Raw genomic sequence first — 65,941 nt, 5'->3', positions numbered from 1 at the left:
ATTTATTCAATTTATATTTATTCTCATTTACTTATTTATATTTATCTCTAATTACGTACTAGTCTTTTTTATTTATTTTAATTATTTATTGATCCTATCTATTTATTTATTTATTTATATAATTATATGGTTTAATATTAAATAAAATTTATGATAAATAAAGATTTGATTATTATAGTTTGAGGTATGACCTTGGGGATTTGAACGAGTTAGTATTACTCAAGATGATATGTTCTTGAGTTACTTTGTTGGTCATAAGCTCATTTATCCTTACTAGTCACTACAAAATTAATCAATATCTTTATAAAGTATGATAAAATCCAGTTTTATGGATTTGGGAGAATTTTCATTTCATTATATCTTATTATGATATGCTGTATTTTTTTATGTGATATTTGTCTCACTTCCCTATTTTATGATTGTGTGTGAAAAAAAAAAGGGTTAACTATGTTTTTGGTCCCTAAATTATTAGGCGATTTTGGTTTTAGTCCCTCTTCTAACGTTTAGTCTAATTAGGTCCTTATCCTTTCAAAATTCATGAAATCAGTCCTTAATATTTAACGGCGTTAGTGTTTTCTTTGACGTGGCAAACGGTGATCTCTGTCATCATTTCATTTGTAACACGTGACAAATTAATTAATTAAAAATTTAAATTAAATTTCCACCTCATCTTATTTTTCAAGCATTTTCTTCTTTTCCATGTTACAACACCCATCTCAACTTTTCACGTTCTCCATTTCCAGCACCACCATCCATCATCCTTTATGACCCGACCTTCATCTCATCCTTTCCATTTCTCATCCACAATTCTGGCTTTTTTTAATAAAAAATATCCATTACAAAACAAACATATTTATCGTATTCCTTAACAATAAGCTTATATCTTTCTCCTCCTAACGCACACATCAACTAAATTCATCTTCCATCATCACCACCCCCTCACACCACGACAGAAAACACCATTCTTCCTCCATCACCACAATAGAAAATCCATCTCTCATTTCAAAAATCAACATTATTAAATCAACATTATTAATTAATTTGAAACATCTTTTCATAGACAATATCCATTGACTACACATATTCAGTAGAACAAAAAATTCATAACTAACAACAAAAAATTCCATTCAAAACTTAAATCATATCGCATAAACATAAATTGTTGTAAGCATCAATTACCCAAACACAATCAAAAAATGAATCTGCAATTGAACCTAGGATTTTTACAAACATCACCCTTCCCAAATAATTCACGTCCAAACCAGTCTCCGCTGATTAATTCACCGAATCTAAAATTCGAGGAAACAGTAACTGTTAGGCAAATCATGGTGGCGAAGAAGGTGCGGAAGAATGAGTGGGAGGTGTAAGACCGTGGAGGGGGTAGGGGTTAGGGTTAAGGAGGGGAGCGACAACATATGGATATTTGATGGCGGGCGACAGAACGTGCAACGATTGAAGGCTTGGGGAAGAAAATATGCTTTGCGTCAGTGGCATTTCCATATGGCAGCGTCAACATGGCCTTGGATGGTCGAACCGGGGGCAGAGAGGCGAATCGCGGACGACGTCATTAGTCTATGGTGGTATTGGTGAGGTTGTGGTGTTTCCAATCTAAGGCTTGGAAGAGAAAGAGAAGAGGAGAAAAGGGAGATCCGAGTAGCAGTGACATTGGCAGGTAATACTTTCGATGATGAGGCTTTCGATTACAAACGTCTCTGGTCAAGTGGACGAAGCACGAATGAAGAAGAAGTACCTGCAATGCCCGATTGTGTGAAATTGTAAAAGAAAAGGGGGAATGCTTTTGTGATGTGATCTGGGTGGAGGTAGGAGAAGATGCGTCTCGCAGAGGGATTTGGAGAAGGAAGCCCTAGTTTGAGAAAGAAGAAGAATATAAGGTGGAAATTTAATTTAAATTTTTAAATTAATTAAGTTGTCACATGTTACAAATGAAATGATGACAGAGATTACCGTTTGTCACGTTAAAGAAAATACTAACGCCGTTAGATATTAAGGACTGATTTCATGAATTTTGAAAGGATAAGGACCTAATTAGACCAAACGTTAGAAAAGGGACTAAAACCAAAATTGCCTAATAGTTTAGGGACCAAAAACATAGTTAACCCAAAAAAAAATTATAACCTTATCATAGATGGCTACTCCCAACATGCATGATCCCTTCTTCGCCTACATTGTGGTCATTTTCTCGGGGAATGCATGACAAACCAATGCAGTGAATAATTCTGTAACATTTTAGGAAACATGGAACTCTACCATTACTTTTCTCTTTGCTCCAAACGCGCCGATTGTCATCGAAGGACAAATCGAAGTTACCTTCTATTTACCCCCCAACAGTCCAAGTGAACTCTATCCATAGCATTTTTTCTCCACCTGTTTGAAAGCCAGTATATGAGGGGGAAACTGTAAATAAATAACACTTCTTCCTTTTATAGTGTAGGAAATATAAGATGTACTAAACGATGTAGATATAAGATGCATACAATATTGTGTGTGTGTGTGTGTGTGTGTGTATATATATATATATATATATATATATATATATATATATATATATGAATATTTTAAGTATAATTAGATATCATTATTTAATTTTGCCTTTAAATTTTATAAGTATATTGTAGAAAATAATAATAATAAATAAATAGATTTTTTTTTGTCGTCACACAAATAATCAAATTAATCGTGACCAAAACCTTTTATTGCACTAGTGTATGTTTTTACAATTTTTATCATCGACCTTCAAAAACGCATTTTCATATTTGGAAAAAAAACATGACTGAAAGTTGATGAAAGCAACGACAAACATAAGTAGTATTTGAGATCTCAAGTCAATTAGAAATAAGGTAAATTTATATTATATATAAGTGTATGCAAAGTACAACTTACAATTTTTTTTTTAGAGTTGAGTGAGACTTATGGTTCACTTCTTAAGATGATATTAGTATCATTCAAAATTAATATATTCTAGCAAAATTTGTTGTTTGTTGGACCTATCATGTCATCTGCTATCAAACTTGTTCTTACTAGGCCAACATGTACTTAGAAGCACACATGTCCACACCACTTCTTGCTTTTCAGGTTTATGTGTCCTTTACTGGGGATGTCAATATGTTCTCTTCCAGTGCGAGTTGAATGACCTAGGGGTGAGCATCGGTCGGGTTGGGCCAGATTTGGGCCCAATAGACCAAATCCATCAATATCCGAATTCAATATTCATTAAACCAATCCGACCATCTCACACCTTAGATTCGTCGGGTTCAGGTAGTTTTGGATCCGGTTAAGCACGGATGGATATGGGTTATCCACATTTCAACCATAGTTCAAGATCAATGACCTAAACATTGAGAAGATCTGGACTTCTCCTCCGTACACCGCCTTCGTCATCCACTGTGACATTTTTCACAGGCGTCACCAAACAAATATACTATTCACAGCCACTACAAGCAGATCTGCGTGCATGTAAGAAATCCACCATTGTCAGCTTCTGAACGGTGCAAATATGAAACGAAGGTGGTGAGATGTCGTCTATGTGATAGATGTCTGGTTCTCATGCGGTTTTCCAACAAGTTCAACGTGGTGGTCGTGTTCTGGTGGGGGTCACACTTTATTGGGTCGCGATCTGAGAGTTTTTAGTGAAATGGTGATTATGAGTGAGCAGATCTGTTGTGATTGATGGTTATTGGAGGAATCGTAGGGAAATGGAAGGAGGAATGACAAGAAGAAGATGATACGAAGGGGTTTTTGGACGTTGAAAATGATGATATGAAAGGATTTCTGAATGTCGAAGAAGATGATACGAAATGGATTGTCAAAATATTAGGGTTAAAAAATTCCGGACCAGGTCAGGTAACCGTGGATTTTGAATTCAAAATCCATATCCAACCATTTTAACCCATCTGAACTCAAAATTCTTATCCAAAATAACCCGACTCGAAATAAACCGACTGAATACATATTCTCTTTTTCGGGCATACCGATTTTGGTCGGGTACCCTTTTTTTGCTCAGGCCTTGAATGACCTTGGTGAGTGAGCTTGCAAAGACACTCTGACGCTCAAGTCAGTTTCTAGCAGATAAATATTGTAATAAATTATTCTACTAACATACCTTATTAATATTGACTACTATATTACATGGATATACCCTGTTTGTTGGGCCTAGGGTTTTTAGGCTTACCTTGTTTTAATTAAGTTCCTTTTAACCTCTGAAAAAGTGTTTCAATTAAGTTCTTTTCAGAAAAAAATATTAACGTCGTTATCGGTATTGATATTTAAAATGATTTACAAAATTAAGTATTGATATTTATAGTAAAATTTAGTGGTAAAAGTCATGAATAAAGTTAACAGCGTTAATTATTTTGTCTGAAAGAAACTTAATTGAGACATCTTTTCAAAAGTTATGACTCAATTGACACATTTTTAAAGGCGGGTACCAAACTGACACATCCAAACGAAAGTGCATACCATGTGGGTACCATCCAACTAATTAAACCTAATATTTATTTATACAATCTAATTAGACTTAAACTTTGTTATATATATTGAAAATATTTGTAATCAATATGATATTTTTGATTCATATTTTCTTGTTGAGATTCAGTTCTCTATCTTTAGGTTATTCATTTATAAATAGTATAACATGATAACTTAACGATAACTTAAATATTAAGAAATGATTTTGAATCTAATACAGTCTTTTAATCAAATGTTTAAAAGAAAAAAAATACTCAAAATTGAAATTTGCAAATATATTTAAATAATGTATAATTTATTATTTAAAATATAAATGTAATTGTTATGACATATGTAAGTTCAAGAGATAATAATAAGTAATGTAATTCAATAAGATCCAATTAACTTTATCACCGAAATGACTACAATATTTTAAGATATATCTATTAGAATAAATATTCACATACTAATTATAATCATGATAAATCTCAATAATTTTATTATATTTTGATATTTCTTGATTCTAAATACCAAATATTTACATGATATTTATATATATATATATATATATATATATATATATATAAAGTATCACATTATTATTATTTATTATTATTATTATTATCACTGATTTGATGTAAATTATTATTATTTTATTAATATTATTTGATATTACGTTACCTAGTTTATTAGATAAATTCAAGGTCTAGAAAATATTATAAAAAAATTCTCTCTTATCTTAAAGATTTAAATTCACTTACTGATTTAAGTGTGATTTAAGTGTCGGAAAATCTTTTACTAATTAGGTGTATCTTTCCTCTCTTTCAATACATAAATACAGGAGCATACATCTGGATTGGATCCGGATAAGAACAGTATAAAAAATTTAAAATATAAGATTTTACTTTCTAAAACTGTATGAATTTTTTTTTTATATTTTATGATATTAAATATGCTCTATAAAAAATTTTTAAAGATAAGATTTTTTCTTTAAACTGTATGAAATTATATACGATTTTGAAAGCAAGGTATCTCCAGAGGGAAAGTGGCGCGCGCATTTATAAAATCACAGTTGGTTTAGGTGAGAAGGGTTTTCTTCTTCTCCGTGGTCACGTTCGAATTCGCAGTCAAGGAAGAACCAATCGCGTTTCATAGTTGCCGTTAGCACAACTTCCTCAACCTAATCTCATTTCTTCATCTCAGGTTCTTTTTTTTTTTTTTTCTCTTTTTCCTCCAACGCGCATACGTGTACGAATCCTTGTACTTCAATTTGAGATATTCGAAGGAATGCAGATATCTATCGCATGTTTCTGTACTTGATTATTGCTATGCTGTGCTGCCAAGTAATTTTAAAATGTTACTAATAAACGTGCACGGATTAGGGTAATTGAAGGAATAACACTGTAATAGTTCTAATTCTGTTGGATTTGGAGGTCGAGTGTTTCACATTTTAGTGCTGAAAAAAATAAAAGAGGAATTTGTTGATGATGTGGACAAAGGGGACTGATTTTTTGTTGTTGCGGGGAGAGAGTGAGTGATGGTTTTGCTACCCCTTTAATCGTATTTAATTAATTTTTGCCGTTTGAGTTTCTGATGATTTTCTTCCGATAAACTTCAATTGTTACAGCCAAGATAAGCTATTAAGATTTGAATATGTTGAGTGAGTTTTTTTTTTTCGTCTCTCATATTTAAAATTGATATATTTTAGTCCCTGTAATTTGAAAATTGTTTATTTAGTCCCTTTGCCGTAATTGCGGTTAAGGATTTCACTTATATAGTTTATATACCTTTGATTTTGAATTCGAATTCTTATCATTGAACATCCTACTATATATTTGTTTTCTTTTCAATATATATTCATTTTGACATTGTTTATGTAGAAGATGGCGTTTGAAAAGAGAGACTCTAAAACTTTTTTCAAACTACAGGACTCAAATGCAAGGTCTAAAGACATGTTTAAGTCATTATTTTGATTTTAATATCAATGATGGTATTTATATACACTTTGAAAACAGAAATTCATGCTCATTGTTTTCTCGCTGAATAGCACGGCTCGTACTATACTATACTATACTTGTAAACTAGTGCCTTTCTTTCCTTAACTTATGCCATTATAGTGTAGTGTGTGAAGAAATCTTAATTTTTTTTCCTTAACCAATACTTTGTACTTAGTGAGAGGGAGTAATGGAATCGCCGCAGCCAGGTTCAAGAGGAGCAGAAGCTCTTAAAGATGTAGCCCCTGGTTCATCTATTTCTGTTAAATATCACCCACTTTTTGGACCTCATGATGACCTCCTCCTTCTAGAGCTTGATGAGAAACTTCTCCCAGATGTGCTGCATGAAAGGTATTCATTGACCGAAAATCAGTTGCTTGTAACTCTTTCCCTGCCCTCAGCTACCCCATTTTGTACTTGTTTAGCTTTAATATGATTTTTGTTCTATTTCAGGGTGGTCTTGAGAGGACAGCCTGATGAGGATGCAGTTCTTTGTACTCAATCCAGAACATATGCTATGAAGTTTGTTGGAACTTCCAATTCGGTTCTGCTTATACCACCAGCGAATCATTCAGAATTTTGTGAAAATCCACAAAAGAATGATAGTAATAAGGAAGAAGAGAAAGTTGTTGCACCTGTAATCAAAGTTGTATCTGGTAATATGGAGCTTGTCGAGGCAGCTCCCAGACTTGATAAACTTAAGTCTTTTCTTTTAGAAAAGACTTACAATTTTGAGGAATATGATGATGGAAATTTAGAAGACAACGTGGAATCTACAATAGGATTATATAGCTGGAATGATCTTGTTGACAATATCCAAGCTAGTGATGAGGAGTTAAGGTCTGGACTGCAGGCTCTTTCTGCAGTGGAGATTAATGGATATTGGAGATTAGTAGATGGGAGTTACATGGACATGATTCTTGGAATGCTTTTGAAAAATTCGGTGTTAAATGATTGGTCACTTAATGCTTTAAACGAAGATGAAGTTGTTAGTACGCTGGTATCAGATGGATTTCCTGGGGTGCTGGCAAGGCATTGTTTGCATACATATGGCACCAAAGTAAATGAAGACATGCCTGACTGTGTCTGGAAGTTGGATGAGAAGCGAGTGTGCATACATTTTGCAAGAGAAATCCTGAAAAGTGGTAAAAGGAAGTTAGAAAGTTTCATGGATGAGTGGCGGAAGAAGGTTCCAGATGGAATGCAGCCCACTTTTGATCTTGTGGAAGGAGAGGTATTAATAGAGAGAATTGGAGTTGAGACATGGATTCGCGCCTTCAGCGTGGCATCTCTGCCTTCCAATCCAGCTGAGCGTTTCGCCATTCTTTTCAGAGAGAGGACAAAATGGGAATGGAAAGATCTGCAGCCATATGTCAGGTGGACATGTCATAATTATTTTTACCTTAAAATGTGTCATATCTTCTTTTACATTTGAGTTAACCTCTTTTGAGATGTTTCAGAGATCTGAAGGTACCAGGTCTTTCTTCAGAAGGTTTGCTACTCAAATACACTCGAAGGACACAACCATCACCTGATGCGGAACCAGTTTTCAGCGCAAGATAGTATGTACTTGTGTACCTTCAATTCAACAGTCATTATTTCTTTCCCCTGCTCCTCACTTTAGATTGACCTTGTCTAGTACTTTATAAAAGTTTAGAATTATCTTTTATTTCCCTATTTCCTGTTATTTTTCATTCGTGTGTGTTTATATACATATATTGATACCGGAAATAACTGCCACATGTAAAATCATAATTGTCCCATAGATAAAGTATAAGTGCCCTTTTTTTTGACACAAACCTTCAATGGCCTATCGCTGGACTTATAGAATTGAAGTTACTCTTGTCATCTATGTTCTAATGTCAGGTTCTATGGAGTTGAGTTAATGTGGGATGTTGTCATTGTTGGAACGTATCATATCATGAAAAATAACTGTCTTGTTCATGTATTAAAAAATTAGATTATATTTGAGAAGTTAGATGTATTAATCAAACTTTACGATAGACGAGCGCATAATTTCTGTGAATAGTTTAGGTTCAAGTCTTTGTTTAAGATACATGTTTAATCTGTGAATGCAGATAATTATTTGAAGTGTGTGTGTGTTTACGATAACTTCACTCCAACTTCTGTCATTTATGGTAATAACTTTTTTTTGACAATATTGCATTTCATCCCATAAAATGTAAATTTGACACTTGCTCATAAGAGCTACAAAACTAGTTATTTGAAGTACACTACTCCAATATGAAAGCGAACTCTCAAGGTGTTCTCAAATTGGGTGCAAATTTCCTCCTTCTATTTGCCCTTTTGATATTCACCAATCTTTAACCTCACAACAAAATGTGTACATGCCATAAATTATTGTATGTTCTTCTTGGAATCCCATGGCATAAATTACAACTATTACAAGAATTAAAATCCACAAAAACACAAATATTTTCATATTCCCTAAAAATAAAATAAAATAAAATTACAAATTCCTTCATATAAGATATATCTTATATTTATAGAATCTTTCACATTTTCATATCCCCTAAAAATTGATAATACTAAAATATTTTATACTTGGACTCATAATATTTTATATTGTAATTATACGATTCTTATAATTTTGTAAATATGCATTCCAATTAAATATGCATCAAACTTCTTAGATCAATATGCAAACGATTTAAACGAATATTTATTATACATCACTAGAAAAAAAAAAAAACTAAACTTAGAGCATTTGCATCTGAATCCACACCGTATTGGCTACATCCCCTCTAAAGGGGTTTCTTCTGTGATTTTGCACTGACTCCTTGAATTTATTAGCAATTATAACCAATATAAAAGATATACATTTCATGTGAGTAAATTTTCTTCGTGTTTAGAAACACCACCCAAAGTTCAATAAATCTTGTTATTAGTGATAGAGAAATTAGAAATCTATCAACTAATTAATTAATCTACCATTTAAGAACTGCTACTAATAACTTTTTTCCCTATTTTCTTTAGAATAAATATTTATGTACACAAAAAAAGTTCATCAAAACTTAATATACACCTAAATAAAGGATAAAAGTGATAGATTTATAAATTATATAGTGAGATAAAAAGGAAGAGATAAGATGAAAACCAAAATGAACTAGATATACATAAAATCAAATTGTTTGTCTTCTTCTTCTCTTTATTATCTAAATTCATCTTAAATATTTATTGTTGATGTTAACGATGTTAAATCTTCCAAAACGTTATTGTGCTTTTTCAGTCATGATAGAAAGCTTACATTTTTTTTTCTCCAAAAAGTTCACATTTAAAACTTTTTCCTACAGCTAATAAAGTCTTTCATATTAAGGGGTGGCAAAATGAGTCAATTTGATCGATTCTGAACAATTAAAAATAATCGGGTTAGACTGGTTTTCACTTTGGTAGGAGTGTGTCAATTGGTCTCCATTTTTAAAAAAGTTTTCAATTGCATCAAACTTTTGAAAATGTGTCTCAATTAAGTCCATTTAAGAAAAAATTATCAACGACATACCACGTGCCAATTTGTGAGTTTTTATTTTTATTTTTATTTTTGCAAAAAACTTTGTTGCTACATATTAGGTCCCTAGTATGGTACATGACATTGTCGGTATATATGTCTCTTTATTTAAATTTAATCTCTACTTATGTCTCCATGATTCAATATTGTTCGAGTTTCTTTGTGTGTAAGATAAAATAATATTGTCTCTTTCCAATTTGAGACCATTTTTTTTGTATAAATGTTATACTGATTTTTTTTTATATATTAAAAATGACTTTTTAACCTATTACATTATTATATATTATTAACTCATGTTTTGTTAATCATTTTTTTTTTCAAAATAGAGCAATATTGCCTCTTTCCAATTTAAGACTAAATTTATTATTTGTATGAATGTTATGCTGGTCATTTTTATTAAAAATTACTTTTTAACATGTTACGTTATGGTGTATTATTAACCCATGTTTTGTTAATCATTTTTTTACCACTACATTTTAATATAAATAAAATACTTAATTTTGTAAAAGTATTTATACTTAGTTTTAATCTTATAAAAAATGGATTAAAAAATATATTTTAATTAATAAAAAAGATTGAGACCAAATTGAACCAAAGAGATATTTAGGAACTAAATTGAAATAAATACTATGACACTTGACACGTGACATTGTCTTGTCACATGTCACATCAAGAATCTGACACATAACATTTTATGTTTTACAAAAAAATAAAAATAAAATTGAAAAAAGAAACACATTATATCGTTGTTAGTATTTTTTGTTTAAAATAATCTAATTGAGATACTTCTTCAAAATTAGAACATATTGTAACTATTATAAAAAAAGAGACCAAGTTGACGCATATAATTAAGCATTACTCGTGTTGATTATCATTAGAATAAATATTTATGATAAATTGAGACACGTGAATTGTAATTATAATTGACATATTTTGAAATTTAATAAATTAATAAAAATGTTATATATAAAATTACTCCATTAAAAATTATAACGAAAAAATTAAAGTTATATTGATCCATCACAATTCTAATAATTTTTAACTCTAATATTTATTATTCGTATAAACAATAATATTGTATAATGATATATATGAAAAAATAATTAATTACAAAACATAATTAATATTTTTTTATCTTACAAATACAAAATTAAGAGAAAAAGAAAAAAACACACCACCCGTGTACGCACGGGCATAACCCTAGTTTACATATAAAAAGAATTTCTTTGTACACATTTTATAGTTCTAATTTTACACTTTTTATCATATGTTAATTAACTTTTAATAATAACCACCATATATTTAAAAAAAAAACTATAATGAGTTTCATTTTATTTTCTTCTTTGTTGTATTTGTAATTTCTACACTAATATCAATGTGTTTTTTATTATTACTTTCAATCTTTTCCTCCTAAAACTTAAAAAATGAAAAATGTGGTACCTATGTGGCTGGCTGCTAGTATTTAATAATTTTGTTTGATTAACGTAATCAAAAGACACATTTGTCATAATGATATGGATTACTATAATTAAATATAATAGTGTATCTTATAAATTAAAAATAATTCTTATTTTGAAACATAGATAGAAAAACATATTATCATTGTCTTTTATTTTCTGTCTACGTGACATTTTTTTAATATATAATTGATAATTAATAAACAGTTATGTTTTTATATTTAAATAAACACGTGTAATCACGTAATTAATTACAAAGATTTGCGAGGGAAAGAACGAAGCCCAAAGGGCAATCACGTAATTACAAAGGCGTGTAATCGAGGCGGGAAAAAACGCAGAGCAAAACATACCAAAACGTGTCTTTTCGCGGTCTGAAGAAGAAACCGGAACCCTACCTTCGCATCCATTCATCGATCAGAGTAATCGGAAAATGCCTCCCAAGAAGAAGAAACTCAATCCTCAGCAACCTTCCAAGTTCGGCATCCAGCACTTCTTCGATCGCGCCTCTCAGAAACAACCCCACCTTCAACCCCACACCACCACCACCACCACCGCCACCGCCGCCTCCGCCAGCACTACCGCTACCGCCACCTCTACCAGCACCGCCGCCGACACCACCTTCACCTCCACTAGCACCGCCGCCGCCACCTCCACCAGCACCGCCGCTGCCACCTCCACCTCCACCAGCACCGCCGCTGCCGTGACCTCCACCATCAATTCGCCACAACAACCCGACGAAGGGTCTCCGCAAACGCGTTTCAACTTCTCCCCGGGAATGGTAGCACAACTAAATAACTGGCCAACTAAGGGTTTGTCTGGATATAAGTTAAAAGTACTTTTGAGAGCTTATCTGTTAGAAATATAGAGTTCTCAGAAGTTCTTTTAGTTTGCATCCGAACAGAATCTAGCACGATTCCAGTGAACCCCTTTTTTTAGTTTCTCGATTTCTTCGGAAGTTAACTAAATTGTATGAATACAGTTAGTGAAGCAGAGCCAGGATGACGGCGTCAACGAGGTCACCTGGAAAATATCTCCCGTGAATGAGAGGCTTCTGGCTGTTTCCAAACACACTCCTGAAGTGATCAAAGCGTTGGCCGCCTCTTCCAAAATGAACTTGTCGCCAATTCGCAATGACAGCGGCAAGGAGGCAATTTTTTCTCTCTGTTCCTTTTAATTTGATATTTAGTGATGTGGGAAATGCTTGCAACACACTTTTATTGTTGGCCGAACGTTATTGAAAATTAAAATTTTTGGTGGGTTGAAGTTGTATATTTCAACCCATAATTGAGTGTCTTAACCAGAGTGTGTCAAGGAGTATGTTGCTACTTGTTACCATGCTCTAATTATCAATGTAAGTGAATGAATTTGATTATGGTGCAGACTTGTCTGGATAAGGTTGCTTCGCCAACTCCCAAGGTGCCCTTGAGCTTCAAAAGGATAAACTCGGCCCTTGATGTGATCGGACAGAGTCCCTTCAGAACTCCACCGTCTCTGTCTTATCGGCCTGACAAGGTGGTTGATTTCTTGTGTACAAATGTGGGTGTTTACGTGTTCCTTTTCCTTGATCGAGAAATGGTCTTGGAATTTTGTTTTGTACAAAGTGGGTTCTTCTGTGTTCCTTTTTACTGATTGACTGTTGTTCTCGGAATTTTGTTTTGAACGAAATGGGTGCTTGATGATCCTTTTCATTGATTGACTAATGCTCATGAATATTTGTTGTATCCTTCTCGTGAATCAAATGACTACTTCGTTTGAGTTTCTTCTGTGTTGTTTCTTGCAGGTGCAGCGGAGCAAGGATATTGAACACAAGAGACCGTGTGACCAGCTTTTGTTAAGACAGAACAAAAAGGTTAGGTTAGGTCTGGTCTCATATACCTTTTGGTAAAGCAGATATGGAAGAAACTTTTGGATTGAGAAGAAAAAAATGATTTAATTTTGGAATAAAAGTGAGCATGATATAAGTTTTAACATGACTGAAACATAGTTCTAGAGAATGGTATCCAAAACCATTAGGCATGATTAAAACCGTGCTTAGAGTTGGAGAGAGAAACTGGAACCTGAAATGAAAGGATGGGAAAGCCACAAGAAACTTTAGCACATTTTGATGCATGCTCATTTATAAGTTTGAACTTGTCAACCTTGTGCTACTAAAGTTGTACGATACCAGTCAATGAAAACTAGTTTAATAAAATTTGTTTCCCGTATTACTATGAAAAGGACCCCTCTGAAGTCTGAACCATTGTCACGTTTTTGGTTTCATGGAGGAGTCTTTTGACATTTTTCTTGTCATTCTGTGAAATGCTTAAACTTCAGCACTTCGGAAACCACTTATTAATTTGAATGTTCACTTTTATAGGCACTGCTTGAACTCCTAGATCAAGTTGAAGATGCCATTGCCATTGACGATGCTCCAGTTTGCAATAGCAACACTTATTCCTTTAAAATACCTCAAAATCAAGCTTACGAGCTCCCTGTCAAAGTCAGACCTGCAGTAGAAAGGACCAAATCACATTTACCTGAAGAGGTTGTTGATGTCTTCTCCAATTCTAATTATTTGGTTTTGGAGGTATGATTTTGGAACTAAGCTTTTGTAATGGTTTTTGGGTTCACCAAAAAGAAAAGAAAACAAATTCTCATAGGGTTATTACTATTTACTTTCTAATTTAGGTATCTGAACTTAGGTCTGCTGATTCATCTGCTGCTCAATGCTCATCATACAAGGTGTTGTAAGGATCATTGCTGTAATTTCTTACTGCTTCTAAGAATCTGACTAATAATACTAGTTGGTCCACTGCTTTCCAGGTGCTACGCTTGCTAAATGAACAAACTGGGGAAGAGCGGGCTGTAAACCTATGGAATGAGTGGTAAGCTGGTGTGCTTCAGTGTACTTAGGTTTATATCGGTGTACCTATCTTATATTTATTACTGTCGGTTTATCTCTTTCTATTTACAATATTTCTAGCATTTCTAATTCCTCTTCTAAATAAATGATCCCAGGTCTTGTTGTGTAATTGCACCTGGAGATACTGTGCATGTAATCGGACAATTTGATGAAGGGGGGAATTGTGATATTGATCGTGATAAAAACTTTTTGATTGTACACCCAGATATTCTAATGTCTGGAACGCGGGTAGTTGTCTATTACTCTATCATTTCCATTTGTGGCTCCAGACTTTAACCTTGATTTACTGTGGGAAATATGATATAGATTTTCCATGGCAATGTTAAAAGGTTTGCTTGTTTCAGTTTTTCTAACTGAGCAGGGCTACTATTGTTTACGTCACTTATTTCTGAGCTTCTGTAGACGTTCAAAGATAATGTTAGATGTATTTTGTATTGTTAGCACATTTTCCACTTTGATGTCCCTCTTAGCTTTCTATTAGTAACTTAAGCATGCTATTGAAAGGAAGCAGAAAATAAAGTGATGTTATTAGTAAATAGTATTGTAAGATAGTGCATAGCGAAAGGGGAGTTGTGACAAAGATGTTTACATTAACCTGCAAACTATTGTTTGAATATTTTTCACACATTAATGCCTTTAAACTGGTGGTTGAACCACATATGTCAAGTGCAATTTTTATAGTCTTATAAAATTTGCTCAATTTATTTTCAATTTGAAATTTAATCGTCTTTCACCATTCATGACTTTGAAATGTAAGGAAATAGACTCTTTTCAGGCCGTTTTGAGTGGTAAATGCCCTTATATGCAGTTCAATGTATTCTATGACCTATATTTATGTGTATTTTTGTGGATGTTTACTTCTAACATGATACTTCGTTCCAGGTTGCTTCCAGTTTTAGCTGCCCAAGGAGAACTGTCTTAGACGAGAGGCTGAAAAACAATGATTACTCAACTGCAGCATTAGCTGGAACAATGCTGCACCAAATTTTCCAGGTCTCTAAAATTCATCCGTACCCCATAAGACAATGTAAAATACATACATACACAGACACACATGCTCATTTTTGTTGAATGATACTCTAAGATTCTGTTTACTTATTTATTTTTTTAAATTTATTCTTCAAAATTTTATCTTGTGTTGCGGTGTGGTATGTTGGTGCAGGCTGGGCTAACAAATGACCATCCTACAGTAAGTTTCATGGAAGATTATGCAGAATTGGTATTACAGAAAAACATTGAAAGTTTGTATGCATGTGGAGGTGTGGTATTGTGTCTTTATATGTATGACATTTAAATTTGTATGTACGACATCTCATTTAAAGTTTGGAACTTCACCAACAGAAGTTTTCTCCAGTGTAACTTGTCGAATGTTGACTCTGTATCATTTCTTTTGCATATGTACGTTGCAGTAAATGAGAATGACATTCGCAAAACCATGAGAGATGCTATTCCTAGATTACTAAGTTGGATCATGCGGTTTAAAAATATGGAGGTACTTCAAAAATTTTTATCCTTTTTTCTGAAACTTTATTTATTGTTATCTTTTGTCATAGAAGTGTTTCCTTTGCTGTTTTCAAATGCAACAGATACTTCAAGGCCATATTGTTTCTTTGTAGCTTTTCTAGAATATGTATTTTCAGATTGATCATATGTGGCAATCTCAATAGGTATAGAATTTATAGATATAATTTACATCATATCCTAGATGTCGTGCTAATTAGATTTGTGGTGTTCAATGTCTGGGAAAGAATATTCTCTTGTTGGAAAGAAAGGGTATAAGGGAAGTTTAGGTTGTTTTGGCACTAGCTTTGGTAGGATCTAATACCAATCGAACAAAAGGGGAAGTTTTATTATTTTTGGAGCAAAGGTGATCTCCAAATGAATCAACTGAACAATTCTCTTGGGCCATATCCTAAAAATACATAAGGAATCCGACTTACTAGAAAATATTAAACCTGTCTCGTATTGCTCTAGTTCTTATTTATTGAGTATTGTGACTGATGACTTAGTGTTTTGGCAGGAAAGAAATGACCCAAATGTCAAATTTGGATTTGATAATGGACCAAAGAATGTTGGCATATCTGAGGCAAGCTCCAATCTATTCTCCAAAGAATGTTTAGCCAGAGAATATACATTTTGTAGATGATGCATAGTTGTAATAGCTTAACAAGTTTTGGGGGAGCACTTTAGCTTTTAATGATGAATTCCTTATTTATCCACAAATATGCATCTATTTTTTCAATTTGGTCATTGTTGTGCCCTTTTATTTCTCTTGAACTTAGTATTCGTAATTAATGTTTTAGGTAATTGATATTGAAGAGATGGTGTGGGCTCCAAAATATGGATTAAAAGGGATGATTGATGCTTCAGTGAGAGTGAAAATTGAATCACAAAAGGGTGAACAAGAGGAAAAGATCATGCCAGTAGAGTTCAAGTCTGGAAAAACACCAAACAGCCAGGTAAGTTGTGGTCCTCACTTAAATTCAGTCAATCAAAAGTGAATCAGATAGATACTCCAATGAACACACTACAAGCACTAGAAATATTTTATGAATACCTATTACTTGTGATATTTTTCACTTGCAACTCTTCCATTTCATATCTGCAGTCATCAGTTGAGCACAGTGCCCAAGTAATTTTGTACACTCTCTTGATGTCTGAAAGGTGCAAACCAAACTATTAATTTAACAGTATGTAGAAGAAAATTTCTGAACTTTTATTTATTTTGTCCTGATTATGTTAATAGGTATCAGACAACTGTTGATTCTGGTCTTCTATATTATCTCCAATCTGATCAGACACAGGTAAAATCCGTTCCTTTAAGTTATCAGTTATTTTTATTTCTGCCAAGAGAAGGTACTATTGTTGTTGGATATTGAGCGAATTATAGAAAGGTCCATATCCAGCTGTTTCCTAGATTAGCGGAGCAAATATTCTGATTGATTATATGGGAATAAACTTCAATTGTTCTATTTTTTCTTGGCAAAGGGCATCGTGGTTCAAAGATCTGACTTAACTGGGCTAATAATGCAACGAAATGAACTAGCAAGTTATATTCTTAAGGCGTTGACTCTACAGCAACTGCCTCCAATGTTACAGGTACTAGTTTTTCCATAATTTTATAAAGTATTTTTAACAAGTTCATTGTATTGGCATTACAAGCCTTCATTTGCTGATTGTAGAGTCCTAGCATTTGCAGAGGTTGTCGCCATCTGAATGTTTGTAGCATTTATCACAAGGTACTTCTTCTTTACTCTGGGAAGTGCACAATCTTTGTAAACAGTTACCACTTCTGACATAGACCCTGTTATGGTTGTTTCTGCTGGTTATTTTAAGGTTTAAAATCATATTTTACTTAGATATGTTCTCAATGGATAGGACCATAGGCGACTAAGATTTATTTATTTTTTCTTCTGATTTCTACACATAAATTATAAGCTTTTTTTTTTTTTGCAATTGCATTTTTACTTCTGTATTTAAGAACCCTGTGAGATTACTGTTAGTTTAACCAATTCTACCAGTACAGTAATGTTAATTTTGCTGCATTACTTTCCTTTCTGATCATTATTACTGAAAATAGTGTTTTAATCTTGTGTTATGTTCATATAGATCTCACTGATTTGTTTGTGCACAATGTTATATGATATAATATTTACTATAGTAATGAGGATATTAAAAAAATTTCAAACAATAATTTTTGTGAAGTTTATCATAATGTTATTGCTTAATTTTTGTAAGAATCTATTCTGGGTAACATGTCTATTTCTTGTGTCACTACTACAAAATGCTTTAGGCAAATGGTGGAAGCACAGAGAGCAGTGGGTTGAGAGAAGTTTTTGATTCTCTTACTAATCACATGAATTCTTCGCATTCTAAGTTTCTCCGCCAATGGGATCGATTGATTGACTTAGAAGCTAAAGAGACTAAGGTTTGAAGTCTGTGTTTTTGTTTTTTCCTTGAAATTTATTTTAATCAATTTACAAGTTTAAAAAGTCTTCTTTTTTACTTCTCTCCTTTATCGTTTCAGGTTTTAAGGAAAGAGGTGTGGCAATCACATAGTTCGAAGAGTTCAAACAGTTCAAATAGTAGTGGTCTTTCTTCTATTGTTCTTGACTCACTAGGAATACCTCCTGAGAAATCTCTCAAAGATAATCAATTCACTTATCGTTTCATACAACAAGATTCTTCTTCTAACCTCTCTGAAGTTTCCGATGTGTCTTCTAGTGCCTCATTGAAAAATGATTTAGATTCCATATTTCGAAGTGGAGATCATGTGGTATGTATACTTTCCTATTACTATTTTAGAAATAATTGGCTGTAGTTGTGATATCTGAATGTTTAACAAAATCAAGGTAAAGTTTGCAATGTGGTATGGAAGGTATAATTCACACAAAAGCTTTTGTAGTGAAGAATGCACACAAGAGATTCCGAAGTCCTAAGTCTGTTTAGAAAATAATTAGAAAAGAAATACCCATAATTAGTTGGTTATAGTTTATATGTATACAATATATAATTAGAACCCAAGAGTTAATAAATATAATATAAACAAAATACATCTAGGTAAGCCATGTACTATGAATCATCGCTATAAAATTGGATAAGTGTGTCACTGACAGCCCCAAAAATGCTTTGGTTGGTTGATCAACTTTGTCATTTAAGTTCCCAGTTTCTCCCATTTGCCACAACTTACAATTATTAATCATCAGTTTTATTTATCAGAATGAGATCAATCACATCACAACTTTCGCAGAACACGTTTATTCCATAATGAATAATTGATTACATGTTGTAGATATAAAATAGGGATTAGATGAATAGTTGTCCGTTAATTTATGCCCAAAATTCCGGAGAAATATCCTTGTTTAGTAGGCAACAAACTGAAGACCGAAGTAGAGTATAAAGGTACATCATCAAATGGAAAATTCCATTGATTTTGTGAATCTGAATTAGTCTCCTAAAAGTAAGGTCGGAATGAATCTCCCAAAATTTAGGGTCTATGATTAACATTTCCCCTCAAGTTGGGTGATAAATGTCTATCAATTTGATCTAATGTTCTCTTAGAAAGTGGACTTTAATCATTCAACCTTACAAAATTGATTTATAAGGTAAGGTTTGCACCCACTTAAATATATTATAATTTAGTCATACTTCTAGTTGACATAAGATCTTTAACATGCTATTTTTGTCAATGTGAGATCTCCAACAATCTTATAATTTGGCCTTAGATGAGCTTTACTTAAAATGTTTGTAGTTTGGATGCATGAAGTTACATAAGAAAGAGGCTTTAGACTACATTTGGAGATAAATTATAGATTAGGATTGATAAATTATTGTATTTGGCCTTTGTTGAACTTTTTCTAATTGTTTCTATGTTTGTGTAATTAGGATCTCTTGACTTTTGTTTGACTTAGACAGTCAAGCAAGTAGTACTACTCAGGAGAGAATGTTATTTCCTACCAGAAAATGGATATTTTAAGAACTGCCTTTTGTAACAGGGTTGTGTTATGCATCTTATTTTGTTACTGATATGTATTATTATCTTTTAATTATAACTACCTTTTGTTTACTTTTTAGATACTGCGTAATCAATCTACCCATCAAATTATTGCTAAAGGGGTGATATCTGATATTAGTCCAAATCATGTATCTGTGAGTATTTTATTAATTATTTCTTTCCTGTATTGCCTTACCATCACAATCCCTGGTTGGAAAGATATATGTTGCTGAGTAATTAGTTTCCAATTATTTACTTTGTCAAATTCCTTTAGGTTTCCTTTTCAAAGCGATTACGAATTCCTGGGAGTTCTTCCACTGTAAATGATCTCATTCAGCAGGTTTGGAGAATTGACAAGGATGAAGCTGTGACTTCCTTTGCAATTATGAGGTGCCTTCTCTGACTGCCGCTTCGTTCACAAATTTAATTTGCAAAGTGTATGCTGTTATTGAAATTTATTTCAGTATATGATTATTTATGCATTTTTTTTGTAGGTTTAATCTTGTACAACTTTTTCTACAAAATGATCGTAGTGCTCATTTGCGGCGTATGATTGTTGACCTTGAGGTCGGTTACTTGCTATATTGCTGTTTGAATTAGGTATACTATATTTCTGTATGACTAACAACTTCATCCTTTCCTCTGTATTGATGTCTTCTGGCTGTAGGCTCCTAGATTTGACAGTGGATCTATACTCAGCCAGGACCCTGCGATATCCTATGTTTGCTCAGAGAAGAGTTTGAATTATGACCAACGTAGAGCAATTCTCAAGGTCCGCATGAAGCTATAATTTCTTGACTTCCTTTTCTAAGTTTAATGTGCAAGTTGATTTAATTTATCACCAAAATGATATTTCATTGACTATGCTTTGTTATTGATTTTCAGATACTTACAGCAAAAGATTATGCACTTATATTAGGGATGCCTGGAACAGGGAAAACGTCCACATTAGTCCATGCTGTGAAAGCCTTGTTGATTAGAGGAACATCCATTTTGCTAACCGCCTATACAAATTCTGCTGTTGATAATTTACTCATCAAATTAAAAGCACAGGTATCCGGGTCCGCATGTTATAACATCTTGTATTATATCATATAATTAAATATGGCTCCATCTTGCTGGAAATGAATCCACATCATTTATTTAAATTGTCTACTGTCAGCTATTTTCAATAGTCCATAAGTCTGAAGAAGATAGATTGCTTAGTGTTGAGAATAAAGAAAATAGGGTTTAAGATTAATTTTCCTTGTGTATAAACCACACATAGGGTAATCTATTTATAATAGATAGAGGTACAATTAAAAATAGTAACTGAAAATAAATAGAGTAAATAGTAGATATTGTTTGATCTTGTGATTAACAATATCTAACAATATCTTATTAATATCAAAACAATATCTAACACTTAGAAAAATATAACATAGTAAAATGAAGATCACTAGAGGTTTTTGGCAGTTTGGCTTTAGGTTAGAGTGCACTCAACCTCTAGGACTGGTTAAAACTTAAAATGAACTAAACACCTGAACGTAATGCTGCATGAATAACCAACTTTTTTTTTCTCATTGTGTAACGTTACTATGTACCTATGTGAAGCACTGCAAACATGTCTAAGAGTGAAACACATTAACATAACCACCGTTCTTTGTCCTCCATTATAGCTTCCACCTAGCATCCTCTTATTTTTGAAGTTCAATTTTTCAATCTGGACTGTGGTCTACGTAAGGCCAAAACTATGCCATATGATATTGTGGATGGCGTTATGGACACTTTGAAGAAACATAGTGGATGAATTAACAAATGTGTGTGATATACATGAATAATTCTGCTAAATGTAATAAATGTCAATAAGTGAACTTTAAGCCTAACTTAACCTTATAAAACCCGTTTGTAAGGTGAGGTAACCAATTATATTTTGTAAATTGACTTTATTTCTAGTCGATATGAAAAATAAGTAATAAATAACAAAATATGAAACACATTCTATGAAATAAAATTTGCGAGGTCTCATAAAATTAGCATAACTTTGCATAAGAACTCTAACAGTAACGATCAAAATTACAGAGCTAAAATTAGACAGAGAATAAGTTAATTTCTATCCCTCTTGATGCTCCTTCCTTTCCTATTCCAAAATAGTCATAATTCTTGTCTGATAAAAGGCATATCCTTTATCTTCTCTTGAATCGTCCATCAATATTTTTGCAATTTTTCTATGGATTGCTCAATTTTCTTTAGATTGCAATTCTTCTTCTACTTTAACCTCTGAAGCATTTCCTGAATCCCTTTTAGAAACTTTTGTAGTTGATAAACTTTACCATTTGTGGATCGCTTATTTTCTTTAGCCCAGGAAAGGGGAAGGTTATTCTGGTGTACTGCAGATTGACTACAAAGAAACCAAGGGAATGAAAACCATCTTAAACAGGTTCAGTTTGTTTTAGAGGAGTTTCGAAGGTTTTTCAAGAACCTTGAGGCTTGCCTCTCTTTGGTCCTCTTAAATTTGAAATTCCTTAGTGCCACTTTTTGGTAAACCTAGGACTCTTGATACCTTTTAAAAAGTAATATAGGAACTTTCATATATTTTTCAGCACTGAAAATACTGCTTCAACAGAAAGATTACATTAAATGTCTTCCTTGTGGAAACAAATAAATAAATAACAATGATCTCATTTTAAAAATAAAAATCAAATTCGGTGATTCCTCTAATTTGAGATTTGTGACATCTTTTAAAATTAATCTACTGTGACTCTACTTCTGCACCTGTAGCTTCTGCCACGTCCCTTCAACTGAGAATTCTGCTGTGTCTTTTACCTTACATCTTCCAGTGTCTTCCACCTGTTCCCACGTTCTATTCTAGTTTCACCTACCACCATGCTTTCTAGAACTCTAGCTTTGGTGAACTGTGAGGGCTTGTCCTTTATTGATTCAAAACTTCTATTTTTTTATTCATCTTTTCCTGTACCAAATTCCAGCATGAAAACTTGGACTAAGTTGATTTGATTGATGTGCTGCAGGGTGTACTAATTTTTACTGATGCGTGCCTCTCTTGTTTCTAAATGATTACAATTATTATTTCTGTATATTCTTCAATGTCTACTTTTAGATGTCATATATTGCATGTCATTATAATTTAAGTGGATGTAGGGGATTGATTTTGTACGAATTGGAAGACACGAAGTAGTGAATGAGGTGGTCAGAGAACACTGTCTCTCAGGTTTGCCAATTTATTGCTCGTACGCTCCCTATTTGATTATAATAAGATTTGTAATAAATCTTTTGACAGTGGTTTCTATTTCAGCAATGAGTGTACAAGGTGTTGAAGATATCAAAAGAAGGTTGGAACAAGTCAAAGTTGTCGCAGTTACTTGTCTTGGCATCTCTAGTCCCTTGCTTGCCAACACAAAGTTTGATGTATGCATTATGGATGAAGCCGGACAGACAACTTTACCAGTAAGTTTATTTTTCCTTTCATATATTTTACAGTACTTTTTCCACAAGTTAAAGTAAATTATATTGTCCTCTTGGATTAGTTTTCTCATTGTTTTTTCTTTCATTACTGTATTTCCTTCTCTTACCATGATTTGATTGGTATAAATAACGGTTAATATGATACACCTCAATTTGTATCCATTCATTTCTTATTCTTTTCTGTCTCTTTTCCTCCCTATTCACTTAAAACTCCATAATTTTAATTGGAACAAAGCGTGACATAAGGATGCGTTCAGAGAAAGGAACAATTGTTCATGTGTATGTAAATTATGTTTTATGTTTTCATAAAAATTATGCTGTAAATATTGCAATTGCAGGTGTCCTTAGGTCCTCTAACGTTTGCTTCGACGTTTGTACTTGTTGGGGATCATTATCAACTGCCACCACTTGTCAATGTATGTGGCTAAACTATTTTTCTTTCTTTTGTACAAAAATCGATAATATAATCTTACGAAATTTTTTATCTGATAATTCCTAGAGTACAGAAGCCCGAGAGAATGGCATGGGGGTAAGTTTGTTCTGTAGGCTCTCAGAAGCACATCCACAGGCTATTTTGGCCTTACAGAGTCAGGTATGTTATGGCTCCTAGATATTGGATTACAATCTTCGGGGTGTTCCTTTTGTTCCATTCTTGTCTATTGGCTTGACTTTTTTGGTATATGCAGTATCGTATGTGTCAAGACATTATGGACCTTTCAAATGCCTTGATATATGGTGATAGATTGAGGTGTGGTTCAGTTGAGGTAGCTAATGCAAAACTTGAGTTTTCAGACTTAAGCTGTGACTTGCCTTGGCTAGAACAAGTGAGGCTTTTTTTTTTTTTATCTGAATTCTTACTATATTATAGATGGAAGATTTTTGCTTTTATTGCTTAATTCAATCTATTCATGAGCTTGATCTTCCTTGAATATTATTACAATAAATTTTTCTTTTGATCAGCATTATTATAATAGGTAGTACGCTTTAGAAAAGACTGTTTCCTTTTTTTCTGTGCTCGTTGATTTATTTATTTATTTTTGTTAACAGTATTTTTCTTCTTGCATTGTCTCTTTATTCTAGGTATGTCATTAGCTTTGTCTATAAAACGTAGTTCGCTTTGATAAATTAAAATTGAATAATAATATTTAGAAATTCTTCTTCCATGTTTCATTAAAAGTCTCTGAGAAACTCATTTCCGCTTACATCAACCTTGGTTTGTCAGTCTAAATAGTCTGTAGGTTGGGAAATTATGTTGAGCTATATTTGTCAGTCTTAATATAGATACTGAATAGTCATACTGTAATATAGATACTAAGCTGCATTATTAATCTATTCTGGGTAAAGTTTGAGTTTTAATAAAATTTTGAGCTGGTGAAATAAACAATCTTTAAGGGAAAATTTGTCAGTGCAACATATAAGATAACAATTTTTATGATTGGATGAGATAAGTTATGTCTTTTAAGTCTCTTTTTTCATAACCATGTGCAGGTTTTGAATCCTCGAAGACCTGTGATATTTATTGATACTGGTTCGCACCTATAATTTTCCCTTACATCCTTTATCCTCTAGTTCATTGTAAATGAGATTGCTTACATTTACTTTTTCATCATAGACAAGTTGCCGGCTTTAGAGGCAAGAGATCAGAAGATTGTAAATAACCCAATTGAAGCTCAAATAATTGCTGAGGTAGGTCATTTTCAAAGATGATATAGTATTTATTTTGTTTACAAGCAAATTCATGCGTTTTTCATGTGAAGCTGCCCTAGCCTTGGTACTTTAGACTGTTAGACCATAGGAATTGATTGTACTGAGAATGAGTAATTTCTTCCAAAATTATCGATTCATTCATTGATAGTTCTGATTAATAAAAAACAAAATTAATTAACCTTTATTTGATATTACGGTAAACTGTATGTTATCTGAGTATGTTACCAAACTAATAGTGATTTAACTGAGTGATTATGCTTTAAGGACGAAACTCATTTTATACAATATACTAGCATATAAAATAGCTTTATTGTCCCTTGTTGTAATGGTTAAATTTTCTTATTGCTTTATTAGTGCTCTATGTTTGGTTAAAATACACTTGAACATTATATGGGTATACATGACAACCCCAAAGTTGAAGAACTTTGTAGGTTGATTGCCTTGGTCCTTCTCCCTTAACTGTTTAAAGATTCGTGTCATTTGTCTGTTTCATGTCCATAAAATCAGTTTTTTCATTTATTCATGTTGCAGATTGCAAAGGAATTAGTTAAAAATGGAATCGGAAAAGAACACATTGGCATTATTACTCCGTATAATTCACAGGCAAACGTCATCCGCCATTGCACGACTTCCTTGGCGATACTGACTTCCTTGGAGATACATACCATTGACAAATACCAGGTTAGGCTCCATCAAGCATCAAAGTATGATGTGTTTTTTCTTAAGGGGGTCATTAGGAGAAATACTTTATGTACATATATATATATATATATATATATATATATATATATATATATATATATATATATATATATATATATATATATGTGTGTGTGTGTGTGTGTGTGTGTGTGTATGACATGAGTTCTAACTTATAAGAGATCAGACACTATTTTTAAGGTAATGGGTTTATGGATCTCTCTTATATGACATTTAACTTTGTTATTTATATGCAAGACTTTGACTCACATAGATTAGTCCCAACATAGTTACACAGTATTATGTGAGTCTTGTAAATCCGTCTTCCAAAATTAAGTCATACAACCGCATAGTGTGTACATTTCTCTAACATTTAAGGCATCACTTCGGCGTTTCCTTCTGTTCATGTTCTCGTTAGACAGATAAAGATCCTCATTCCTAAATGGCTATTTGTTTGTATTTTTTCCAGGGTAGAGATAAGGACTGTATATTATTATCGTTTGTAAGGTCTACCGAAAACCCATCAAGCTGTGCTGCTTCTCTGCTTGGAGACTGGCACAGGATAAATGTGGCTCTGACTCGTGCTAAGGTACTTCTCTTGTAGTTTCTTACTCTTCCCTCAAACAATTTTCTGAGTCCAGATTATTTGTCGGATTTTTTAATGCTATCTTTTTCCGAGCATTAAAAATACATTGATGTTGGTATATTAAATTATATATTTTAAAATATTAGAATCAATGTCCATCAGTATTTTAAAATACAACAAAAGTACAACACAGAAAAATCAAGCAGAAAATCTAAATTCACAATTTTCACTATGTTTTGTCATAATTGAGCTCGACTATTCATTTTATGCTTATTATTGAATAAACACATACATAAAATGATTGAAAATGAATTTTTTTCTTTAATATATAATTATTCATGTGATAACAAGAACTTTGTAAATCAACCTTCATAGGGTTTGGTTATATAAAATTATTCATGTTTTTGTCTGAACTAGTTTTGGCCTTGCTTTTTTGCTTACAGAAAAAGTTGATCATGGTAGGGTCGCGAAGAACCCTATCAAAGGTTCCTCTACTGAAACTTCTTATAAGCAAAGTTGAGGAGCAATCTGGAATTTTAAGTTTGTCTAAGAAGGATATCTATCGAAAAGGTGAGCTCAAGAGATGCTCCCAACTCAAATGATCAATGCAAATTATTTTACTCATATTTTCTTAGGTTTTTGCATTATCATTCAAATCGCATCCATTATGTGATTTAGAAATGTAAATGTATATAGTGTACAAAACCATCTTCCAATTTTCTTCAATTTTTTATTTTCCAAAATTAACATTATTGGTTACTAATCGAATAATGCAACCAAAAGTATAAAATTAGGAAAAGTTAAACATGAAATGGTGTATTTTATATATTATATTGTACATTTCGATTCTCTATTTTTTTAGCACATTTAGCATCCTATTTTACCTCTTCATGTTTTCTCACCATTTATTACATCAGAATTAAAGTTATTTTGTTTTAATGTTTACCAATTTGAAAATTACTAATGCTGACCATGACGTGACTCAAATTCCATCGAGCCACCAACCTTGTGATTAGTGGTATAAAAAAGGTGGTTTGGTCCATTTTTCTTTTATTTAGTTTCTTCCATGATTGGTCAACGGACTAGTTTAATCTATTTACAAAATTATAAAAATGATATTAAATAAGAATTTAATATGATTTAAAATTTATGTTATATAAATAACAACGTTAACTATTTCAATAATTTCCCTGAGACACATCTCAACACTTAAAGCTTATACGCCATGGTCTTCCAACACTTCCAAAGACATTAAGGAACTCTATAATCTTTGGAATAAGACTTGTACCACTACACCAAAATCAGCAACAATGTATTTTAAAGAAATAACAAAAGAAACTTAAAAAAGAAAAAAATTAGTAAAAAATTCAAATTTGGCCAAAACATGTACCTTAGGTTCCAATCAATAGGATTATATTTATATTATATTGTTATATTTGTGCTAACGTTGAAATGGAAATTCATTTGAAAAATACTAAAATTCAAATGTGGTTTAACTACCTAGGCACACAGATATGTAATAACATTTACTCTTATTATCTTGTTCATTTATATGATGTAGTGACGAGGCAGTTTCCCACCAAATGTTTAAATAAAAAGCATTATTAACAATGTACATAAATTAAATCCAATTTAAATATTTTTGAGAAGTCAATGAAAAGGTTTAAATCAAACTACATTTAAACTCAATCCATGAAATAGACATTCCTATCTACAACTATACACATATTTATTAAGTTTTGATTTGAATTAAGATGAAAATGAAAGAAAAGAAAAAGGAAGTGGGAAGTTGAATGATTTAAACTAAAACTAAAACAAAATAAAGAGAAAGAAAACAAAAGTCAAGAAAAATGAGTGAGGATTTATTTAGATTAAAGAATATTCAATAAAGTGATTTAAAATTACAATAAATAGACGACCCTGTCCCTCTCACAGTGGGTGTAAAGACATTCCATTTTTCTGATAAGAATCATAAAAAAGAAAAAAAAAATATCGATAATATATACAAATATAACACATATAAGACAAATTGATGTAAATAAATATATAAAAAATGTTGTGAGAGTGTGATCATACCAACCATGTCTTAAAGACTACTCAAAGCAACATATATAGATCAACAAACATGGCCACTTCAACTAACAAACAAATACCCCATTCATCTCTATATACTTATATTCACATGAAATTATTTAATATCATATTTTTATATATTAAAATACAAATAATATATATTTTTAAATTCATTTTTATTTAATTTTACGAAATTTTGATATGAATAGTCATGATACCATAAACCATTCTCTTTATATAAAATTTCAATACAAAGTTATTTTAGTATAATTTATATTCTTAAACTTTGTGGACTACATAGAATAACGATTTTCCCCACCGACAAAACCCAACGTAGCAGAATTGATAAATAATTTTGGGATCTAGCCATGTGATAAGGTTAGATTAAATCATAAAATATTTAACCATAACATTTATATATTAACTAGAAGCAATTATTAAGTGGTCACATGGAAAAAAAGTATTAGTTAATTTTGCAACTTCTTGACATGGTTTTATTATCTACAACCACCTAAAACTGATTTGTTTTATTAACTATAAATAAATATTCTGACATTTTTACTCCTATTTAACACCATCATTCATTATTTTTCATTTTTATAAATACAAAAGTTTACTTTTTTTTTATGATTATTTTCTCTTTACATAAAGCATCAAATGGTGTGGGAAAACATTTTTACTTAATTGTAATCTCATAAACTTTATATAGTGCATAATTTGGTGTATGAATTTTGAGACTGTAATGGTAGAGAAGAAAAAAAGAAGAAAGTAGAATGAAAAAGTAGGTGAAGAAGATAAGATGAGTAAGCAAATTGTGATGACCTACCTTTGCTTTTCTTCTCAATTACTTTTCTCTCAATTTCCCATCATCTTCTGATTCTGATTCCTTCTCTTGTAAGATCCAAAAAATGGGTAACACAATTACTCATCCATGGATGAATGATTAGAGAGCTTCATTCACACAGAAAAGTAACAGAAATGGGTTCTGCAACTAACTCAAATCCAAATCCAAATCCATATCCATGGACCCCAAAGGATTGTTCAGAAGGAATCTGCAGCATCTACTGCCCCCAATGGTGTTACATAGTCTACTCTCCTCCTCCTCCTTCACTCTTCCTCGGTGGTGATGATGCTGATGATGATCCTTCAGGATTTGAGTTTTCTCCTCTCATAGTTGCTGTCATTGGAATATTAGCCAGCACTTTCATCTTGGTCACATACTACACCATCATCTCAAGATTCTGCAGACGCACCACCATGCAATCCAATGAGGTTTTGATTACTTTATTTTTCATCATACATAGTTGTTCTATATATCTGACATTAGTTTTGCCTAAATTATTTGAAACCACTTTTAATCCAAAATCTCGATAATCCAAAATCTCGAGAACAAGGAGTTCACTAATATTTCATAATATAAAATGTGTGTTTATGATTATCTATTCTATCTGAGGTGAGATTTTGACTCTTGAATTATTCTTAACAGGCTTCTTCGCCGGAAGAAGAAGATGGTGAGGTTTCTTCTTCCTCAAACTCTGGTTTGGATGAGGCTCTCATAAAATCCATCACAGTGTGCAAGTACACCAAAGGGGTGGTGGAGGGTCATGATTGTTCAGTTTGTTTGAGTGAGTTTGAAGAGAATGAGAGTCTGAGATTGTTGCCAAAATGCAACCATGCTTTTCATCTTCCCTGCATTGATCCTTGGCTGAAATCTCATGCCACTTGCCCCTTGTGCCGTTCCACCATCACCCTTGTTTCTCCTCCAAATCCTGCCATGGAAGCACCACCAAGAGTCACTGTTAATGCCTTGGAATACCAGCAAAGAAGTAGCCATGTTGTTGTTGTGGTTGTTCAGAGCTCTGAGCAGCAGGAGAAGGTGCTGAGTTTTGATTCCAACACTTTGAATGAGAGTGAAGGATAGATGAAAAACTTCTTCAATCAATTTATATCACAAGATTGAGAGAGAGAAAGGGAACAAATTCTGTTCTGTTCTTCCTGATTCATTGTATGTACCAATTCTTCTGTGTAACATCTGTAACATATAACAGAAATTCTTGAACATCAAGATCATTTGTTAATGTGAATTTCACAGAAATGTAAACCCTTGCAGAAAGTTGGTTTTGCCCCTTTGTTGAAGAGGGACTCCACAAGTATCAAGTTTCTTTTTGTTGTATAGTTGTGAATATTGGTACATAGTTTTGATGAATCTCCATTTGGAAAAGAAACAAAGATAATTATGCAGTGTTAACTTATATTCAGTTTCTGAAACTGGTTTTGGGAATCAAAGACTGGTTTTTTGTGCTGTATTAAAACCTTTTTGTGTTCTGTGAAAAACAGTGTTGTGTATAATAAGATGGATTGGTTTTAAAATTGAATTCATAAGCAAATTGGTCTCATTTGATGCATAACTTACCTATGCAAAGCCATTGCTTGGTTATTGATGACTTTTGTACCGTCAGACCCTCAGTCGCTATAGGCGGACAATCTCATGATAGGTTATTAATGTGACAATTTCTCTAAAGTGATTTTAAGGAGTTCACGACTCGAACAGCCACCGTCATTCATTCTAGTGAAACTTTGTCGCCATAACATAATTATAGGACCTTCGATAGAACGTACGGTCCTCCGGTCGGGTGGCTGCACCAAAATTAAACTAAATTAATACAAGTTAGTAATCAAGTTTAAAAAGCAATTGAGCCGTAATCGAGAAAATCCTAATGACAGCCCATATCAAACACTATAAATAGAGGCCCATGGTAAGTTGGTAAGGACTTTTACATCGTATTTATTACAGTATTAATTGCATCCACCCGAATGGACTTGAACCGATTTAAGCATTAGAGCCTTATAGATAAGTACCTCGTCGTCTGGACAACCGAGCGGAAGAGAATGAAAGTAGATCGAACGAGAGCTAAAGAAAAAAAAAAAAAAACGAACGGTAAAAGTTATAAGGAAGGAAGAGTAGACTGTGTTTTTAGATAGGTGCTAAGTCCATATACCACAAACAATTTTGATGTGAATGTATCTTTTTCCAGCGATTGTTATGCACTTCATTGTATATTTTTGTTGTCATTTTCTAACTCTTGTTATCATAGTTTTGTTTGTAGTTAGAGGTTTTCAGCATGATTAGAAACTAATGAGCTTAGGACATTTAAATGTAAATCTTTCATTATTTTTATATATACTTTTCTGATATTGACCTTTCTCTATTGTATTGGGCATAACTTTTACTAGAGAGGTCCAATTGATATGATTTTGGTCTCCTTGGAAAGCTAAAAACAATATCTATAACTTTGCGTCTCACATATAAAGCATGATTTGAACTATAACAGGGTCAATTATCATGATAAGAATTGTAAATTTTATAGTATGATTTTGTATTTTTCGACTTTTCGCCTAATTGTATTATGCAGTAATGAGCTTAGTTAAGGTCTAATTGTTTAGGCAATTTCATATATCCTAGGAATCAAGTTCTGGAAATTTTGTTTCAGGAATTTTTGTTCTGGAAAGTTTCCAAAATGTGTAATCCAAATATCACTTATAAGTTTGAGGGGTGCAGAAAGTAAAAGCCACTTACCGGATCAAATTACATATTCGTATAAACGATGTTACACGTAGTCCGAGTGAAGTATTCTGAAGTCAATAGCATTTCTCTCTTCTGACTTTTGCTTTCTGAACCATTTAATCTTCCATTTGTGGATTCAAGGAAGGCTACAATCTTCGATCAATCTACACCTATGAGAATTTGATTTTTGCTTCACAATTATCAAATTCGATTTTGTTATTTTGTCATCAGTTCCAAATTCGTTAAATGATGATAATAATTTGCATTTATGAGTTAAAAACTGAATTACGTAATTAATTGATAGCTTAATTTGATGAATATTATGGATTAATTTGGATGATATTTTCTTTTAGTTCGTAAATAAGTTTGATTGAATTATAGGGTTACATTGAGTATTGTTCAATTTCAAATTTAAATCTTAAGTTACTACGATAATTCATAATCCTTAAAGCTAAATCTTAAGTTATTACGATAATTCATTATCCTTAAAGCAGATCTTATATTCACACACAATCTTACTATGATTGTGCTTCACTTGAATAATTAAGACAAATGAAATTTACACATTAAAATTCATTATTTATAGTAGTGTTCGTTTCGATGGATTGCACTGTTCAAGTGAATTTGTGAGCACAAATTTCATGTAAAGAGTTGCGATATGCAATGAAATAAGAACACGAATTTGGGAGATGGAGGGTTTAATTCATCCACCCAAAATTGAAGTGATTTGCGTATATTTTATATAACATTACGAAATTGCCCCTTTGTAACAACAAAAACAGATGTGGAGTGTGTGTGAATAGAATGCACCAGTGTGTAGTGTGGGCTTGTGAGTATTGCAGAGAAATGGGGTTGTGGTGGGTGGTGGGGGAGGAAGATGGATGGTGGTCGTGGTGGGGGAATAATGTCGTAGATGTGGCGGATGAACATGATGGTGAAGGTGGGCTCATGGAAGGATGTGCACCATAACCGGTGCCCGTGCAAAGAGGAGAGTGACACCAGTTACGTAATCAGTGTCGTGTGTGTTGTTTTTTTTTTTTAAATTTTTTGTATAAATTTGTTTAGAATTTCATTGTATAACTTTTTAAAATTTAATTGTATAAACTTTTTTACATTCATAAAAATTTAAATTTTTTTTATTTTAAAATTTCATATAATTTTAATATTTTTTTAATTCGTATTATTTATTTGTAATTATTTTTATAACATCAAATTACAAAATCATTCTCTTTTTTCATTAAGGGTATTTTGGTAACTTTCTAATTCTATCTATTTTAACAATTTATTTTATCTATTACATCAATCAAATATTTTACTAACTTTCGTAAAACTTATCTCCAAATCCACTCATTTTATCCTCTAAATTCACTAAAAAAAACACACAAATTCATCCATTCAAATCCACACAAATTAATCTTCACACTCTTTCCAAATCCATACCCCCAAATGAACACACCCTACATAAGAATGGAGCCAAAAACCTACAAAGGTTTATTTTTACAACTATGTGAGTCGACTACTAAATTAACGATTATTGAAAAAAAAATCCCTATCATTAGTATATAAATCCTTGCTAATACTCTATCATATATATATATATATATATATATATATATATATATATATATATATATATATATATATATATATATATATATATATATATATATATATATATATATATATATATATATACATTAGTATGAATCATGCATTTTTGTTTTTCCTTTCTTTGTGTTGGTTTCCAACCAAGTTCATTGTAAATATTATTAATCATATCTAACAATATAATTAAACAATAAAAATTACAAGACCATAGAATAACACAATCACGAAAAGAAAAAACGATTCTTTTTGTCAGGCATGAACATCTTGTTTTGAATTGGTTCTTGTGATTTCCTATATTTTTCTTCATTAAAAAATAGACTTTAAGTCTAATTTAATTCCACAAAACTGATTTGTAAGATAAGGTTTGCACTCACTTATATACTATGAAATTGTCTTATCTCTGGTCGATGTGAGACTTCCAACATTCTTCTGTATCATTATACACTCATCACACAAGAGATGTACACAAAGGAGACCACTAACAAATTCCAAAAATTGACTCACTGCCTTAATTATAATGAAGCTCAATCCTTATATTTAGTAAAATATGATACTTACCTTTTGAATTTATATAGCATTGTGTGATGGTTAAGTTAAATTAATATAACACAATGCTATTGTTGGTATCGCTCAGCGGAATGTTAGAGCTTGCGGACAAAACCAAGAGGGGGGTGAATTGGTTTTTAAGTAATAAAATTAATACTTTAAATTTTTTCCAAAATTTATCAATTAAATCAATAATTAATTTCGTTAAACACAATAATAGATGAAGTAAGAAGATAGAGAAGAAGATTGAACTCAAGTATTTATACTGGTGCGGATCAAAAGACCCTACGTCCAGTTGTTAATCTCTCAAAAACGAGATTAACTAAATCACTAAAAGTAACATATTTACAATCAGATATTAAGAGTGTAAGGAAAGAAAACACCTCTCTTGAATCACACAAGAAATGAACACCTTTCTCTGAATCACACAGGGAACCTTGACCTTAGCTTTCCTAGCAACAACAGCAGCACTCAATCTCCTAGAACACCTCTCAAGAAAAGTTATCGCTCTACCCACACTAGGTTTTTCAAAGCTTCTATTGAGAACACTCAGAGAACTCTCTTGCAGTCACAACACTAGTACTCTAGCTTCTCAAAAAGGTGAGTGAGAAGTAACTCTGAGGTTCCTTAAATAGGGATTCCAGAAATTAGGTCAAAAAGCTGAATAGTCGCGCCCAACTGACCAGGATAATCGATTATCACTAGTGATAATCAATTATTCCAGTGTGGTTTATGAAAAACAAATTTTTGAGCAGCAGTGCTTTCTTGAAAAAATTGGTTTAGCTTAGGATAATCGATTATTCTAAGTGATAATCGATTATAACCTTGATTTTTTCGAGAACTACCAGAATTTTCTTGTACAATACTGATTCTAACTAATCTAATTACATTTTACAAGATAACTTTAAAATAACAGCACATGGTCTTCATATTGTCTTCCAGATGGCTTTCAGGCTTCTTTTAGCATCATCAAAATCTTGCTTAAGCATTTAGACTTGTATTGCTTTTGCCAACAATCTCCCCCTTTTTAATGATGATCAAAACAATATGTTTAAAGTATCTGCAATCAAAATATCTTACAAGTAGATTTGTTAGTAGCACTGTTTGGTTTAAACTTTTAAAATTTTTCTCCCCCTGTTTTGATCATATGAAAAAAGTTTCAATAAAGAAGCTCCCCCTCAATTAAGCATAGGTAAAGAATAACAAGACAAAATACTTTTATTGAAAAAATAATAAAACTAGAAAAACATATTACAATTGCAAACAAATAGACTATGATATAGACTTTTAAACGTCTTGACTCATGTCATCATCGTCCTCATATTTATCAAATTTATGTTCTAAGTTAGAGATCCTAGAATCTAATCCTCTAATTAAGCCAGTGACTTCTTCATGTCTGTGAGTGGAGAGAAGAAAGAATTCTTCAAGTCTCTGGTTGAGATTTAAAATGTGATCCTCTAAAGAAGAGGATGAGCCACCAACACCACTGGATGATCCAAAATGTGTCTCAACAGGAGGAATAGGAGCAGTGGGAGGATTCTCTTCTTCTTCATTGTCCGAGGAAGGCATATCATCCTTGTGAATGTAGGTATTCCCAAAAGGAATAAATTTCATCTGCTTCAAGGAGTTTTTCGCAATTTTGTTTGCCGTAGTGGTCTTATGAGACTATTCATCAGAGACATTCACCCCTTTATACTCACAAATACGAGAAATGAGTAAGGAATACGGGAGAGGATATTGAGGCAATCTCTTGACTTTGAGCATGGTGTCAAGAATGATGCTTGGCCAATAGATAGGAATGTGGTTGAGCATGGCATAAATGATCATGAGATCTGCTTCACTGCACTGTGCATGGTTTGTACCACGTGGACATAGAATCCAAACAATGAGATAGTGAAGTAGACGCTCATCGATTTTGAGAGGTCCGGCTAGCAATTGACGGCCAATTTCTTGATCTGGGCGTCGCATAAAGGATCTATATGCAAAAATTCTGTTGAACCTTTCAATGCCAGCCGTGAGGATTGGGGATGTGCCATCATGAATGGGAAATTGTGCAACATTTTCCCAAATATCATCATCTAGAATAATGTTGACACCTTTCACCTTTGTGAACCCAACTCCATCTCTGAATTTGTAATTGAAGTAGAAGGCTCGTACCAAATCAGGGTAGTAGATGCCTTGCATCTCTGTGAAGAATTTCACACCTTGTTCAGCCAGAAAATTTTGAATTGTGAAATGGCGATTTACAAACCATTGAGACTGGATGAATTTTGGAGTGATGAGGGGTTTGTCTTTCCACAATGTGATGAATTCAGATCGTCTTTCTTCATCCGAAATCCATCCTTCAATGGAAGTTATTCGAGGTGCAGTTGAGGGTTGAGAGGTACGAGATGCAGTCCTTCTGCGTGTAGGAATCTTTCTACGAGAGGATTCAGCCATGGTTGAAGTAAAGGAGAGGGAAACTTGTTAGTTTTTGAGAAAATGAGAAAACTTTAAGTGTTGATGGAGAGAAAAAAGTGTTCTGGTGACAAAAATGGCTCATATTTATAAAGAAGAGTCTCCAACGACCATATACACGTGTTTTGATGCAAATCTAGCCGTTCCTACGGCTAGTTTTTAAAATTATTTGGTCCAACGACGTGTAATAATCGATTATCCTAAGATAATAATTGATTATTGGTTCATGTTCTGGGCAAAATATGAGTCCTGACGAGCTGATAATCGATTATCCTAAGTGATAATCGATTATTCTAGTGAGTTTTTGATTTTTGGCTCAGAATTAAGGATAATCGATTATTGGCCCAAATAATCAATTATTACAGAACATTTTTAAATTTTAAGGCTGAGAAGTTTAAGGATAATCAATTATGTCCCCAAATAATCGATTATTGATGCTATTTTTCAGATTTTTAAGGATTTTGAGTTTTTGGCAATTTAAGAGATCTCTAATATGCCTAAGTCTCTTCTTAGTTCATAAAATCTATCTTTAGCTAAAGGTTTGGTAAAGATATCAGCTAATTGGTGCTTTGTATCTATGTATTCTATCTCACAATTTCCTTTATTAATGTGATCTCTTAGGAAATGATGTCTTATTTCAATGTGCTTTGTCCTAGAGTGCATTATTGGGATTTTTGGTTAAATTAATAGCACTGGTATTATCACATTTCAGAGATATGTGATTTAGAAAGATATTATAGTCTTCTAGTTGTTGTTTCATCCAAAGAATTTGAGTACAACAGTTTCCAGCTGCTATGTATTCAGCCTCTGTAGTTGACAAAGCCACACAAGCTTGTTTCTTCGAGTGCCAAGAGACTAATGAACTACCTAGGAGGTGACAGGTACCACTGGTACTTTTTCTATCTATTTTACAGCCACCATAATCAGCGTCTGAATAGCCTATCAAATTAGGAGATGCTCCTGAAGGATACCAAAGTCCAAAACATGCAGTTCCTTTTAAGTATTTTAAAATTCTTTTTACTGCAGTAAGATGTGATTCTTTTGGATTGGCTTGAAAACGAGCACATACACATACAAATTGCATAATATCAGGCCTACTTGTAGTAAGATACAGCAAAGAACCTATCATGCCTCTAAACATAGTTTGATTTACCTCTATTCTTGATTCATCTTTGTCTAAGTAGCAGGAGGTTCCCATAGGAGTACTTGCTTCCTTAGTAGTATCCATTCCAAATTTCTTAAGTACTTCTTTACAGTACTTAGATTGAGAAATGAAAGTTCCATTTTCCATTTGCTTAATTTGAAGACCCAAAAAGAATGTCAATTCTCCCATCATTGACATTTCAAACTCTCCCTGCATTATGCTTGCAAAGCCTTTACATAGTGAACTATCAGTAGACCCAAATATTATGTCATCTACATAAATTTGAACTAGCAAAATATGCTCATTTACTCTTTTAATAAACAGAGTTAAATCAATTTTACCTCTTTCAAAATCATTTTCTAGCAAAAATGTACTTAATCGTTCATACCAAGATCTAGGTGCTTGTTTTAATCCATACAATGCTTTCTTTAATTTATAAATGTGATTAGGAAACTTATAGTCTTCAAAGCCAGGTGGTTGTTCAACATACACATTTTCTTTTATAAATCCATTTAAAAAAGCACTTTTAACATCCATCTGATATAGTTTGAATTTCATGAGAGAAGCATAGGCAAGAAGTAAACGTATAGCTTCTAACCTGGCAAATGGAGCATAAGTCTCATCATAGTCTATACCTTCTTCTTGTCTGTATCCCTTTGCTGCAAGTTTGGCTTTGTTTTTAGTGATGTTTCCATCCTCATCCAGCTTGTTTCTGAACACCCATTTTGTTCCTATGACTTGGTGTGAATCATCCCTAGAAATGAGTTCCCAAACTTCATTCCTTTCAAATTGATTCAGCTCTTCTTACATTGCTATACACCATTGATCGTCTTGAAGAGCTTCTTCTACATTTTTGGGTTCTATCTGTGAAACAAAGGCAACAGTCATACAGAAATTTGACATATTTCTAGTAACTACTCCCTTTGATATATCTCCAATGACATTTTCCAGAGACAATCCTCTAGGTGATTTCCAGCTTTTGGAAAGATCTTCAGGTTCAGTCAATGGGTTCTCATTTAGGTACATCTCTTCAAGAGCTTCTTTAAAATATTCTTCATCACCTGCATTTGTTTTACTTGACTCAAGAGGGTTCTCCTCAAGGTCCACAATTTCATCAAAAACAACATGCACAGATTCTTCCATATTCAAGGTTCTTCTATTAAAAATTCTGTAGGCTTTACTAGTTAATGAATATCCTAAGAAAATAGCTTCATCAGCTTTAGAATCAAATTTACCCAAATTTTCTTTTCCGTTATTTAGAACAAAGCATTTGCATCCAAATATTTTTAAATGTGCTACATTAGGCTTTCTTCCTTTAAACAATTCATAGGGGTAACTTTTAAAATTAGTCTAATGAGCATTCTATTTAATACATAACAAGCAGTGCTCACAGCATCAGCCCAAAAATATTTAGGCACATCATATTCGTTCAACATTGTGCGAGCTAATTCTTCTAAAGATCTATTTTTCCTTTCTACAACTCCATTTTGTTGAAGAGTTCTAGGTGCAGAAAAATTATGCATAATTCCGTTTTCTTCACAAAAGTTTTCAAATAATTCATTTTGAAATTCTCCACCATGATCACTTCTTAAAACTTTAATTTTCAAATCTTTTTCATGTTGAACTGCTTTTGCAAACTTTTTAAAAGCTTTAAATGCCTTACTTTTTAGTGTGAGAAAAGAAAGTCCATGTATATCGTGAGTAATCATCAACAATAACAAGAGCATAATAATTTCCTCCAAAGCTTTTTGTCCTTGAAGAACCAAACAAATCCATATGCAAAAGTTCTAAAGGTTTTGATGTAGAAATCACATTTTTTGAATGAAATGAAGATTTTACTTGTTTTCCTTTTTGACATGCATCACATAGTTTATCTTTTTCAAACTTTATTTTAGGCAATCCAATTACTAATTCTTTAGAAATCAGTTTGTTTAATTGTTGCATGTTGATATGAGCAGCTCGTTTATGCCATAACCAGGGATTTTCTTCTTTAACAACCAAACAAGTTATATCACTAGATGATGCATTATCAAGATCAATCAAGTAAATATTATTGTGTCTCATACCTTTTAAGGCTATTTCTTTGGAGTCCTTTTGATGAATAGTGCAGTAATCACTCTCAAATATTACTTTGAGTCCTTTATCACATAATTGGCTTATACTGAGAAGATTTTGTTTTAGTCCTTCCACATATAGTACACCCTTGATCTCCAAAGTATTTCCTCCTCCTACATCACCTGTTCCAAGTATTTTTCCTTTGTTGTTATCCCCATAAGTGACAAATCCTTGTTCCTTCTTTTTAAAGTTCTTAAACTTCTTTTTATCTCCAGTCATGTGTCTTGAATAACCACTGTCAAGATACCACATTGATCTTCTGGATTTAGAAGTCATCTGCAAAATAAGGAAACAATTCATTTAGGTCCCCAACAACTTGTTTGGGTCTTTGGGATTAGAAAAAAAAATATCTACTTATGAACAGGAACCCAATGATACTTCTTATTAGGAACACCAAAATGTTTGATATTGCATTTGTTTGAAGTATGACCCTTTTTCATGCAATAAAAACATGTAGCAGTACATGCATATGTATTCATAGAATGATATGTTCCTTTTTCTACCCAAACTCTATGAGTTCTTTTAGTTTTATTTTTAAAACTATGATTATGAGCATGCTTGGTCTTATTTGGGTTTTTCTTGATTTTAAACTTTTCACAATTTTTATTTTCTAAAGCATCTTCAAGATGTTTTTCCAAAATACATATATCAAACATGTAACTTTTACATGAAGCACATTCAACAGTTTCTTTATTTTCTAAATTTGAAATTTTATTTTTCAAAAGTTCTTCTTCTTCAAGAGATTTTTCGAATTTACTTTGTAAATCTTTAAAATCAGATTTTAACTTTTTATGAGCAGTATCCAATTTACTAGATTTAATAAGTAATTGTTGAAAAGCATCATACAAATCATCATAGTCATTTTCATGGTAAGTAGAATTTACCTCACTGTCAGAATCATCATGATTAGCCATCAAACATAGATTTGCTTCTTCAGTTTCAGAATCACTAGAATTTGATGAGCTTGAGGCATTGTCTTCCCAAGCTATGTATGCTTTCTTTTTGAAGAATTTTCTATCCTTCTTTTCTTCACTTTTCTTTGTATTTAGGCAGTCAGCTTTGACGTGTCCAGATTCTCCACATCCGTAGCATTTAAAATTTGAGGATGATCCTTGATTATCCTTCTTGTTGCTCTTGAATTGATTTTTACTTATGGCCTTCATGAATTTTGTAAATTTCTTAATCATAAGACTAAGATTTTCATCGTCATCCAAATCTTCTTCTTCCTTTTGCCTTTAATCACTTCGGTTTTAAAGGCTATGTTCTTCTTTCTTCCAATATCTTCTTCATCATTTAATCTGCCTAGTTCAAGCTCATGTTCTCTCAGCTTTCCAAACAGAGCCGCCATCGTCATTGTTGCAAGGTTTTGTGACTCCGTGATGGCTGTCACCTTCGGCTGCCAAGTCCTGTTCAAGGATTTAAGAACTTTTATATTTAATTCATCAGTGTCAAAAGCTTTACCTAGACCTGTGAGATGATTGACGATATGTGTGAATCGTTTCTGCACATCGTATATAGTTTCTCCTTGTTGCATCCGAAACATTTTGTATTCTTGGATCAAGGAGTTTTTGCGTGCTCTTTTCACATCGTCTGTTCCTTCATGGATTACACACAATATTTCCCACATTTCTTGTGCACTGGTGCAGACTGAGATCATGTAAAACTCATCTAAGGTTAAGGCAGATGAAATTATATTTCTAGCTTTTACATCATACTGAGCACGTCTATTTTCGTCTGTTGTCCATTGCGAAAATGGCTTTGGTTCCTGCACATCATTTACAATATTAACAGGAACAAATGGACCATTTAAAACAGCATCCCAAATACCTCTATCAACAGATTCCAGAAAAATTTGCATCCTAACTTTCCAGAAAGGATAATTTTCACCAGTAAATAGAGGAGGTCTGTTGATAGACACACTCTCAGCAAATGTTTGATTTTGTCCAACCATTTTCGAAAATTTTTGAATAACTATCAAAGCAAGCTCTGATACCAATTGTTGGTATCGCTCAGCGGAATGTTAGAGCGTGCAGACAAAACCAAGAGGGGGGTGAATTGGTTTTTAAGTAATAAAATTAATACTTTAAAAATTTTCCAAAATTTATCAATTAAATCAATAATTAATTTCGTTAAACACAATAATAGATGAAGTAAGGAGATAGAGAAGAAGATTGAACTCAAGTATTTATACTGGTTCAGATCAAAAGACCCTACGTCCAGTTGTTAATCTCTCAAAAACAAGATTAACTAAATCACTAACAAGTAACAGATTTACAATCATATATTAAGAGTGTAAGGAAAGAAAACACCTCTCTTGAATCACACAAGAAATGAACACCTTTCTCTGAATCACACAGAGAACCTTGACCTTAGCTTTCCTAGCAACAACAGCAGCACTCAATCTCCTAGAACACCTCTCAGGAAAAGTTATCGCTCTACCCACACTAGATTTTTCAAAGCTTCTATTGAGAACACTCGGAGAACTCTCTTGCAGTCACAACACTAGTACTCTAGCTTCTCAAAAAGGTGAGTGAGAAGTAACTCTGAGGTTCCTTAAATAGGGGTTCCATAAATTAGGTCAAAAAGCTGAACAGTCGCGCCCAACTGACCAGGATAATCGATTATCACTAGTGATAATCGATTATTTCAGTGTGGTTTATGAAAAACAAATTTTTTAGCAGATAATCGATTATCAGAGGTGATAATCGATTATTTCAGTGCTTTCTTGAAAAAATTGGTTTAGCTCAGGATAATCGATTATTCTAAGTGATAATCGATTATCACCTTGATTTTTTCGAGAACTACCAGAATTTTCTTGTACAATACTGATTCTAACTAATCTAATTACATTTTACAAGATAGCTTTAAACATAACAGCACATGATCTTCATATTGTCTTCCAGATGGCTTTCAGGCTTCTTTTAGCATCATCAAAATCTTACTTCAGCATTTAGACTTGTATTATTTTGCCAACAGCTATCACTTTATATATCTTTATTTTAGTGAACCTTGACGTTGCACTTGATAATCCAAACCTTCCTAAATCGAAGATAGATACAAATATTACCCTAAACTACCACCAAAGATTTCAATCAATTTAGTCCAAAAAATAAAATATAATTAATAACTCTTATTACTTTGCAAAATCATAAACAATATTGGCATCACATCAAATACATGATTAGGTTAAGAAAATTCGAATGTGTAGGAAGTCACTAACACTAGATGTTAATTATATTTACTTTGTTATTTATTGGTGCATGCATTAAAAAGAGGTTAATCATTCAAGCACTATGAAAAATTGTCATTTTCTGAAAGTAAATCCATCTTAATTTACTGCAAGAGGTGGTAATTGTGAGCATTCCACTACCCACAATAACAATTAATATTATTTATTTTTTTGGTTAATTACGTGATTGATGACAAAACACAGATTCAAAGACATGACAGTGACAACTTTTGTTGGGTTAAGAAATTGAGAAAGATATTGTTTAGGGTTTGTCTGAAAATTATCCAAATGGTTGGTTCTGTTACAAAAGTGGGTTATCCTCACACACATGCATATGTCTCTGCCTCCAACACTGTAACAAAATTAAATTATTAATCAATGTGGACATTATGCTCTCATCACTATATAATTCTAAAAATTTCTTCTTATTTATATTATTATTTTCAGAATCAGATAATGGAATGCATTCAATCCACACATATTCTACAAATCATTATTCATTTTTGTTTTATGTTAATTTATAGTTTTTTGTATGTTATTTCTTTTAATTTTATATTATATTAATATATTGATTTTTTTTAATTCCATATGAACTTGTCATTGTTAACGAAAATGTAGTATTGTATTTTGTTGTAAATATAAACTTAGGTTTAAGATATAAACATTTGAGTTTTTGTGTATACTTTGAATAATCTATAAAATAATATTCTACCATCAATGTCTTATTCAATTAGAAATTTGATTTCAAAATAATATATAATAATTGGAATTTTATAACCCATATAGATAATATGTTTGGATAAATTTATTCTTTGAATTGCAAGCTCAAAATAGTTTATAAATAAGTTAATTAATCATAAAATATTTTTGATATGATTTCGTGTATTTCTTATAAAAAAGTTATAACATACAAGTCTATTTTACACGATTGATACATATATAATTTGTTTTAAAAATGATTAAATTAATCCTGTGACGCCATTGTGCAATACATAACTTTAAATTTAAAAAGAAAAAAAGTAGTTAGTTATTATATATATTAATAATCCAAGTCAGTACCTGAACTTTTGTTTCGAATTAGGTGACTATCCATGTTTATTATTTTAATGAAAGTTAATCCTATTTTAATAAAACAGTGTTTATGTGGATAAGAGAAAAGAACTACACAGTTGATTAATTAAGAAGCAATAACAAAGAGACACTTGGAATCAAATCAGCTATTTTGCCACTACAACCACTAATTTCATTAATTAGTTACATAAACAGTTGACATATACTCTAAACTAGATTAATTCAAGGTTAAAATACTTTTTTTTTTCTACTTTTTTTTCATTTTTTGTCAAATAGATCCCAAGTTTTGTCAATTTGATTCAATTATGTCCTAGTTGGATAACATCGTTTAAATTAGTAATGTTTTACTGTACAATTGTACAGTTAGCATTTCTGTGTTACATGTTGTATTAGTAAATCTACATGACATTGTTTTAAGTTTAATCAGATGTTTAATTAGATGTTTAATCATAATTTATTTTAAAAGAAAATTCTGATTAAACATTTGATTAAAGATCTGATTAAACTTAAAACAGTGCCATGTAGGTTTAATAATGCAACACGTAACACAACAACACCAATTGTACATTGCAACGTTATTAATTTAAATAACGTTACCAAATTAGGACCTAATTTAATTAAATTGACAAAAATTGGGTCCTATTTGAGTACAAAAATAAAATTGGGACCTATTTAATAAAAGTTGACAAAATTTGGGACAAAAAAGTATTTTAACCTTAATTAATTCAATGCCTATATTATTTATTGGCTTTTTTTTTCATTTTGGAATTCCAAAAAGTTTATTTGACAATAAAAATTTGTTGAAGAAAGAAAATTGTATGATGATAAGCTCTAGCTTTGAAGTAGGGTTATAGTGATGGATGACTCATTTACCTATTTAGGAAACTGAGGGCAATAACTGTGCTTTCTATATTTTGGTGTAACCTTTCCAACATTTAATACGTCAAAATCTATATAGGTGATTGAGTTTTACTGTATTGGTGGGGAATTTGTGTGCAATTTCAAGTATAATAGATGTTGGAAAACACATATATAATTCAATAAATTTATAATTTTTTTTATATTTAAATCAATTTTACAATATACCAACTTATACCAATTTAGAACAACTTATAAAATGAGAAGTTTGCACTTCTTTTATATAATTTAACAAAAGTAATTTCTAGTTTGAACAAAATATTTAACATTTTTTTATCAACAATAAAAATTTAAGAATAAATATAACACTCATGTTAGACCAAGAGTTATTCAATAAGGATATAGACTACATGTTCAATTGAATTATGTTTGAAGAAGGAAGATCTTCAGTGATTTAATTAAATGTAACTTAGGTATTAAAATAAGACAAGTTTACAGGTCTAGTTGGATTTCATTCTGCATATGCATTCAAGAAATTAAAGAAAAAAAATTTTAAGTTATTAGATTTCGTTCAGAGAAGTTTTAATTAATCTGATGATACTCATTTTTGTTCGGATGTGTCAGTTTGGTACCTGCTATTTAAAAGGTGTCAATTGCGTCTTAACTTTTGAAAAAAAGTATCTAAATTAGGTTCCAATTAAAAAAGATGAGTACTATTGAAAATGTTATACTCATATTTTTTTTATTGAAAATGACATTATAACATATTATATTTTTATAATTGTTAACCCATGTTTTGTTTATTAATGACTTTTATCACAAAATTTTATTCTGAAAGATCTAATTGAGACACTTTTTCAAACGTTGAGACACAATTGACACATTTTTAATAGCGGGTACCAAACTGACATATCTAAATGAAAGTGTGTATCATCCGACTAATTAAACCTTAAAAAAAAGTACAAATAAAGCAAATGATTCTAAAAATCCACATTTTTTAAATACTAAATTTAAAAATTATAAATGTATATTTCATGACATTGTAGCAAATTATATCAATAACACTAGACATGTAATTATAGATGTCAATTTAGCCAATGGCCCATAGGGAAGCCTTAACCCACTCTTTATAAATCCCCCTTGACGACCTCCCAAATGAGGGGCCAAAAAAAAGCTCTAACCCCCAAAGCTCCCCTCTCAAGTGGGTTAGGGTCAGGTGAGTTTTCCTCACTAAAATATATTAATTAATTCTTAAAAACAATATTTTGAGTTTTAGTTAAAGATTGAGTCGAGCCGTCTCAGGCAGGCCTAGTCCAAAGGCCGAAATAGGTTGTCTCAGGTTGATGATCGAGACAAGTCAGAACAACCTAGACAAACGGTTGAGACAGGCTTGGTCGGGCCGCTAGACGAGAAGGGTCAGTCCAAGCTAACGGACGAGACAAGTCATCCTAGGCCCACGATCGAGACGAGTTAGCCCAAACCAGCCAGGCTGATAGCCGACAACCAAGACAGTTCGATCCAGGCCAACGAACGAGACAAGTTGGCTTGGGCCCGCAGTAGAGATTAAGACTGACCAGGTAGGACTGATTGTCAAGATGAATGGGCCAGGGTCGATTTTTAGATAGATCGACCTAAACCGAAGTTTTAATAATATATTTAAAAGTATATATATTTTCATATTTAAAAAGGAAATTTTTACATCTGACCACAAAAGATCAAATATAAAAGAGTTGTTTTTATGTATGTCAGACCCTTGGGGTGAGCCGTAAAATGGTCCATATAGGATTCAGACAAAAGTAAGAGGAGAAGAAGGAATCGACAAAGGTAAAAGAGGGAGAGATAAAAAAATTCAAAACAAATTTACAAAAAGAAAGAAAAAAATAATATTGTACTAGATCGAGTGAAATTCTCATTAATCTCACATGCTGATAATGAAAGGCCACATTAGAATTGGAAGAAAAGGAAGCGAGAACAATTGTGTGAATTGTGAAGATAGTAAAAGTCCAAATCTGAATGATTTTAGCTTCAAATTTATCAAAGAAATTTTGGACAAGATGAAAGTAATGGTTGCACTTCCAAAGAAGGGGGAAACAAAAAAGAGAATATAATGTTTTATTCATCACTTTCTTCACCAAAAATGATAATATTCCATTAACACTAAATGAGTATCACCCAATTTCACTTATGGGATTCTTATGCATAAAATTGGCTAAAATTTTGTTTGTATAATTGACCCCTTTAGACAAGAATCTTTGACCATAACTTTTGAATTTGTTGAAACACATGAGAGTGGTTCAATAATAGAACCCCTTTTCTTTTAGGGTTTTTGAATTTGCCATTTTCTTCTGAAACTACTACTTGAAATAAAGGAACTTTATTTCCTTTGGAGTTATGCAAAGACACCTAAATAATGATGCATAAATAATTTATACATGCATCACTAATTCAAAACTTGGTTTCTTTCTACTCAAAAATATGCTTAGTCAAATTTGGAAAAGATAAAGAGTCAAAATTTATATTTATCATTATCAATATTATGACCATTCATATGTTCTCATTATTGATGTTGCTTTTGTTTTTTTTTTTCCTCTTCTTATCAACTTAGTACAATAACTATCATAAAATGTTGGTTGAGCATAATTTGTAATTACAATACAGATAAATCAGAGTTAATTCCTGAAAATGTAAATCGTTCATTAGTTTTGAAAAATAAGAAAACTAAGATATTCTTTGTGTTTAGATATGTATATATATACCCTTAATTATTTATTATTATATATTTTACTTCCTACATATAAGTTATTTTTATCATAAAAATTACAGAATTTTTAAGATTAGATAACGTGATTGATTGATTACACTTTCAGAAATTTATCTCTAATTTCATACGCAAAGTTTAACATTTTATGTACCAATTTACATATTCAATCTAAGAATGCTTAAATGGAGTTTTAGAAGAAAAATATCTCTTTTAAAGCGGATTTCAATGTTGATTTTGGTTGTTCTATGTATATTATATTATGTCATGTCGCCCATTTTAATGTAGAACCTTAATCTTAATCTAGAAAAACATTATTTTAATAATAGGTGTTGTTGTTCGGATGATGAATTGTCGAGGACTTTATTTTAACATTATGAAACAGTTTATGAAAGTTCTAAAAGTGTTGACGGTATAATGATATTTGTTTATCTATGGGATTTAATTAGGATTGATTGACATAAAAATGTTATCTTAGCAGATTTGGGGTTGGAATATTATCATCTTCTATTAGAACAGAGTGAAAGGTCCAAAGTGGTTCCTATTCTTTAACCATTAACTAAGAGTTTGTTGATGGTATCTAAATTCCTTTTTTTTTTTATTCAAAGTTATTGGTGGTTTAACAATTCATAAAAGTTATATATATATATATATATATATATATATATATATATATATATATATATATATATATATATATATATATATGATGCACAGATACGATATGTGTATCGAATATGACACATATCTGATACGTCGATATGTTTATTTTTAAAATAATAGGACGATACGTGATAGATACATGATATATATAAATAAGAAAAAATGTTCAATAATTCTTACAAAACATAATAAATATATGATTGTTAATGTGTGAATCCAAATTTTCTAATTAGAGACCAATTATTTGAGTAGTCAAAACCTTGTAGCTAATGTTAGTGACCAATTTAAAAATCAATTCATCATTAAAACTATTTTAATTATCTTAGAAAACGATTATAATTTTTTGAAACTATTTTAGTTGTCAATTTGATCACTATATAGCGACTAATTATTTTTTATCATTTAAATTGGTCACTATTCAAAGATTTTATTGTAGTGTACTACTACTTTATAAATTAGATATTTCATTGAATAGTATCCTTAAAGTATCCTAAAGTATCCTAAAGTATCGGACGTGTCAGATACGGATACGTTACCCAAGTTGAAGTATCAGTGCATCATAGATATAAATATATTGATTTGAGAATTTAAAATTTAAGAAATTTAAATTAATTTATCTAAACAAATATTTAAACTTAAGTAATTCAAGCTTTAAATCCCTTGAATTGTTTTTTTTTTCACTACAAAAAATTATCTTATTAACAATTATTTTTAGTGATCAAAAGTTGTTAGTCTTACTGTAGTAACCAATTTAGATACCAATTTATAAAATTAAATATTATTAGTTTCTAAAATAGTCACTATTATGAATAAAAAATTATAATGTGTTGCTAAATTGGTCATTAATTAATTCAAGACTAATTTAGAAGTCAATTCATTTGGGAGTACAAATCTTGGTAGCTAATGTTTAGTGACCAATTTTCTTTGGTAGCTAAATTTTAGAAACTAATTTAGAAATCAATTATAATTTTTTATTTATAATAGTAATAATAATTTTTTATTTTATAAATTGGTATCTAAATTGGTCAGTATAGTGAGTAACAACTTTTGATCACTAAACTTAGTTGTTAATGAGACATTTTGTTGCGGTGTTTATTTCTTTGCCCAAACCCAAAGGGAAATGAGCTTGAAGGTAATGTGACATAGAAAGTTGATCAATTTTTCTTCAAAACATATTTTGTCAAAATGATAGTTTTTTTTTTTCAAATTTGATACTTTTTGAACTTTGAAAGAAAAAAAAAACATTTTTCTATTTTCCTTTTCCCATTTGAAAGAAAATTCTGATTTTCTTTTTAAAAACAAGACCAATGATAATGCAAGTATATATATTATATATATTTTGAGTTTCATAATAATATTGTGGACACTAGAAAGATAAGTAGAGCATGTAGACTTAGAATGAAAATAGTGGAAATCACAACCTTGTGTTTGTTCTTTGTGGTGTCACCATGCCTTCCAACACATACTCAGAATTTGTGGTCATTTTTCTTCTTCCATCTCTTCATTTCAGTGGCCGACCACACAAACAACATCAATTTTTGGAAGGATGACTACAAAAATTTAATTATATAAAAATTTATTTGAAGGTAAAAAAAGAAAACGTTTGTTTTAGAAACTATTTTAGACATTGAGGATTGTTAGTCTTCATGTTATTTTTTATGTTATTTTTTAGAAAGACTCTTTTTGGAATTATTTTCTTAAATTAACGTTAGCATACTTAGAAGATGAAGAGTTACTAATATAATCATCCATTTTTTTTACATATTTATTATTTAGGAGAAAAATAACATATCTTAATACCCCCAATTCTTTTTATACATTTATTATCTGATCTCAAAAGAAAAATAGGAGAGATAACGTTAACGTTTAGTCTTTTTAAAATATAGAAATCATGTTATATAAAAAATAATAATTAATCATTATTTATTATTATAAATATAGGGGGAAAATGTTATTGAGCATTTTCATTATATGTTGCATGTATATAAACGCTAATTCCTAATTCACAGTGTTGCCATGCATTAGGTATTAGACTTTGTTTAATGTCTTATATTTTGCATAATTATTTATGAAACTTACCATGTAAAAAGGAACCCCAATTGTAATTGTAATTATAATAATATAAATAGAATTCATATATGAATAATAATATTTTGACCGTTCAATTTTGATAATTTTATTTTATAGTTTAAGACAATATTTTTTAAGTGATTTTGTTGGAAAATGAGGTGTAAACCTCACCTTACAAGCCGATTTTGTAGGGTTGAGTTAGGCTTAAAGTCTACTTCTAACATAGTATTAGAGCCATTGTTTAAAAAAAAAAAACTATCCTAGCGAGATTTTTTGAATATTTTGTTCCGCCCGCTATCGAGCCGTTAACGGATTACCCATTAATTTCTAGTCCCACGCACACCTCACCTTACAAGCCGGTTTTGTGGGATTGAGTTAGACTTAAAGCCCACTTCTAATCGATTTTGTAATATAAAAAAAATTACATTATTTTAGAGAATAAAAAAAAGTTGTCAAAATTTAGTTGTTAAAAATTTATTTTATATATATATATATATATATATATATATATATATATATATATATATATATATATATATATGAACAAGTGGGTTGTGGAAATTTGTGACATGTTTGATCTGTTCTTATCTGATTTTGTGGAAAGAAATTTAATATAATTAATAAGTAATTTCTCTTGACATATGAATATGGGTATGTATATGTAGGGTTCTACTTTTTTGTTGGGACCATATGATGAATAATGATTGAAGATGATTAGATGGTCATTTGTGTATGTTGGTGCTCCACTTGAAGGTGTATCAGACTCCACAACTCTGTTTCCAATTTAACAAAACATCATATTACTATCATCTTAAGATACGATTACGTTTCTTCTTATCTGTTTTTATTATTATTATTATTTGTTCTTAATACATTAATTTGTGACATCATTTGTGTGTGAGAGAGAAAGAAACAGTTGATCCACATTTGGTTTTCTCAATTATTGTCACTGTGCATTTTGTGGATTCATTTTGTACACAATGTTCATTTTTGGGTTTATTTGGCATTGTTTTGTACATACAATGTGGTCTTCGTTTTGTTTTTTGCTACTTTATGTTTGATGAGTCATTGAGGGGTGGGGTATTTTTTTTTTCTAGCTTTTCTTCTCATTCTATAGGTAACTTTATGCTATTTTTTGCTAATTAAAGATCAACATTCCTTTTATTAACTTTTCCTATAGAGTATTTATAGAATAAACAAATTATAATAGATTTTTGTTATATATAAAATTAAGACTTTCTTTTTTACAATAAGTTCATTATAAGAAGATTATTAAATAGTAATCAATTTTTTTTTTAAAAAATTAACTATTATATTGATTGACTAAGTTGGATACTATTTTTATATTAAAAGTTATTGGTATTAAAAATAGTATATATTATATAAAAAATTATAATTGATTTGTAAATTTAAATTAATTTTTAACATAAGCTACCAAAATTTTAATTTTTTTTATCGGCACTATTATTATGGATCCTAAATTAGTCTTTATTTTTAATTATAATTATTAGATATACCAGAATAAGACCTTAAATAAAGACTAAGGAGGTTTTCAACACTTAAAAATCTCTCACTACTTAAAATTTCAGGTTTCAAAACAAATAATATGTTGAATACGATGATTCTCCCTAATAATATTATCTTAATAACTTGAAATCGAAATGCATTTTAAATAAAAATAACATTCGCTGAATTTTATATTGATTAATCAATTATATGAAAATATATTTAGAATGATGATTCTAAAATATAAATAATGTAAACTAAATTCTACAATAATTATTTCAAAATATAAAAAATACATTTTAAAATAATTATTCTAGGTACTCGACTCTGTTTATTCAATTTTTTTTTTTTTCAGAAATAGTACCCTAGAATAAGAATAAGATGTGATTAAGGAATGAGTGTGCCCTTTTTCTTATCCAACCTCAATTTGATTTAGTCATTTATTTGAAATCGAACTCAACTCATATATGAATCAATATTTAATTAATTTAACTTTTATAGTGTAATATTCGGATCTTAACATTATATAAAACCACCATTTCGTTGCTTTGAGTATAATTAGGCTTGAATCTCTAAAGTATATGTTGGATTTTAAGGTCCGAGAAAAAATAATTTAGAGGAAAAAATTCCATTAAAATATCAAATCATCCTCAAAAATGATGAATATTTCACATTAATAACATAGTGACAAAAAAATGTGTTTTTAGTCATTAGGAATTTACAAACTAAAATTTTATATTTTTCACACTACTAAAAAAAGTTCATATTTTCTGCCAATTTTATTTTGAACATTTTTTAGGAAATACTTACCAATTTTGTTATAAAAAAAATTGTAAGAAATTACTACCAATTTTTTTGTAAAATATTTTGTATAAAACACTTTTCGCAACAAATTTTGTAGAAAATACTTGCAAATTTTATAATTTTGTAAGAAATGATTACCCATAAAAAACTTACCTGCTAATTAAAATCCTTAACAAAAATGACAGAAAAAAGTCTTTTCTTGTAAATATTTTTAACAAATTTACAAGAAGAATCTCATATAATACGAGAATTTCTAGTATACATATTTCCATTTTTAATATTTATGTAATTTTTAAAAAAAACTAATCTCCACCACTGTCTCATTTCTTGGTGTTCATAACATGAAAGAAAAACATAAACATGTTCTAAAATATTTAAAGTTTGATCCTTTCCGGTCTTCTACGTAAAACTTTACAAATATTTTTTTAAAATATAATTAAATAGTGTAATGTTACAAAAAGTGCTATCAATTATTGTCAACTTATATAAGTGTATAACCTCCACTAGTTAGTTTTGTGAGAATACTTAGAGAAGTGGGTCACTTGCAAATAATGAATACAAAAGGGTAACGAAATAATTAATTCATAATCTGTAGAGATTCACAAACTAGATGCTCAAATTCCCTTGGAATATTTTGAAACGAAATCATTATTCTAATGAGAATATATACATTTTTTTTCAAATGAACTTAGCTTGTTTTCTTAAAGTATACATGGAAGTTTGGTCGATGTTCTTCTCCTTGATCTATTGGTTTACTTTTAGTGATATATTCTCGGTTGGTTTTGGAACATTGAAATCACCAGACTAAACTTTATCCAACCTTTTTCTTTTCAGAATCCAATATATTTTAGCATGGTTAAGGGAACAAATAATATACCCTTTGATTCCATTATACATATTGCGATTTGTTAATGAAAGATAAAAAAAATGTACACTCATACTATAAACAAGTTTTATACTTCTATTCAATCATAAACTTAATTACGTCCATATTTTCCATCAATTTTTTTCTATTATCTCTGTAGTGAACCTTTCAAATATATAATCACAGTATGGGGTTATGATTATATATATATATATATGATATTAGTTTTATACATATAAGTTATTTGACATTACTGTTAACTCAAAATTTAAGGTAATGTAGTTTCGAGTCTTTATTTTTATATGTGTTTAACTTTGTCTATTATATCCAATGTGTGACTTTTGACTCACTCTTATACTATTCTCAACACTTATTTGTCATAATAATCACTAAAATTTTAGCGGATTGTCTTATTTGTCAAAATAACAACTTAGACTTTTAGTGATATATTTTCGGTTGGATCTTTTGAAAGATGATCCTTAAAGAAATACATCATCAATAAGACGCAACTTAAAATCACATATCAAAGATTAACACTATTCTCAATCTAAAACTTTAAAATAATATTTTTATCCTTATATGGTATTCAAGTCTTATTTTTAATCGATGTAAGACTTAGATCTCCGATAAATAAAGCCATGAGTTTGGAAGCAGCGTTGTATGGTTATCGACCTGCCTCCATGAAAGTGATTCCTACGTCCACCCCACTAGACAAGAAAGGCCATCATGAAATTTAAACATTATATGACGTAGACAATTGATTCCATGTTGGTATAAATACTAGGTGCCTTCTAATGCTATTCCTAGGAACAAACACAATCCTTCATTATTCTTCTTCTTCTTCCCATTATGCTACACTAGTCTCATTTTGGTTATTATTTGTTTTCACTCTTTTCATCCTCTCTCCAAATTCTCCAAAAACAGGAACCAAAATGGTGACGAAAAGGCTTAGATGTTGTGCAAACTTCCTCGAGAACTCCAAACACCACTTTGCCATGATCGCTCTGCAATTTGGCTATGCAGGCATGAACATCATCACTAAGGTTTCCCTCAACCGTGGAATGAGCCACTATGTTCTTGTCGTTTATCGCCATGCCTTTGCCACTGCTGTCATAGCTCCATTTGCCTTCATCTTTGAAAGGTTCATATGCACTTTTCTTAATTTAAACAACAAAAGCATTGCAACATTAATGCTAATGTCTGGTTCCAATTTCCACAGGAAAGCTCAACCAAGGATCACTTTCAAAATTTTCATGCAAATTTTCATCCTTGCTCTACTTGGGTTAGTTCCATCATTCTATATATATAGATATAAAGAACTAAATACATTGATATTATGAATAAGTTGCTTATTACTACTACTGTATATGAACAGGCCTGTGATTGATCAAAACTTCTACTATGCTGGGTTGAAATTAACATCTCCAACTTTCTCTTGTGCAATGAGCAATGTGCTTCCTGCTATGACTTTTGTAATGGCAGTTTTATGCAGGTAAAAGTTTATAACCGGGTGCAAACCTCCGTTCTTAAAATTGAATTAGTTTTAAAATTCACTTCTTAACGGAAATAAAAATCATCTATTTTTTTGGTTTCTCCGTGTAAATTGATGATTTTGTAAAATGAGTGAAGGATGGAGAAGTTGAACATGAAGAAGGTGAGGTGCCAAGCAAAGGTGGTGGGAACATTGGTGACTGTGGGTGGAGCCATGGTGATGACCTTGTACAAAGGACCTCTGGTGGAAATGGTTTGGAACAAACATGCCCACAACAACCAAACAACTAATGCAACAACAACCAATAATAATGTTGCAACACCTTCAGACAAAGATTGGCTCATAGGTTCCATTCTCCTCATCATTGCCACACTTGCTTGGGCTTCCCTCTTTGTTTTACAAGTAAGAAGACCACTTCAAAATGGGAAACATTATTTGTTTTGTATGTGTTTGTGTTTGCATTGACACTACGTAATAACGAACATTGATTTTTGTTTTTTTTCATGTTTTGTTGAACAGGCGAAAGCTATTGAAACCTACAAAAATCACCAGCTAAGCCTCACATCACTGATATGCTTCTTAGGCACTATTCAAGCTATTGCTGTTACTTTTGTTATGGAACACGATCCATCGGTTTGGACTATTGGCTGGGATATGAACTTGCTTGCTGCTGCATATGCTGTAAGAATAATACTATTTATTTTTGAAAAATGATACTATGACTCTCATTTCTTCATTCTCATATTTTATTTTTTGACATGATTTAGTGTGAGTCATTGATAGCATGCATCATTCATAGAATCAATGACTCACACTAAGCCACATCAAGAAGTAAAAGATGAGAATCAAAAAATTGGAGTCATAATATCATTTTTTTTATGCTTTTATAATATAATACCTTTTTTACTAATACAAATAATGACTTTTAAATGATGATAAGAAGTGATAAATTTTATTAGTAATGATAATCCACTGTAACAGGGATTGTTATTTAATTAGTAAGGTTCTTTCTCTGATATTATTTTAATGATTTTTGTGTTAGGGGATTGTTTCATCAAGCCTATCATACTATGTTCAAGGGTTGGTGATTAAGACGAAAGGGCCTGTTTTTGCAACTGCATTTAGTCCTCTCATGATGATCATTGTAGCAATCATGGGTTCCTTTATCCTTGCAGAACAAATTTTTCTTGGAGGGTAAATCTCTATCATCATTTTTGTTCATTTTTTCTTCCACCCACTCATCAATGGAAACCCTTTCTCACAAAAATAATTACTTTTTAAACTTCAAGAGAAAATATTAAAAAAAAAACAGTTTTTCAAAATAAATTAGGTCAACTATGCACGAAAAATGAAGTAAAACCACACAATGTCTTTAACAATTTGTATCATTAAAAAAAATCAAATTAAACCACTAATTTTACTTGGCTTTGTTGGCTTTTGCCTCGCACTAACTATATACATTTCAATGTTGAGACAAAATTTTGTCTCTTAAATTCTATCAATGGAATCCAAGGTATATATACATATATTTAAACCCAAAAAATCTCACAACTAAAAGAATATACATAATGGGGACAAATTATGAACCCTAATTTAATATACCCAGTTGCACGAAGAATGTTCAATGAATGTTATTACCTTTTCTTTATCCCCAAAAGAAATTTAACACTTATATTTAACATGCATAACATTACCTCCTAATTACACCTATAAATCGTTTACTTAAGAAAAAATACACAACATTTTGTACACCTATATATATATATATTACGACCTTTTATGTACCACAAAGATTATACACAGAGAAAGCATATATATTATTAGGACCACCATTGTGATCACATTTTTAAAAGAAAACTAGTACAAGTAGCATAAATAAACAAACTTTTGTTTATAAAAAACAAGGTTTCCCAAGTTATTATTTAAGTGATCATGGTCGGTTACATATATAATTTTATTTATTTATTTATGAAATGATGACTCTTTTTGTAACTTTGAAGAGAAATTGAAAGCATAAATTTAAGAATTATTTAAAAATGAAAAAACAAAGATCTTTGATTCCTAATAATGATGCACTAAACTTATTGGAGAATGAATTTGACTTTGTGGGTGCAGTGTTGTTGGTGCGATCTTGATCGTAATAGGGTTATACTCGGTTCTTTGGGGAAAGCACAAAGAAGAAGTGGAGAATAATAATAATAATAAAGTGGTGGAGAATATTCCCTTGCCTTTGAAGGGTGCAATGGTTGAAGCAAATAATAATCCAGATTCTTCCAACAACATTTCTTCACTTATCATTAATGTCACCACTGAACCTCCATTCAAATCTAACAGTTAATTAACCAGAAAAAAAAGTGAAGACATAAGAGCTAGTTGAAATGTGAATAGAGAAGGCTTTTTGTTTTTCTTCTTGTATTTTCATTTCTTTTATCTCATGTTTTCTCTTTTGTTGATGTCTACTATCTATCAGAAAATCTGATTAATAAAAAAAAAATCTGATAATCGTGCTTTCATTTAGTTTTAATACAAAGTTTTGACGATTTTGAATTATATTGTAAGTGCTCGATAAATTTAAAAGTTTTTAATTAAATCTTGGGTTAAATATGTTTTTGATATCTTAAGTTTTATTGAAATTCGGAATTAGTCTTTCTTTGAAATTTTCAACTAATTTAGTCTATCATCTTTAAAAATACGTGAATTTAGTTATTTTAACCAAATTTTGTTAAGTTTATTTGACATTTTAAGCACATTTTATGATAGTATTTGAATTGTTTACATCGTTTGATACATTTTCTCTTTAATGTTAACTCAAATATTATCATAAAATGCGTTTAAAATGTCAAATAAACTTAACAAAATTCGATAAAATAAACTAAATTCGCGCATTTCTAAAGATGAAAAACTAAATTGGTATAAAATTTCAAAGAATGACTAATTTCAAAATTCACTGGAACTTGAGAGACCAAAAACATATTTAACCTTTGAATCTTTAATAAATTTTTATAGTCTATTGAGTATTTAATACCATAACTTTTTTAATTAATCATCTTGTAAACTTAGTGATGTAACTATTATATGGTTAACTCGATAATTGTTTTCACATGAATTTGACTTTTTTTCATTTGTACTCTCACTAAAATAGCTCATGTTTTTATGACGATTTTGAAACCATCATAATTATAAATATCATAAAAATTTACAATTTTTTATGACGGTTTTAAAACTATCATAAAATGTTCATTTTCTATGTTTTTTGTAAAAAATCTCCAATAATGAAAAATGAGGCAGATTTGTTTGTAATAAATTTTGTTTTGTAATCACTAGGTACTAATTATGAATTATAATAGATATTGATAAATCATGAAGTTTATCTCTATATATCTTTATTTGTGTATTATTATCGTCTGAACAATCTTGGATTTTATTTTTTCTACTAACTTTCCATTTTAATGGAAGCTGACACCCTGATTCAGATTCCACTGAGGGTGATAGTGGTTTGAACTTTTTGTGAATTGATATGTAGCATTGTACATTGTTATATGAATGAATATCATTTGAAAATCCATATATCTATATACTTGGCATGGTTTGGATCACATGTATGTGTGACATGCTATAAATTAAGGTCGTGAAATTAATTAATAGTTACATTTAAAATTTAATTATGTAATTATAAAGACTGTGAAAATCGTATTGGAAAGAGGAGTGATGATAGAAATTTTGAGTGACGATTGTAATAAACTAGTTGGGTTAGTTATGTTGGGCTAAGAGAAAAGGAAAGCAAAAGAATGAATGGGTGTAGTTAGTGATTCATGTGGTACAAATAGCACAATCGTTCTCTCTTTATTCTTTTGAAAAAAAAGAAGAAGAACATTTTTGGTCTCTCTTCTTTACCTTCATTCTCCAAAATCTTTAAGAAAAATGTAGAACAACATCCAGTCTTGAAAAATATTACAACATAGTATCTTTTCAGTAAAATCATAAGTAAAATTTCAATTAATTAACACAATCTCTGAAAATTAATTTTTATCCTCCAAAGCAGAATTTTGATTCTCCGTTGAGTTTTTTTTTTTTCTTCTACTGTATCTTTATAATACATTTATTACAACTAATTTTGACATTTTAAAATATTAAAAAATATTTAAAATACCAACACAATATACTTTTAACGCTTAATAGAGAACAACACCAAACAAACCAATAAAGAGTTTGGACTTTCCAAAACATAATCCAACGTGAGTTTTTTCTTTTTTTATGTATTTAAAGACTTTTTATTAACTCTCAAGTGCTCTTTTAAAGGATAATATAAGTGATTCTCACATAATGTGTTTGTTTTTTCTGTTATGCAAGGATTATGAAATCTCTCATTGACATATGACTATGTTTGTGATGTCACATCATCACATATTTTTCGTGACTCGTTGATGCGATTGATCCATATACTTTGTACAACGTTTCTCCTAAAATATATGTATTGGTTTGCATAATATTTTTTTGTCTTCATCACTACCATATTCCTTCCCAAGATCTTCAAGATCTTATCTTTAATATAAACCTTACGCATGAGATTATGTAATTGTCAATATGCAATAGATGCAATACATTCCTTGAAGTACTTCACATTTCGTACCCTTTGATGATGAATGAATAATATGAATCAAGTAAATTACGGAGTAAAAACTTTGCATGTTCATTTTTAACTACATTAGAATTTGTTATTGAAACTAGAAAAATAAAGTACTCAAATAAACTATGATGCACCAATACTTCAACTTGGGTCATGTATCTGTGTCCGACACGTATTCGTATCCGAACTTTAAAATATTTTATCGATACTTATCAGTTAAGTATCTATTAAAAATTATTGGCAACTAAAATAGTTCTAAAAAATGATAATTAGTCTCTAAATTGATAATTAAAATATTTTTTATTATGGATTGATTTCTAAGTTGATCACTAACATTAGCTAACAAGATTTTGACTACCAAAATAATTAGTTTCTAAATTAGTCATTAACATTAGCTACCAAGGTTTCGGCTACCAGAATAATTAGTGTATAAATTGGTCTCTAATTAGGAAATTGGTCTCTAACATATTTTTGGTTACTAAAATTGGTTATTATATTTAAGAATTTTCTTATAGTGGTACTTTTATGATGACAATAATTTATATTTTTTATATTGATAACTTTAATACATATAGTTTTAATTTGGATTAACACAATAAAAATCATATATTTATTATGTTTTTAAGAATTATTGTACACACTTTTCAATATTCATATATCGTGTATCTATCACGTATCATATCCTATTATTTTCAAAATAAACGTATCGACCTATCGGATAATTATCATGTTGATACACGTATCGTATCCGTACATCATAGTTCACTGATGTAGACTCATTCAAATCATGTCAAGTGATTTAACTTCCTACAATTCAATTAGAGTATCACAGATCTTTCCCATAGCATTTTTTTTTCAATATTGGACAAATTTGTCTCCATCTTTTGCTAAATACAAATTTATGATATATAATATTGTAATTGATTTCGTTCCATATTATTAAGTTAATAAGTCATTAAAGAAATAATATATCATGATTTTAATGACTTTAGTTATTAGCAAGATAGTAGGTTAAGATATTAAATAATGAGAAACTAAAAGATATTCATACATCAGGTTGTGTAAGTATGTACATGAATAAGTAATGAGTTGAAAATGAATTTTACAATATTACTTCTCATATATAATATTTTTCAAAAAAGTGTCAAATGTGACATTATTCCAAAATTATTAAAAAAATGTACTAGATGTAAACATATATTCTCTAGAATAAGAATATATTTATCAATAATATTCTTTTCTTAATAGAGAATAAGTTTTGGCTTTTATATATATATAATTACTAACAAATAAGGAATATAGTTTGTTGGTAATAACAAAAATTGGTCGAAAATGATAAAATTTGTTAATCACTTGAGTTTTAATTTGTTTTCAAGCCACCTATTTTCACCTTTATGTCTGTTATTAGATTATTGCAACTTTCTAGCCTCTTCATGCAACTCATTATATACATCAAGTAGTTTATAGAACTTGCTTTCATAGCTTTCATCAATGGATTCAAGATTACTTACACTACTGACAGAGGATTTTGTACCAGCCATCAAACATAGATTTGTTTCTTCTTCATGGCTTTCACTTGAATCACTAGAGGTGTTGGAGTCATTGTCCTCCCAAGCAATATATGCTTTCTTCACTCTCTTAGACTTGCTTGTAGCTTCACTCTTTTCCTTCAATTTCTTTTTGATCTTGAGAATTGGACAATCAGGTTTGATATGACCAGATTTGCCACACTCATAGCATGTTGGAGTGCTAGGTGAATCTTGCCTCTTGGAAGGGAATCTTCTATTTCCTGCAGCTACTGATTTTGCATTAGACTTATTTTTGTACTTTAAAAATCTTGAAAAATGTTTTACCATTAGATTCAGTGTTTCAGAATCAGAATTTTCATCTTCCTGATATGTTTTATCTTCAACTTTGCTGGTTTTGCTTTTGCAGCAGCTTTTAAAGCAATGTTTTGCCTTTTCTCTCCTTCCTCTTCCTCTTTTAGTCGTCCAAGTTCCAATTCATGTTCTCTTAGTTTTCCAAAGAGGGTTGCCATACTCATTGTGGTGAGATCTCTTGATTCTGAAATTGTAGTGACCTTAGGCTGCCATGCTTTATTCAGACTTTTCAGTATTTTAATATTCAGTTCTTCCTTTTCAAAAACATTTCCCAAGGCTATGAGATGATTCACAATATGAGTGAATCTTTTTTGCACATCATAGATTGCTTCTTCAGCCTTCATCCTAATCATTTCATACTCCTGGATTAATGTGTTCTTTCTAGCTCTCTTGACTTCATCCGTGCCTTCATGAGTCACCTCTGACACATCCCACATTTCTTTGACGGATTGAAAAATTTATACCCTATAGAATTCATCCAATGTTAGTGTAGATGAGATTATATTTTTGGCTCTCACATCATAATGAGTACGTTTATTTTCATCAAGAGTCCAAGATAAGAAATCTTTAGGCATAGTTTTTCCTTCCACATTTTTTGTAGGTATGAATGGCCCATTTACAATAGTATCCCATACACCTTTATCAACGGATTCTAAAAAGATTTTCATTTTGATTTTCCAGAAGGGATAATTATCTCTAGAGAATAAGGGTGGTCTGTTTATTGAAGCCCCTTCAGAAAATGTTTGTGAAATATTGGCCAACTGTCAGGATCTAATCGACTATGGATTCGACTAACCAACTATGGTGCCACTTGTTAGTTTTGATGCACCAATATTTCACAACCAAGACGGGGGGGGTGAATTGGTTTTAACAAATTTTGCACAGTTTTAGCAATTTCGAAACTGTTTGTTAGTTTTGATGCACCAATATTTCACAACCAAGAGGGGAGGTGAATTGGTTTTAACAAATTTTGCCTAGTTTTAGCAATTTCGAAACTATTTTGATAAACTCTTTGCTTGTTGAATCAATTGAAATAATGTGATTGGATGCTTAATGTTTGGAGCATTTATACCATGTCAAAATATAGAGAAGAAGAGATAAAGCACACAAAAGATTTATACTGGTTTGATTCCTTAGAATCTACATCCAATTTCCCCTAACAAACCACAACTAGAGATTTTCAATATATCTCAAGAATTACAAGATTTACATATATACTTGGTAAATCTAAACTATAAGATAAAAGATCACACAAGCAAGGCTACCATACACTTGCTTCAACAAACAAAAACAACAAGGCTATCACACACACTTGCTTTAACAACCAAAAACAAAAAGGTTATCACACACATTTGCTTTAACCAGAAAACAGTAAAACAGAGAGTTTCAAACTATACTTAGAACATAAGAACACAACCTAAAAATTAGATTGAGTACACCTTTTCCAAGTCTGAATTTTCTTCTTCTTGCCAAGCCCAATTTGATGTTTCTTGATGAAATTCTTAAGAGGATCTTCCAAGATTGCTCCAAGAACCTGTTTCACACCTTTCTTTCTTTCTTTGGGTTGAATAACTCTATTAACAGAAGGTGCAAAGTATGTTTTTATAAATCAGTTGTTGTCAGCACGAGCCTAGTCAACTACATTAGTTGGCTAGTCGACTATCGGGGCAGCAGATTAACAATTTCAGATTATCACATACATGTCATGTTAACCATTATCATGCTATTATGGACATCATAAAAAACATTCCAGATACACTTAATCAACAACATAATTGATTTTTAAATTGGTCACTAACATTAACTACCAAGTTTTGGTTATTAAAATAATTGGTCTCTAATTAGGAAATTTTATTAACAATCATATATTTATTTGTTTGTAAGAATTATTGTACACTTTTCAATATTCATGTATCATGTATCTATCACGTATCTTATCCTATCATTTTGAAAATAAACGTATCGACGTATCGGATACGTGTCGTATCTGATACATGTCTCGTATTTGTGCATCATAACTCTACATCAATTTAGTCGGATTAATCATCAATTTAAAATAAAATAACCAAAAAGTAATTTAAAATGTAACAAATAAATATAAATTATTATTTAAATTTTAATTAGATTAGTTTTAATTTCAAGTATATAATTTTATCGTCCAAAAGTTCTAACATATTTACATTTTGAGATGATGAAAACAAATTCAAACAAACTAACTTTAAGAATAAAAAATATTATTTTGCTTATTTTGACTTTAAGATTTGCGAACCTTTCTTTCTTTTCCTTTTCTTCGCGGCTCGTTTGCTTTAGGAATTGTAATATCATTATTATATATAGTTGCATTAGTATTAATATTTTTACTGATTATTTTATAACATTCAGATAATTTATGTAAATGTGATTTATATTTACAGTCTCGATAAATATAAAATCGTTTAAAATATAATCATGTCATCCGAAATTAATATATATATATATATATATATATATAATTATCTATACTTTTAATAGATCTTAATTTTTCATTATTAAGTATTTTTGACTTGCAATATTTTATGCTTCTGTGTTATATACAATTACAATAGATGGAAATGAAATCAATAAGCAGACATATTTAAAAAAAAACATAACCATTTATAAAATAAATAATTTTAGATTGATAATACACGCATCACATCTAATAAATTACACAATATCATTCAGAAGTAAAATTAATAATCATCATCGATAATATACTCAACTTTCGAAAGATTATTATAAACTTATATATTTCAGAAAATGACATGATAAATTTTTATATTTACGAAATATTGTTCATTTTCGCATCACAACCAAATGTTAAAATAGCTTCATCAATTTTCACCAAATAAATATTTTTCCTCCATGTGAATTCGATAATAAGTAGAATCAAAATATTCCCATCAAGGAATCTCCATAGAATACACATTATAAAATTAATTACCTTATTGGATGTTGGTCAAGTGCGTATTCACCAAACTTCCACATCGAATAATATGAAGAAGAGAGTAACAGAAAAATACTATAAAAGTATAAAGTTGGTTTTGAAGTTATCACCACAACTCAATATGTCTCTTGAGTGTATGATGGGCTTAGGTAGTTGTGTGTCATTAGAAAGTTTGCAGTTTTTGCCAGAAAAATTGCACTATGAAGGGTTTGCAAGTTTGGTCCACAAAAATTGCACTATGAAGAGTTTGTAATTTTGGTCCACAAAAAGTTGCACTTTGAGTGATAATGTTTTTTGTTGAGTGTTTGTGGATGTAGGCCTTGAGGTGTCGAACCACATTAAATTTCCTGTGTTTTTATTTATATTTTTTTGCTCTTATTGGTGGGTGTGCTTCCGCTTGAAGAGATTATTTTTAGTGTGTGATTTCTCAATAGTGATATCAAAGTTGAGGTTCTGACCAAGGGTTTCTAATCAAGGGAGGAAGAGAGTTTAGCATATTGAACAAAATCAACGTCCTTTGAAGAGAGTGAAGTTCATGTATCGCGAGATGCTCCCAAATCTACGGAGGAGGTACGATGGAGATCTAATATGTGTGAGTCGCAGTTTGCGACATGTGCGTGGAGGAAGTGCTCTACGGTTTATAGATATGCTCTGGTGGACTACAATGTTTGGTAACGTTGGATCTGCATGATGAGGGTGGAGCTCGAGATCAACAATGGTGGTGTTTTTGCATGGCTCACGTGATGCTTCGTCTACAGCAATTGTTGTGTTGTGGCAGTGTCGTAGCTTGACCAAGGTGGTGTTATGATGGATTCCCCTTGAATATCAGTGAATTATTAGTGACAAAGATGTGGAAGTTGTCAACAACGAGTCTGATGTGCAAGGCAGTGAGGGTCGATGATGAGGAAAGATTGTCATCGTCAATGAGTCTGTGCAGATCACCAGTGACAAAAGTGGTTCAAGCGGATTTGTTGGATCACTAGTAGCAAGAGCGGTTCAAGCAGATTTGTTGGTGGTGTGTCAAATGTTTGTTCCATAGCATGTGAGACATTTGGTGAAGGGAGGTTATGTTGGTCAAGTGGGTATTCACCAAAGTCCCACATCAAGTAATATGAAGAAGAGAGTAACAGAAAAATACTATAAAAGTAAAGAGTTGGTTTTGGAGTTATCACCACAACTCAATCGGTCTCTTAGGTGTATGGGAGGCTTGGATAGTTGTGTGTCATTAGAAGGTTTGTAGTTTTTGTCAGAAAAATTGCATTATGAAGGGTTTGAAATTTTGATCCACAAAAAAATTGCACTATGAAGGGTTTGCAATTTTGGTCCACAAAAATTGCACTAAGAAGGGTTTGCA

The 65,941-nt window shown here is 31.0% G+C and overlaps 4 protein-coding genes across 6 annotated transcripts; all 4 read left to right on the top strand.

Moving 5' to 3' along the window:
* Window positions 1-5,474: 5,474 nt before the first annotated feature.
* LOC114177793 (sister chromatid cohesion protein DCC1) lies at window positions 5,475-8,257 on the top strand. Its single transcript, XM_028063329.1, has 4 exons — window positions 5,475-5,667; window positions 6,637-6,809; window positions 6,912-7,835; window positions 7,919-8,257. Exons 2-4 carry the CDS (start codon window positions 6,649-6,651, stop codon window positions 8,019-8,021), a joined length of 1,188 nt encoding a protein of 395 aa, XP_027919130.1. The 5' UTR covers window positions 5,475-5,667; window positions 6,637-6,648; the 3' UTR covers window positions 8,022-8,257.
* A 3,463-nt stretch (window positions 8,258-11,720) lies between these two features.
* On the top strand, window positions 11,721-27,093 carry LOC114176673 (DNA replication ATP-dependent helicase/nuclease DNA2). 2 transcript variants are annotated; one of them, XM_028061787.1, is made up of 34 exons: window positions 11,728-12,219; window positions 12,421-12,588; window positions 12,822-12,953; window positions 13,222-13,290; window positions 13,798-14,007; window positions 14,109-14,162; window positions 14,244-14,305; window positions 14,439-14,571; window positions 15,226-15,336; window positions 15,506-15,602; window positions 15,753-15,835; window positions 16,364-16,429; window positions 16,647-16,802; window positions 16,952-17,007; window positions 17,090-17,147; window positions 17,332-17,442; window positions 17,526-17,582; window positions 18,137-18,271; window positions 18,371-18,619; window positions 19,918-19,992; window positions 20,112-20,227; window positions 20,332-20,404; window positions 20,505-20,609; window positions 20,723-20,890; window positions 22,976-23,045; window positions 23,130-23,281; window positions 23,638-23,715; window positions 23,799-23,891; window positions 23,986-24,123; window positions 24,788-24,827; window positions 24,912-24,985; window positions 25,538-25,687; window positions 26,175-26,294; window positions 26,735-27,093. In XM_028061787.1, exons 1-34 carry the CDS (start codon window positions 11,872-11,874, stop codon window positions 26,891-26,893), a joined length of 3,966 nt encoding a protein of 1,321 aa, XP_027917588.1. In that variant the 5' UTR covers window positions 11,728-11,871; the 3' UTR covers window positions 26,894-27,093. The 2 variants fall into 2 exon arrangements, 1 of the variants encoding a protein (XP_027917588.1); XR_003603038.1 differs by lacking the exons at window positions 24,788-24,827; window positions 24,912-24,985; window positions 25,538-25,687; window positions 26,175-26,294; window positions 26,735-27,093 and having other exon boundaries at window positions 11,721-12,219; window positions 23,806-23,891.
* Window positions 27,094-29,084: 1,991 nt separating this feature from the next.
* On the top strand, window positions 29,085-30,537 carry LOC114168871 (RING-H2 finger protein ATL52-like). Of its 2 annotated transcripts, XM_028053950.1 has the most exons (3): window positions 29,092-29,167; window positions 29,264-29,636; window positions 29,851-30,537. In XM_028053950.1, the coding sequence occupies exons 2-3, from the start codon at window positions 29,304-29,306 to the stop codon at window positions 30,283-30,285; spliced, it is 768 nt and encodes a 255-aa protein (XP_027909751.1). In that variant the 5' UTR covers window positions 29,092-29,167; window positions 29,264-29,303; the 3' UTR covers window positions 30,286-30,537. The 2 variants fall into 2 exon arrangements, with proteins under 2 accessions (XP_027909673.1, XP_027909751.1); XM_028053872.1 differs by having other exon boundaries at window positions 29,085-29,636.
* A 23,882-nt stretch (window positions 30,538-54,419) lies between these two features.
* Window positions 54,420-57,628, top strand: LOC114176176 (WAT1-related protein At5g07050-like). The gene is made up of 7 exons (XM_028061128.1): window positions 54,420-54,764; window positions 54,843-54,905; window positions 54,999-55,115; window positions 55,253-55,517; window positions 55,635-55,796; window positions 56,158-56,309; window positions 57,231-57,628. Exons 1-7 carry the CDS (start codon window positions 54,556-54,558, stop codon window positions 57,451-57,453), a joined length of 1,191 nt encoding a protein of 396 aa, XP_027916929.1. The 5' UTR covers window positions 54,420-54,555; the 3' UTR covers window positions 57,454-57,628.
* The last annotated feature ends 8,313 nt before the right edge of the window (window positions 57,629-65,941 follow it).

This window comes from Vigna unguiculata, chromosome 1 (assembly GCF_004118075.2).
Source record: "Vigna unguiculata cultivar IT97K-499-35 chromosome 1, ASM411807v1, whole genome shotgun sequence".
NCBI lineage: Eukaryota > Viridiplantae > Streptophyta > Magnoliopsida > Fabales > Fabaceae > Vigna > Vigna unguiculata.
Note: the sequence above shows the minus strand (reverse complement) of the source record. Positions and strands in the feature narration are given on the sequence as shown.

Bases quoted from the DNA above. Each gene is read 5' to 3' on its own strand.
- LOC114176673 (XM_028061787.1), top strand. From the start codon at position 11,872: ATGCCTCCCAAGAAGAAGAAACTCAATCCTCAGCAACCTTCCAAGTTC. The intron at 17,148-17,331 runs GTAAAATCCGTT...TTCTTGGCAAAG, and splicing joins TCCAATCTGATCAGACACAG to GGCATCGTGGTTCAAAGATC. The intron at 20,610-20,722 runs GTCCGCATGAAG...ATTGATTTTCAG, and splicing joins AACGTAGAGCAATTCTCAAG to ATACTTACAGCAAAAGATTA.
- LOC114168871 (XM_028053872.1), top strand. From the start codon at position 29,304: ATGATTAGAGAGCTTCATTCACACAGAAAAGTAACAGAAATGGGTTCT. The intron at 29,637-29,850 runs GTTTTGATTACT...TATTCTTAACAG, and splicing joins CCACCATGCAATCCAATGAG to GCTTCTTCGCCGGAAGAAGA.
- LOC114176176 (XM_028061128.1), top strand. From the start codon at position 54,556: ATGGTGACGAAAAGGCTTAGATGTTGTGCAAACTTCCTCGAGAACTCC. The intron at 54,906-54,998 runs GTTAGTTCCATC...GTATATGAACAG, and splicing joins TTCATCCTTGCTCTACTTGG to GCCTGTGATTGATCAAAACT. The intron at 55,116-55,252 runs GTAAAAGTTTAT...AAATGAGTGAAG, and splicing joins GTAATGGCAGTTTTATGCAG to GATGGAGAAGTTGAACATGA.
- LOC114177793 (XM_028063329.1), top strand. From the start codon at position 6,649: ATGGAATCGCCGCAGCCAGGTTCAAGAGGAGCAGAAGCTCTTAAAGAT. The intron at 6,810-6,911 runs GTATTCATTGAC...GTTCTATTTCAG, and splicing joins CCAGATGTGCTGCATGAAAG to GGTGGTCTTGAGAGGACAGC. The intron at 7,836-7,918 runs GTGGACATGTCA...GAGATGTTTCAG, and splicing joins GATCTGCAGCCATATGTCAG to AGATCTGAAGGTACCAGGTC.